Raw genomic sequence first — 70715 nt, forward strand, 5'->3', positions numbered from 1 at the left:
GTCCAAACTTCAGTATGACATGGTCCGGGTTCTTTGGCACTTGAAACGAAGCCTTGAAGCCATCCTTCTTCGGGTCCTCCGCGGATGTAGTACGCATTTGATGACGAGCATCGCCAATGGCGTCGCTCCTCTTCGCCTCTTCCTCGAGTGGGCCATGTACGCCTTCTGTCACAACATCGCTCGAATCCTCCTCACCTAGCTTTTTCACCTCCAGAAATACTTGTTCAACAAGATGTTCCCTTGCAAGATGGCCGAATTTATCTCCCGGCAGGTTTGTTGCCCTTACGTCATTTTCAATCCCAGTGATATCTGCCAGCTCTTTTAGCTCCCTCTTCACCATATCCGTGCTCGCCTCGCGTTGTCGTTCCTCGCTAAAAAATTTCTCCACTTCAAAAATATTCTTTCCTTCCTTATCCCGGTACCGGTCGGGCTCCAACTCTCTGCATTCACGAATACTTAGTCTGTAAAACACCGGAATCAGTGTTGGTGGCTGCCTCCCACTCCTTATTGCTTCTTCCCTTCTACGTAGGAAGCAACGCAGTTCCCTCATCGTCCATTTTCGAGCTGCAAACTCGGGAGAAAGAATGAAAACGCCGACCATAGCAGACTTCATAGCCTTCTTCATTGCATCCGGTCCGTGGCCCCCGGTCTTTAGCGAGATTTTGTCGAGGAAGCAATTAAAACCCTGATCTTCCAATTTCTGGGAAAGAAGACGTGCGATGTGTAGCTTGTCCGGGCCAGCATGGCTTATGAACACATCGGGAGACCGTATCTTTCGCCGTTTCCTGCTTGGTCCCGTCTCTTGCCGGAAGCTTTCCTGCATTCTTCCTAAACAGCCAGACTCCGAGGACAGAACAGAAAGAAAGAGAAGTTGGTGAGGTGCCGAGTGTGTTTTGCGTGAGAACAGCACCAGCTGTTAGAAAAACAGGGATGCGAAGGTTGAAGCCTTCGGCGCGTGGCACTTTTGTCGTTGTCACACAACGCGAAGGTTGAGGCCTTCGGCGCGTGGCACTCTTGTCGTTGTCACACAAAGCCAAGGTTGAGGCCTTCGGCGGGTAGCACTCTTGTCGTTGTCAACGAAAGCAGAATCAGTGGCGACGGTCGTGTGGATCAGTAGGATAAGATGATGTGCTTTCGCTTGTTCTTTCGTGAATGATGAATGTTGGCGTGACTTCTTCGCGGAAAGACGCACTCAGGGTGTAAATGACACCAGCAACAAACCACCTGATAAATTACACCGTGTAAGATATCAGTTTGATTGTTGCTCCCCCTTCATGATGGCAGAAGTTGAGGCAGGTCCAGCCACTGTAAGCAGTATGCATGCAAACGGCTGTTCTACAGTACCGTTCTCACTGGTCTAATTCTGGAAAAGGGTCAATTCTGGACAATATATTTTTGAGTACCCCGCCTTCGAACCTCTTTATCTCTCTCACACACACCCCCCCCCCCCATCCTTCTATGCCTATCGCCGCTCTCCCAACTCCCTCATGCTTCCGTAGACAGTGCTCCTGATCGGTGGTGCGAACATGCCGAGCTCCATGCGCGCTCAAACTATCGCACATAACAAAGGGATTGCTAAAAGAAAAGATGAGCGTATCAGACGGGAAAAAGCATTACAGCTCCTGCAGCGCGGCATCTCTCCAAGGGAAGTGTCCACTCGAAGTGGTGTCACTCGCACGACAGTGTATAATATTCGAAAGGCTATCATAGATGGGGACACGCAACAGCTCGCAAAACTGCTCGATCCGGAAAAACACTTCGCAGGCCGTCGCACAGTTCTCACGAGTGCTGAGCAGAGTCTTGTCGTTCACAAGACTCTCGAAGCAGCTGAGAAAGTTTTTGCCGTTGACTGTTCTCTAATGAAGAGCATTCAGGGCAAGATAGCGGCAGGAAGAGAAAATGCATTCTCCAACTGCGTCCCATCCACCGACGCCATACGCTCATTCAGAGCACGACATAGAGCATTGGCCTATAGGGCATCCCAGAACGTTTCCATGGCAAGGCTAGCGGCAGAGAATCCAACACATATGGGCAGTCTAAAGGAAGTTATTTTGAAACTTCAGAAAGAGTTCCCAGAGGTCCTCAGAGACCCTCACAAAATATGGAACTGGGATGAAACCGCTGTATGCGGTGAGTACGGTCGTAAAGTCAAGTGCTTCACCTCGTCCAGCAGCATGCAAGGCGGTGCTCGCTTGGGCATTAGGGATCCCGGTAAGCACTTGACAGCAGGACTTGCTGTTGCAGCATGTGGCAACATAGCGCCCCTTTTTTGATAGCCTCTGGTAAGAAAGTCATGAAATCATGGCGTAAGCCTCTCGATAGGGAGGACGTCACTAATACGAATAGTGTAGTACACTGGTTGTGCAACGAAAAATGGTTTCCTCATGACGCAGAGCTTGTTGTTACACCACACGGCCCAATCGACAAAGCCGTAATTGTCAAAGTTGTAGTGCACTGTACTCGGTACCGGGACAGCTGTCCTGATCGGCCAAAAATCACGCTCGCCGCCACCACGTGTACCTCGGGTACACGTGGACTCCCCTGCCGCTCTACCGGATCTCCCCGTGGACACGTGTAATCCCTCCGCGACCCATAGGGCCTATGAGGGCTGTACTTGGTCCCCTCGGGGCTACACCCGTCATTTCCTAGTTATTCTAATTTACAGTATAATTTAGCTTCGCCATTACGGCGACGGGAGACTACATAGTCAACCCGATTGTCAAAGTAAAGAGGCACGAAGCCTCGGGTCTTTTACCTTGGTTTCTGGATTCCAGGTTGTAGCCTCGACTCGGTACTGGCTCGCCCATACCGACCGAGCCATCTACACCCCTGGAATCCCAACTGCCTTCCCCGCGCGCGTCGATCACCCCGCGCGAGACCTATGCCAACTACTGTGCTCTCCGTCCTGCTAGCTCTGTTTTCTCTTAATTCCTCCCCCTTTTATTGCTGACTACCTTGCTACTTCTCTACCGCGCAAGCCGCGCCCGGATCCCGGTTCCGGTCATCCACCGGCCGGTGGACCACCCGGGTGGTCTCCCGAATTTCCTTACGCGTCCGAACGCGCGTCGCTCTGCCTACAGCCGCCACACGTGGCTGTAGTGCACGACAAAAGTTATTCATCATATCAATCGACATGCGCGAAAAACAGTACCACCCCATGAGCAAATCCTTCTCCTATTAGACGGACACAGTTCTAGACAGGGCGATGTATGGCTCGAAGAATGCGAGAAGCTTCGAATTTTGGTGGTCAAGTTGCCTGCTAATACAACCCATCTGTTGCAGCCGTGCGACCAGCCTGTGAATAGAATTTTTCAAAAAACGGTTCGGTCTACACGGGATGAGCTCTTGATGATCAGCCACATGACGTGGGCAAACTCTGCTTTTAAGATAAAGCTCGCTGTGGCGGGTTATCGCACGTTGACTCCAGAGATTGCCAGGAAGGCATTTTATGAGTCTGGATTATGGCCAATGGATTTTAGGTTTCTTGACCGAATTGCGACCTAGTCAGGCCAGTGATAACCTCAAAGGACCTTTGTGCAGTAGTGTGAACACACGAAGTAGTCGGGCAGTTCGTGATTCTCATTTGGGAGAAGTTAGAAATGAATCGCGCGCCTTGCTAGACAGAATTCGACAATTATCAAACGGCCCTGGTTCGGCCAGTAATACACTAGCAGAGATACAGGTACTGTTGAACGATGAGTTCAATGTCAAAAGTTTACTTGATACGCAGGTCTCTCCACCCAAGCTTGCAAAGACTTCACAACGTGGTCGCAAAGTCAATGCACCCATGGCCGGAGCACAGCGTCTTCAAGCAAGGTCAAAAAAAGGGACCCCAAAGCGAAGACTTGAGAGTGTCTTCAATTCTGAAAACGCCATTGAACAGAGCACTCCGATACCTATCACAGGGACCACATTTGAAGGGAACAAAGAAACCCATTGTCCAGGTGAGGACGGTGTTTTCGCGCAAAGGCTGATTGACTTAAAGGGAGACGTTCTGGATGATATTCCAATTGCGTCATGGCGCTAAGTCCGAAGAAGTGCCAATATCGGCGGGCAAGGGTGTGTTGAAGACGAGAGAACGGAAGTGGCAGCATCAGGGCTCGTCGGTTTGTCTCACTATCGATAAGAGTGCTCAGCTCCCTGTCCAGAATTGACCCCTTTTCCCATTTTCCGTCTGTTGACGAGCTCAGGAATGGCAAAAAACCTTGGTCTGATTGGTAAAAACGTTGATTTTTGCATTTCTGGAAAGTGTCCAGAATTAAACCAGTGAAAACGGTACTGTAGTGTTGCGGCTAGCCCAAGCCACATACCTCACCGACCGAGAGCGCAAAAGACCCGCGTGATAACCTCTAGTTTACCTTTGCGTTTCCACTTGCTCCCTCGATACCTACATTTCTTACCAGCGATCTCTATCTCATAGTCTTGGTGAGTGCCGAGCGGGTCTCGGATCGCATGCTGTCGGCAGTGTCGGCATGGAATCGATCCCGTTGGCCCGTTGCCGACGACTTCGAAGCCGCCACTCAGGGCCTACCGTTCGCGCTCCACCTGTCGTCCTCCCGATTCCCTCCTGCGTCCTGCCTCTCCGTTCGCGTACCTGGCTTTCCTCTCGCGCGTGCAGTGCTCCTCACTCCTGCGTCCGACCGCACCCGCGTGTTCCGAACGTTCTCATGCAGCCTGCGACCACAGCGCCCATGCGCGCGGCGCTCCTACCTCCAGCCGTCTCTCCCCGCCGCTTCGCTCTCTCCAACGGTCCCGGTCTCGCCTACAACCGCGGGACGGCTTTTCCGCCCGCCACTGTCGTCAGCGGCGGGCAGCCAAACTGTGCGCGCACAGTTTGGGTGATTCGATCCTGGGATCTAGGCGCATGTCCACGCAGCTGCCACGTGTGGCGTAGAAACCTGATATCCGACGCGCAACATCCGTCCCTTTTCCTATGTCTCTGTCGGTTCGTTGAGGTTTGGGTGGATGAGGTGAGGGGGCTTGATTCAGAAGTGTTCTTGCTCAACGGAGTGAGTCATTGCCTGCAGAGCTTCAGGTGTGCCGTTGGCGTTCTCTGGCGTCTTGAGATCCAAGCTGCCTTTTCGTGCGTCGTAGAGGCTTATAATTGCTTCAGGCAATGCTTTTTCAGGCGTCCACCTCGGCGAAGCACGACCACGAAGCTGGATCTTGAACCAACGTTCCAAGATTCCCGTCCTGGGGCATGGCCTCTCCCTAGTGGCGGTGACCTTCTGCAGTAGCCTAAGCCCATCCGTAAAGACCGCTTCCTTCGGATCTTTTGTTTGGACGGCATCCTTCGAGATACGCCTGATGCGGTTGGCGTGCACGCGGGCGTGGATATCTCCCACTTCTGACCGAAGTCTGTAGCTCACGCTCGACAACTCCCGCTCCACAGTATATGGTCCTAGCCAAGATGGAACCAACTTGTTTCCCTCCTTGCTAACGAGGTCAGGAGCCCACACCATGACGCAATCTCCAGGTAGCAGGCCCAAGGCGCCTACCCTGCGATCGTACCGGGTCGCCGCTTTCCGGCGTGCCTCCATGCCGTGATTCAACAGTCTTGAGTGAAGCTTCTTGAGATGTTTAGAGGTGCTGTAGGGCTCTCCCATCACTTGGTCCGCCTCGACCTCTCCCCACCCCACAGAAGCCTCGATCCCAAACATCGCCTTAAGCGGCGACAACTTGGTCGCCTCATGCACTCCCGTGTTGTATCGTAGGCAAGCGAGAGATACATGGAGGTCCCAGTCGTCTTGCCCAGTGCACACAAAGCAGGCCAAATCTTGGGCGAGCGTCCTATTCCACCGCTCTACGCCGCCATTTGCTTGTGGGTGGAACGCAGAGGTCGTGACCCGTTTCGTGCCTAGCTGGTCGGCCATGCTTGACACCACCCTTCCGATAAAATTGGGACCCCTGTCAGAGAGGAGCGTTTCCATTGCTCCGAATATCGCGACCCACTCGTCAAGGATCTTCTTTGCCACCGTTTCTGCCTTTTCGTCCGGGATGGGCACTGCACGAGCAAACCGGGTAAACGTGTCAATCATGACTAGGATCTTGACGTTCCCAGCTCGTGTCCGTGGGTGTGGTATATCGCCAAGTGTCCACTATTGTACATACTGTACTCGAACACCCGATGGTGTATGACAAGGACCGCATTGGTTAATTCCCAATTCGAAAGGTAATTACCTTATCGCCCGGTAAGTTGGGCAGCGCAATTTGCGTCCGTGTACGTACTGTACTCGAATCATACCGTCTAATGTATGATACCGGCGTACCTCGCTGGCGCCCAAGTGCAGGACCGTTACTGCCCGACGTGTAGTCGTACCGTTACAGTCTGGCACTGTAAGAACGGGGACTACTGTAGTAGATATAATAAAGTAGGGAAGGGGAAGGACTCCAGTGGATGATCGATCAACGCAGTGGCATCATCTCGAGGTCCGACCCCTTTGTCCCTTGGTTTTGTGCCTAAGTCTTTCGCTTGACTACGTTTTCGTCTTCCCTTTTTGTACATCAAGTACACCGAAAAGTACTCCACCGCAGGGGTAACGCACGACGAGCGCTCCGCATAGCGCCCGGATTCGTCCTCCGTGACGGCGTCGCCTCCGCACGGCGTCGAGTTACCACGTCGAGGACGTCGATCTGCCTTTCGTGGCATCGTTGTGTCGAACCCACACCGTTCTACCAAAACCTCTACTAACCAGCTACCGAACTCCCTTCTGTCTTGTTTGTGGTTCTTACTACACGTGTGCACGGCACTCGTCGCGTCTCGCACGCCTCGAACTACAGTACGACGTGTCGCAGCTCCCGCCACCCGAAGCCGGTCGAGCGCGGCACGTTCTACTACACTGGTCTCCCGACCTAGAAGTGTGAGCGCACGCTACGTTTGCTGCGCAATGCAATATCGTTGGCAACCGTCGCCTCGTCGATATGAGTTCGCCTCATCGTTCCCTTGCTGGTTCCGAAGCCGCGGAACCATCCGCTCCGATCCCACCGCCGGTTGAACCGAGCGGAGTCGTTGAACATGCTTCCGACTTTCGCCCAACTCAAGGTCCTCCCGACATGGATTCGTACGAGAGGATGCTTCGAAACCTCGAGGATATACGTGAAGCGCTCCGTAGCAACGTCTATGATGATGTCTACGAGCATTGCCGAGACAATCTCCGTGACCTAATGTTGGGTCGATACCAATCTTTCACGCAAGGACTTGAGAGCCTCCGAGCTCGCGTCGATACGATCGAATCTCGACTCGTCCTTTGCGAGAGCCTTATCCCCGATAGGTCAACTGACCTGACCGCCGAGCAGATGGGCGCGTTCTCGCGCCTAGCTGCTCAAGTGAATCAGCAACGAAGCCGCGCGAATCGGCTGCGAGAGAGAGGATCGGATATATCCTCAACGTCTGCGAACGCTCGCGACGTGTCTCGACCGAGTCCTGTTTTGTTGCGCCCTTTTGACCCTCTTCCTACAGGTTCCGATCGTCTGGAACCGAATGGGCTTCGTCGTGAAGCTCACGCTCGTGAAGCACGGGCCACAGGCCCTCCGTTTGTGTCCCACAAGATTCCATACCGACCGGAAACGCCTTCACCGCTACTCGCTGAGACGCCCTTCGGTCATTTAGGACCTCTTGAGCCTGGGATCGAGCCCACGAAGACCTTACTTCAAGAGTTCAGCCACGTTGTCGACTATCGACTCTATCGTCTCGACGATACTTCTATTCTCGTCTCGGAGAACGATGCCCGACGAATTGGTAAATACGTGAAGCGCTGCCAAGGCATACGGCCTACGATGAAGACCTTCGATGGCTCCTCCCCGATAACGCTGCTGTCTTTTCTCAAGGACATCAGCATCACCTTTAACGCACAGCGCCTCAACGAGGGCGTAGCTGTACGAGTCATCGCTCATTTCTTGGAACGTGACGTGGAACGCCTGTACACTTCTTACACGATGACGGCGTTACAATCCGGTTCGCTACGGAGCCCTGGGTCAATTTCGTGGCCCGGGTTGGTGAACCTGCTGATCCGCCGTTATCTTACGGACGACGTTCTCAACGATGCCTACGAAAAGGTCGCTACGATTCGTCAACTTCCGCATGAAAACGAAAACGTGTACGCAGGTCGACTCGAAGATCTCGCGTACTCTTGTACCGCCGTGTTCTCCGAAGCCGCGCTGGTGAACTACTTCATCCGCGGATTGGCTGTCGAAACGAGGGATGTAGTAACCGAGACCGTTTATCGCCTTCCGATTGTCGAACGAAACGACCTTGCCGCTGTTCGCCGCATCGCGCTCGCGGAGGGTAATACCTACCGAGCCCGTTCGGGAAAAGCTTTACCCGACATCGGAGCGAACGCGCAACGGACGCCTCGAGTACGCCCACCGAGGGCGCCTTCATCTTCTGGCTCGACGTTGTATCTCACAGGACACGAAGCCCCAAGCAATCTCGTGGCTGGCAATGCTGGCTTACTCTATGCGCCACCGGGCGCACAGTTTGATCCCGTATTAATCCTGGCCGGACGAGCTGTCTCCAAATCGACAAGTTCCGATACGTTAAACACCGCCAGGTCGGCGGAAGATCCGACAAGCACAACGGAAGTGGATATCACGAAGCGCATCGAGCGTTTTATTCCTTCTCACGTTCCCGCTCTGGCGGAGGAGCAGGTGAGGCTGGCACAATCGATCGTGCCGCCCAATTCCTCGTACCATCGTTGCTGGCTCTGCCGCATCGTGGGGCACACCCTCTACACGTGCCCCTTTCTGACGAAAGAGCAGCAACTCTACTCCGCATACCGTAACTACGAGTATCAGCTGGAGACGAGGCCTCATATGCGGAACCTGCTCAGGCAGCTCCCAGACGACCGCTTCCGTCAAGGGGGTAACAGAGGCCGCCAGCGACAAGTTGGTTTCCGTGAACCAAGCAAAACAGTCCTCCGAAGACCCGATCAAGGCTATCGTTCGTCCGATACGAATTAACCCGTCGTGGTGGGCAAACAAATCGTGAAGTGCGTCGTCCTACGCAGAACGACGTGCAAGGAGCAATGATGTACCTGCGCGATCTCGTCACCTCTGACTTCGTGACACGCGCGAATGAAGAACCGGTAATGCTCGTGCCAGCCGACGTGGCGCGTTTGGACGGAGAGCGGCTCGACACCGCACGAGCGGAACAAGAGAATCCCCCGAATAGGAATACCTCAAGTCGCCCAGATACCTCCGATGAGAGTAGTTCTTCGGGAAAAGAGGAAAGGTGGTCTCGTTTGCAACGTTGCAAGATTCACCTGTTTCCATATCTCCAAACGTGCACCAAGACGACGGGCAGCGCGAAAAGCCCGACGAGCAGGGAGGCAAAACCGTTCACAGTTCCCGCGATATCAACCCTGATAACTCTGCGCCGCTAGCCGCCGTGCAACCCGACGAGGGGTACCTCGTGACCAATGGAACTCTACGACCTGGCGAACCAGGTCCTTTCAAAGATTGCGCCGGGGCGCAAACGGATTCTGTCATGGACAAACAATCTCGACCGAGATCGAGACCGGCAAGGCCCCGAGAGAAAAGAAAAACGAGACGAAAACGGCCTCTTCCAGGTGATTACCTCGCGAAGGGGGATCCCCGAGTCGTAGACGGGGTGGTGTGCTTGCTTTCCTCGAAGCTGTATACCGTCTACGGTTCGATTGGTACCGCCAACAACGCCTTAAAGCCGTATCGAATTGCGATTGATACCTGTTCAGGATACAATCTCGTGCGTAGGGACTGTCTCCCTCCGAACCGGCGAACGTATCAAATACCGAACGCCTCGTTGCCAAGATTGGCAGTAGCAGATTCAAGCCCGCTGAAGCTTACCGCAGTCATCCGTCTCGCTGTACGACTCGGTAACGTCACGTATCGACTACCCTTCGTGGTAGCCGATTCTCTCGCTGTAGAAGTCCTCCTAGAAATGTCTTTCATTGACGCGCACGTCAAACCAAATCACATCGACAAGCAATGCCTTGAATTACTTCGTGGACGAGGCGTCCCATTATAGACGCAAAAGGCGTCGCTTCTACTCACGGCGACACGACTACCAAGCCATCGCGACGTACACGGAACGACAACGGTCGTGAAACTGACGCCCAACCCATCCGTCTGGCCAAATGGATTTCGATCCCGGCTATGTCACAACTCGGAGTGAGGGTCACTACGAAGGGTTTAAGACTTGTATTTCTTGACCGTAAGCCTTCCTTGCAACACCGTCATGGTGTACGACTAACGAACGGGGTGGCGGATGTACTTCCCAACCGTCCGTTTGAAGTCATCGTTGCGAACTTCTCCCGAAAGCCACGGAGGCTTCCTAAGAATACCATCATTGGGTATGCGAAGCGCAACCCAGTCGCTATACTTACGCCAGAGCGACCAGTCGCTGAGTAAATGGGCCGAGTTCTCAATATCTCGGCAATCCCAGAGACAACCTCAACCAATGAGGGGTCGACCTACGAAAGGGTATCGGACCCTGCGGCAGAACATAGATGTTCTACGAAGGAGAAGGTTACAGAAGACTGGGAATCTCACGTTAGTCTCAGCCACATTACGGACGAACCCTTACGAGCCGAAATTATGGCTGTGCTACGGAAGCACTCGTCGATGTGGGATGGCAGTCTTGGTACCATCTCAGCGACAGAACATCGCATTGAGCTCGAGAAGGATACGAAACCCCTACGTTCAATGCCGTATCGCCAAGGACCTGCGATGCGTACGAAGGTCGCAGAAGAAATTGAGAAGATGCTCAATGCTGGGGTTATCGAACCCGCAACCTCTGAGTAGGCTTCTCCATAGTGCTCGTCCCAAAGAAGGACGGGTCAATTCGTTTCTGCGTCGACTACAGACGCCTGAACACGAAAACTTTAGGGGACGCTTATCCCCTACCGCGCATGGACGATTGTATCGATTCCCTTGGAGACGCTAAGATCTTTTCCACATTGAACTGCAACTCGGGATATTGGCAAATCCCGGTTGCTCCAGAAGATCGTGACAAGAATACGTTTACGAGCTATCTCGGTACGTTCCGATATTTACGGATGCCTTTCGGCCTACGGAACGCCCCGGCGACGTTTCAGAGAGCGCTAGACATCATACTGTCTGGCGTACGTTAGCTAATTTGCCTCGTTTACCTTGACGATGTAATCGTGTTCTCTCGTACCATGGAACAGCATGTACAGCACCTCGATACCGTCCTTTCGCTGCTACGATCAGCGGGAATCTCGCTGAAGCTAAAGAAGTGTGCCTTCTTCCAACGTAAGAAACGATAACTTGGGCACGTTATAACTCCTGGTAAGCTACAAGTCGCCGAGGATGCGGCGTCTGCATTCGCGTCTGCCGAGTTCCCTCGAACCCTCACTCAGGTCTGTTCCTTCTTGGGAGCCTGCAACGTGTATCGACGTTTCGTTCAGGGATTTTCGAAAGTTGCAAAACCTTTGACGGAAATGACGCGTAAGAACGCAGACGTGGATTGGGATAGCCCAACAGATGCCCAAGTGAAGGCATTCGAAGAGCTGAAAAATAGAATGGTCTCGCCCCCCGTGATGGGCTTTGCCACGGTTGGGTAAGCCATACGTCATCGATACTGATGCCTCCGCTTACCAGCTCGGCTGTACGCTTCTACAACAACAGGAAGATCCTGGTAGTTGGCATCCAGTCGGCTACTGGTCTTATGCCCTTAACGAAAGCGAACGAAACTATTCCGTTACCGAGCGCAAATGTTACGCTGTTGTGTGGGCAATCACATCGTTGCGGCCGTATATCGAACGTACGCACTTTACGGTTCGAACCGATCATGACGCCCTACGATGGCTCATGAAGTTAACGGAGTCCTCTGGGAGACTAACAAGATGGAGACTTCGCCTAGCTGAATTCGACATCACGATCTAATATCGCCCGGGACGAGTGCACCAAGTTCCGGACGCGCTCTCGCGATTGGTTGCCCCAAATAGGGGAAACCAACCCGAGATTGACGACGAGGTGCCGACCTTCGACAGTGACGTCTCCCTTTTGACGACGGTTCAGGATGTTTCGAATGAATTAACGGAGCATCGATGCACTCCGAAGTGTGATCACGAAACGGAAACAGTTTTCGTTACGACGCGCACTGGAGCACTCTCTACGAACGGAGCTCCCCGTGACGCTACGGAACCAGTCGTTTGGCCGCACGAGGACGACGAGTCCGACGAGATGGACGACGTAGAACTCGATGACTTCGGCCTTCCTGACGACCAGGAGGCGCTGTACAACAACCGCCCAAACGATGCACTGCCCGCTCCTCTCTCCTTCGACGAGCTGGCTGAAGAACAACAAGCTGATAAATTTTGTCAGACGGTTCTGTCTCGACAGGACAGAAAACGCAACTCGCACTTTTTAGAGGATACGGACGGGCTGCTCAAGCGCAAGCACTCGTACGAACGTGATATCGTGCAAATCGTTGTACCTAAAACGTTAAGAGCTCGGATCTTATCGCTAACGCACGACCCCGTTGTCGCAGGACATCCAGGACAGAACAGGATGTACTACATCCTAAGACGAACGTACTACTGGCCACACATGGCTGTAGACGTCGCGGCGACAGTACGGAACTGTCGACATTGCGCGAAGAACCGCGTTCGGCTACGTAAGAGGCTCAACCGCCTCAAGCTGTTTCCGGCAACGGCACCGCTACAGTCCATTGGTATTGATATACTTGGACCTCTACCGAAATCCAAGAAGGGACGCAAATACCTTCTTGTGATTACGGATCTTTTCACGAAACTTACGCAGGTCGTTCCGTTACGGAGCGTCACCGCCTATGTCGTGGCCGTTGCCTTTGTCGAGGCCTGGGTATTCAAATACGGAGTGCCAAAAACACTACTGTCGGACAACGGTCCGCAATTCTCTGCCGGATTCTTCCGGTCCGTTTGTGAAGTTCTTGGGGTAACAAACCTCTTTACCTCAGCTTACCATCCACAAACGAACGGACAGACCGAGCGGTACAACCGTACTATCGTGGCTATGCTACGAAATTACGTAAACGAGCACGAGAACGACTGGGATGTTTACGTCGGAGCGTTAACGTACGCTTACAAATGTCACCTGGACAGATCTACAAGGACAACCCCTTTCGATTTAGTGTTAACGCGACCTCCGCCAGAGTTCTCTTTGGATCACTCTGTGTGACGACGTTCTACGCCGGACGCGACCGCTCGCGACGATTTCAGAAAACGTTTGGACGTGTCTATCCAAAAGGCATACAAAAGCCTGCAACGAACGCAAGCGCGTTATAAACGAGACTTTGACAAGCGAGTACGCCGCGTCAAGTCAAGGATAAGAGCTGGAGATTTTATCTTCCTAGACTCTACGGACGGGGCGACAAAACCCGGCAGCTGCAATCCCCTGCCAAAGGGCCGTACAAGGTCCTGCGACAGGACAAACGGACTCTGACAGTCGATCGTGTAGTGCAATAATGGGCCCTACACGGGGGGTGAAAAGAAAGGAAAATATTTGGATTTGGATATGAAAAGTAGTCCGGGTTGGGGGGACACACGTGTGAATAATTGCACAGTTTTAATTTTTAATTATTTTATTTAGTTAATTAGTTGGCATTAATTTTGCTGACACTAGATTAGATCTAGGATCTAGCGCCGCGAGCTACTTTACTGGCTCCGGCGGGGCGATATATACCTTAGACCTCTGACCACCAAGTCAGTAAAGGTAACCCGAGTTGCCGGAGTTGAATGTCGCCTTGGTCGAAGTCCGTCTCTACCAAGACGCTCCCTTTTACCTAAGCCTACGGCATCCTCTATTGCTCGGGGGTTCCCTTTTTTCTTTTCTTTACTTCCCTATCCCTTTCTATCTCTAATTCTACCTATTTTTCCCTTATCTTGTGTTGGTGCCATCGGCCTCGGTTGCGACCGAACCGGTGTAGGTGTTTCGAGCCATCGGGCGACACAGTTGACGTAGCGCTGCTACTGTGACCCATTTCCCGACGGAGACTGTTGCAACGACGTCTCCCTCGAAGGGCTTTGTCGTGTTACGAGCCAGTGTTGGTACCATCGGTGTCGGTTGCGACCGAACCGGTGTAGGTGTTTCGAGCCATCGGGCGGCACGGTTGACGTAGCGCTGCTACTTTCATTTCATCCCGTCGGGCTGCGTTGCGACGCCCCCGTCGAAGGCCTTGTCGCGTCACAAGGTGTTGAAGAAGCTCAACGAGCATTGGCCTTACAACCCAGTGGAACCGGGGTACCTACGTACGCGCCCCACCCCACACTCGTCGAGCAGATCTCTTCGCAAGTCTCTACCACACCGATCCCGGGCCGGGCTATTTCTCTGTGCCCCCCCTCTAGCAGGGATCTGAGCTACTACGAGTCGCAAGCTCGTTTAAACGGAGAAGGGAGAGTCGGACACTTCGTAGCGCTGTGCCATCGGCAGTTCTTCTTTTTGCTGCTGTTGTTGTTTTTGCTGGACCATCGGACCGCGGTCTCTGCCCGACAGGCGCATTGCATTACAGATCGGAACGGTGTAACTGAACGTGTATCCGCGGAGAGATGCGTCTTTTCGCCGCCCCCGATAAGCACTCGTACAAACGCTGCCGAATCAGCGACAGAGCCTACGGCGGAAAATTCGAATGCGGAGGCACATCCTCCAGGATCAAACGAAGTGCTTCACGCATCTGCCACCGACTTTGCCCAGAAGGTTCACGAAGGACCTACGTATACGGTGGATCGCCTCCTGGACCACCGTACTCGAGACGGAAATGTGGAATTTCTCGTCAAATGGAATGGATACGCAGAACCCACATGGACTAAACGTACCCATGTCCCCGAAGAACTCGTCAGTGGTTATCGACAACGCCTCCATCGCAATACGCGAACCCCTTCAAGCCAAAAGACACGGTCACGAATGGCGTGACTGGGAACTCACGCTTGAGGAGGGGGCCCAGAACTGCACGCTGCAGTAGCAACGTTCGAGAGTTTCAAGCTCTTCGAGGTGGCACGGTCCACGCGCGATGAACAATTAATTCAGGGTTGGTCGAAGAACAACACGATGTCGAAAGGACAATTTGTTTTATTGTAAGACTAACCAGAATGGTGTTAGTTAAGCCAACACGCGCTTTAGCAATGCATCATATTCTGCGACACGAGACCCGAAGGGCCATGCACGAGTGCCGCCGGGCACAATGAAACAAGTTCCAACGACGAATTAACGACGGGCATAGTGACCTGCAGTTCGGTCTCGGCAATACGCATCCTCGTCTCCCGATGAAACAGGAGGGGGACTGCCCTCAATATCTCGCGTCGGTGCGCGATACGCCGTCTCGTATCCATCACGCGGAGCCGAAGAATAAGGATCCGGAATACTCGGAACGGGCGCGCGCGCATTCGTGGCGCTCGAACCAACTAACGAGTAATGTCCATGACGAGCATTTCCATACCCTTGGGAGCGCCAGAGGGTGTCATGTGACTAACGATAGCGATCGCGCTCTGCGCGAACTTTGCGAAGAGAAGTACGCAAGTCTTCTACTGTACTCGCAGCTCGATCTGCACGCTCCGTAGCCACCTTGGCCTCGGAAAGGGCACCACGAAGGTCCCACTTCATTTCACGAAGCTCTGCTGTACGAACGAGGTACCAGCGAGCTAATGTCTCGATCATCGAGCCGACATTCCCAGACTCGTAGGCCCTTTGGCCTAACGCTTCGACCGCTTTCGGCAAACGAACCAGGTCGTCCCTGGTAATATCAGACTCGACCATGGCCCTTGCGTCAACGAATGGAGGATCCAGAGATGCCCCAGACGGTGCTGGGAGAGAAGCAACTTCTCCGGCAACGTGACTGTAGTCCCTCTTGTGACCCAGTCCCAAACGCCCTCGACGTCCTGAGCTTGGGTTGTTTCTGTACTCTCGACGGAAGGAGTCCGACGCAGCGTGATAGTACACGTACGACGATTCGACACCGGTCGAAAAATCCTCCCATACGACGAAAAGTGCTTTTGGTGCACTACGGACGCGTTCCATAAGTCCCAGGGCTTCTGAGAACGACCACATTCGTGGAGTGCCACGACCAACGAGCGGGGCTGCCAGACGAGGCGCGCCCGCCACGACCGAACGGAGTGCATTAAGTACGCCGTCTGAGACGAGAAAGGCTCGACGCTCACCGAGAGCTTACTGCATGATCGCACATGCAACGTTAACGGACCACTCGAAGGTCACGACTCGCTCGAGGCGAGAAAGATACGAGTGCTGGCGGTCGTTCGCCGCATAGCCGAAGTACCTTAAATCGACGGGACAGAGTACGGGCACCCCTGCCGGTGGCATAGACTGCCAAACGACAGGAGGGAGCTCCGCGAAATCTATCTTGGTCAGACCAATCGCCAACTCCGACGACGGAGTCACTCGAGACTCATGCGATCTGCTCCAGCGATGAACGAGCCAGTCGGATGGCCACAACACGCGGCCAGTGAGGCGCATTAAGCCCGCGCTGGCTTTCGTTACCACTGGACGAAGACCTTCTGAGCCCGGAACTGGGTACGTATACAGAGGCTTGACCAAAGGAAGCGGCATCTCTGTATCCGACGGGTCGACAGTCCCGAAAAGGAACCGAGCGGCTCGGTCAACGTACTCCACTTCGGAGTAAGAAAATACAAACGCGCGGTCACACGTAATTTCCAAAGGCACCTGAAACGCGGGTCCCTGCCGAAAATATTCTTCTCAGGCCGTAACGATGGACGACGATGTCCCACCTCCCGCCATTTTCTGGAACCGACGGAGGTCAGGACGGGGACTGTCCACGGAAAGGACATCTTCGAGTGTCACGTCTACACGAGGGAACTCCTCCCATTCGTACGTCAATCCTGCTGTCGGTAGCGATTGAGCGGAAGTATCGGCACGGCCGAGCAGCGACGTTGCGGAACCGATCCGCAAGACGCCCTCGCTCGGGGGGGATCCTGTGTACGGATATCCCGGGACGCGACAGCTTTCGAATGCTGAATAACTTGGCGTGGCACAGTACCACTCGTAACGGCGCAACGTCATGAGGCCACCGGGCTTAGTGACGTTCACGTTTCCAGACTCCTCCAGAGCAGACCGGCGCGTCGGCTTCAGGCTCGCAGCGCCGAACGGCACGTTCGATGCGCGATCACAGACCCCCGATGCGCCTGACGCTGATGAAAAGCCCACGGCGGGAGGACCTTGCTTGTCCACGATGTTCCCCGACGAACAAACGACAGGGTCGCCTCCTGAAAAATCTTGGGACATACAAACAGGCCCTGATGGCACTGTAACGACCGGGAGTCCCGACGAGACGGAAGGAACCTCGGTAGTGACGACGGCAAGCGGTCCTACCGACGCGAGCCCAAGCGTAGGCGGGGCACTGGAAACAGGAACAGACGGCCTGTCTGCGAGCGATGGCGCAAGCTTTTGCACAACGTTGTCGTTCGGAGATATCGCAAGCGAGGCGGATTCTCGCGGGATACATCTGCGTCACAAAAAGGACGCCGAAAAACACGATCTGTTAAGTCAGAACGACTGCGCGGAGCAACCCGTGCCGCCTGCGGTACGGTAAACGAAAGGAAGCTCGCACGGCTTACCTTATGCAGAAGAACAACGGAGTGTGATCGAATCGCACTGAGAAATGGAGAACGAGTCGTGGGACGACAAACTGAAACGAGACGGACCGATCGTCTACCCCTTCGCTGCGCGCTGTCGCACCAGATGCTGCGCTGTCAACATATTCGAACTCCGACGGCGAGAAGCACGCTTGGCAAAATACGTGGAAGAACGAGGACACACGTGTCCGCAGCTGATTTGTCCTGCTCAATTTTTGCGCAAATTTTGAAGTGGGACACATGAGTCCTTCGCGCACGCGCCGTGCGTAATTTTTCGGAAAATATTTTTTGCAAAATTTGAGCGGGACGCTCAAGGCGAGGAGGGGGCCATGTGGTATATCGCCAAGTGTCCACTAGTGTATATACTGTACTCGAACACCCGATGGTGTATGACAAGGACCGCATTGGTTAATTCCCAATTCGAAAGGTAATTACCTTATCGCCCGGTAAGTTGGGCAGCGCAATTTGCGTCCGTGTACGTACTGTACTCGAATCATACCGTCTAATGTATGATACCGGCGTACCTCGCTGGCGCCCAAGTGCAGGACCGTTACTGCCCGACGTGTAGTCGTACCGTTACAGTCTGGCACTGTAAGAACGGGGACTACTGTAGTAGATATAATAAAGTAGGGAAGGGGAAGGACTTGAGTGGATGATCGATCAACGCAGTGGCATCATCTCGAGGGCCGACCCCTTTGTCCCTTGGTTTTGTGCCTAAGTCTTTCGCTTGACTACGTTTTCGTCTTCCCTTTTTGTACATCGAGTACACCGAAAAGTACTCCACCGCAGGGGTAACGCACGACGAGCGCTCCGCATAGCGCCCGGATTCGTCCTCCGTAACGGCGTCGCCTCCGCACGGCGTCGAGTTACCACGTCGAGGACGCCCACTCTGCACTAGTTTCTCTCCATCTGCTCTGCCACTTTTACCCCTCTTGCCCCACCCCCGCTTCCTCCGCAGCGTGCCCCTCTCGCCTGCCATTTCCTATCATTATCGCACAGTGCACTATGGCCTGCTTCTCATCTCACGATGCAGCACAAGCCCTGCAACTCTTCGCCAATGCGTCAATTGATCGCCGTAATGAGCTCGAGGCGTTAGAGGACGAGCGCCCAGAGGACAGTGGTGAGGATAATGGGACTGATGCGCCAATATTTGACGGTTTCTACGATGAGGGGGGTGCGAAGGCCATTGTGGAGATGACCAACTTCAACCCGCCCCATTCATCGGCATTTGGGCTGGGTTTGAGGCGTTGGTCCTTGTAAACTACAACGTCGGTCGTGGGCGCAAATGCGCGCAGAAGCCTAAAGACGTGCTATTCATGGTATTGGCGGTTCTTAAGTACGGGGGTACGTGGGATTTTTTGGCGAGGATGTTTGGGCAGAAAACGTTCGCGTTTGAGCGAATGGTGCTTCGGTTTATACAGCTCTTATCCGAACCTTTATATGAGCACTACGTCTCAAACCAGACGAAGAAATGGACCATGAAGGAACTGCAGACAAATGGGCATGTGTTTAAAAAATATCCCATGGCAAGGTACGCCATGGATGTGACGTTCCAGCCTGCCTTCAGGCCGTCGGGCAGTGTCGAGGAGGGAAAGCGGTATTACAGTGGTAAACACAAGTTGTATGGATACAAGGTTGAAGTCTCAGTTACCCCAAATGGTTTCGCTGTCGGTGCGAGCATGCACGAGCCTGGGTCCGTTTCTGATCTCGTCATTTTCCAGGAAATTCAATGGTTTCACCGCGGCACCCAGCGCAAAAGGAGTGATGAAATGGACATTGCGGACAACGGCCCGCTTGCAGAGAGGTACCTGAAGCAGTTGGCAGTGCTAGCTGATAAAGGCTATCAAGGCGCTGGGGAGTTTTGTAGAATTATTCATCCCAAGCGCAAACCACAAGGCTTGTGTTTGTCTCCCGCGGATGTTTTGACAAACAAGTTTATATCTAGTGACCGCATTTTGGTAGAGAACTATTTCGGACGTTTATGCGGGCTTTGGAATGTGTTAGGATCGAAATGGAACTGGTCCGAGATTAATTATGACCCCATATTTCGTCTATGTCTAGGGCTGACGAACTTCCACATACGCTGGAAGCCGCTGCGGGATGACGACGTGCAGTTATACCATCAGCTTACAAGCAGGTGGTATCACATTGGGAATTCTCAACTCGAACGACGCCGAAGGATACAGATGCGCTATCGTCAGAGACGAGCGGACTTCGTGCAACGCCAATTTCGTGCAGAGGGGGTGAGGGAGCTGTTTGGGAGACAGCCAAGCGAAAGTATGTAGGGACAGCAGAAAGATACTGTACTATCGTAAAAGTATCATTTTTGCTCTCGATTTTTATGCATTGCTGTAGAGGGCGTTGAGTCGGCTGTTGGAGTCCACTACAGCATATTTTAGCTCACCTTCAAAAGGACCGAGTCGTCCTGCAATTGTCACTGTTCTGCGCAAACCCCCTTCATTTGCGTTGGGAGACCTAATGACTCTCTGAACGGCCCGGACAGTCATTCCTCCCTCATGTCGTTGGTCAGCGGCACGTCCCCTTTTGCTCAGTGGTTATCACAATCATACCGTACATTGGCGACATCTTCTTGCGCCTTTCGTGCGCGGTCGTGCGTCTCCGTCCTCCGCATCTCCCGCTATACCCTGCACCTTTATACGACATGCCCCAACCTTCCGACATCCGCGCCCAGCCTCAATCCTCCGCTCCCCATCATCCGTCGCCACTGCGTCGATGACGTTTGACCGCCTGCCGCAGGCCGTGGCCTTTCTGCAGCAGCTCGTCGACAGCCACCCGGACACCGTGTATGGGTATTGCGCAATGGACCGCACCGAGGCCACGTGGCCCGACGCACCCGCTAAGAGCCTCTACTCGGCAAACATCTTCAGCCCCGCCCTGCGGAGCGAGCCCAACTCCACGTCCACGAGCTCCGGCGATGAGAAGGGCCTCTCCGCCGCAGAGCGGCAGCAAGCGGTTGCTGATATTGGGCACCACACAGTGACCAACTACTACCGGTGCACGTTTGACGGGGCGGAGATTGAACTTGACAACTTTCGCGGGTGCTCCATGCAGCCGGAGCAGGTGGTCTTATTTGTGACGGATGACGAGTTTTTCAAAAGGGCGTCGCTCGTCGCGGAAGACCCCCTCAACCAGGTAAGGGTGGAGCTTCTCGCGCCGCGGCCTTCGACGTCGTCATCATCATCATCCTCGTCACTGATGCTGGACGAGCGCAAGACAGGCGTCACGGCCGACTTATCGCTGAAGAACATCTCCGTCGTGGGCGGGTGCGCCGTGGTACAGGCGGTGGTAACGGCGGTGAGCCTAGGCGAGGCGGAATTCGTGCAGGCGATTTACCGAGACACGTACCTTGCCAAGCGCGCGGTGGCACTCGACGTACCGCGCTCCAAGCTGCCGTTCTACCCACTGGACAAGCAAACCAAAACGTTGCTGCGGCAGATGCCGTCGGCGATGTGGGTGGTGTCAACCAGCGCGGCCCACGGGGAGGATCTGGCGATGACGGCGACGTCCGTCACGGTGCCTGCGGCGGCGCGCGGGATGATGTGCTTCAATGTGGGGCACTCGAGCGCGTTCTACGCGGGGCTCGGCGGGGTCGGGGCGGGCGTGAGGCTGTTCGCGCTTTCGACAAGGCAGAAGGACATTGTCGAGCGGTACGTGACGAGGGCTGCGTTGGGGAAGGAGGATAGGACACGGGTGGAGGAAGAGTGCATGGTGGCGGCAAGTTGCACGATTGAGCATACCGAGGATGTGCAGGACCATCACATTGTTTTGACGAAGATTGACGGCGTCAAGGTGCCGGAGAAGGACGAGGAGGGGTTGATGCCTTTGGTTTGGCAACACGGAAAGTTGATCACGGAAAGTCGATCACGTAGCGGTAGGCGCCGGGTGCTGAGAGTCGGCCCTTGTGCGCTACAGTATTAAATTATATAAACGCTTTTTTAATTGAAACAAGGTCTTGAGCAAAGAAAAATGCAGCAACTCACAACTCAGAAATGGCCATTAGACTCGCCCCTCCCGGTGCACCGCCGTTCCCATCGCCGCCCTCTCGTTTCCCCCCCTTTCTATCCCGATCGCCTCCGCCGACGACACCCTCATCCTCACTGAAGGGAACGTCATCCAAGCCCTCGACGGTGAACAAAACACACACTCGTTCTCTCGTTCTCCCGCCATTTTTTGTACACGTACAAGTATGTGAAATGTATTGCAGAAGGGACTTCTATGGTTGCGGGTGGTGGCAGCTCGTAGTATCCGCGCGTCGCGCAGCGGTAGGGCGAACGAGGGGGGGAACGATAGTCGCGAGAGAGGGATGTGGCGCGGCGAAGAAGGAAGGGCACAATGTCCCCCGGGGTCGTAGCCTTGTCTGCCCCCCCCCGGTGCGCCGACCAATTCTGGTCGGCGCTATTTCAATAAAATTGTAGACCTAAATTATCCGTCGGCAGCGCCGGTCGCCGCCGGCGCTTTAGCCCGCACACGTGGCCTATTACCACGTGGCCCAACTACACACCCCCCGTTGGCATACTTCGGCGCCGTCGACGGCGGGGGGGCGTGCAACTAGGTCTCTCCCGACGCTGCTCCCGTGATCCGCACCGACGTATTCCAACACAAACCCTTATCAATCCCCATCTCCCTTTTCCGCATCGGGTGCACGAACGCCGAGTTATACCGCGTCCCATTTCCTGCCCAGCCGCAACTCCTTGAATCCCTTCCGCAATTACCCCTCCAAATCTTCCTCGTGCGCTTTCCCGTCTTGGCGTATTGCAATGCCTCGTGGTGTCTCGTCACGCAGCGCGCCCGTGCAGCAACACCCATCCGGAAGGCAGCTGAATATGAGCCCGAGGGCCACGGTACCGACCGGGAGGGTAGCGACGGGTGCTCAGGGGCAGCGAGGCATCACCACTGTAACATGCAGAGGGAGGAAAGTCTCCTTCGCGAGCTTCACCACCGGACGGTTGGCGTCTACCGTGGACCTTTTCGAGAAGGACACAAGGACTACTGTGGGAGCGCGCGCGTTCTTCGAAGCGCTCCCCATCCCCAGCGACAACGTCGCGGCCCTGTCTGCTTGGGTCGCGGCGAGGCCTACAGCGCGCTTCGGATTGATGCAGCTCCGTCGACTTGGCTTCACCGACGACCTCCGTGCCGCAGACAAGTATTGGAAATCGAGATCGAAGAAGGTGATGGAAACTCATGAAGGCGGTGGCAGGGTAAGGAAATGTGGGGATGTCGGTAAGGAAGGGAAGGCGTATGAGATTCGCCGCGTCGCGTTCAGCTCAGGCCGGGACTCTCGATTCGTTGGAAGAGCGGGCCCCGGGTACTTCGCCTCCGACCTTCTTCGAGGGGGACCGTGTACGTTCTGGCCCATTGCGTTTCACACAATTGAAACGCATCGTCTAGGAGGGGATTCCACCCTGGACGCTGAGCTGGGCAGTGGGATTGAGTCGGACTTGGAAATATTTCCTGGACGGATTGGGCGGCAGGGGTGCTCGGTGGAACTTGTTTACAATCCGGGCCGGCAGGCAGCGTTTCTCGACGCACTCGACGATTGGTGCACGGAGCACCCTGACAGATTTTACACTCTGAGCTGTCCCGGTGATCGTGGTCCGTCAAGGCATGCCGCCTCTCTGCATTCAAGCTTGCCGGTATTCGCAAGGTCCTGTCACGGCCAATGCTTGCGAGCAGCCTTGGCGAACGGCATCCATGCCCTGCAGGGACCCGAAATCGCCCTCAGCATGCTTCAGCGGGGCGTAATGGCTTGTCGGAGCCTGGCAGACGCATCTGCCTGGGTGCAGAACAACATCAAGGTTCTGGGGCTCCGACAAATTAAAGTGGACCGGGGCATGACCGAGGAGGAGTGGTTGCGTTATCAACGGACCGGCATCTACCTCGTCCGGCTTTCTGGAATGAACCGCGATGATGAGGAGGTTGACCACGTTGTTGCATACGACGCAGGCCGTCAGGTTGTCTTCGATTGCGTTGAGCGCTTTGCTCTTCGTGTCAGTTCCCAGATTTTTGACGTGTGCGTCGGGGACGACTCGCAATTCATGGGCATCTCCGAGATGAGGCTCCTCTACGCTCAAGAGGTAGGCAAGAGAGTGGCTTCTGGTAAGAAGAAGAAGCCGAATAAGCGCATCTCTTATAGCGTCAAGCGGGAGCGCAGGAGTGAGAAGAAGGGGAATGAAGCCAAGTTTACCCACAAGAAATCGAAAACGAAAAGCGTCATTATTGATGATGAGGAGTGATCAATAAACTTGGGAGACCCTTTGTGATGACTTGAATGTCTCTGCGTCCAAGAATCCACTCCTCATCACGTCGTTTAGTTTCTTGAACATGTCCAAATTTCTCTTCGTGAGGGCGTCTGCGAAGTTCCGTTTTCCGGCTATCCATTGCATGACGCTGATCTCCCCGGTCTCATATGAGTCCCTCATCCTTGCCACAGTGGGACGAAGACGATAGTCACTACCCTCGTGTAAGGTTGTCACCGTTGAGAACAGGCCATGAGAGTCGACCGTTAGCACAAACGGGAGAGGATGCTCTGCAGAAAACACCACTTTCAGTCTTTCCGCTATCATTGATCCCCGGTCAGCAGACGTGGCTGCAGCGAGTATCTCGGCGCCGATTGAGGAAAAGGCTACGCGAGTTTGCTTGCAGCTCAACCAGTCTATGACGTGATACAACCCCACACCCCCCGCTGGCAGGTATATACCCGAAATATAACCTGTCTGTCCATAAGAGGTCGACCCGTGACTCGCGTCCGAGAAGGCGAGGTACGAGGGTGTAACGTCGAGATTATTTGGAGAACGGAATGTGATGTCTGCTTCGAGTTTGTTGATTTCCACCAGTAACTTGTTTGCCGTAATTAGGTTTGAGACCTTGAGGCGTCCTACAGCTTGCTGCAGGAAACTGGCTGCGAAAGAAGCTTGAGGTAAAATACCGTGCCCCAGGAAGTTGAGCGATCCTGCGAGGCCTTGGTAGGCTGTGAGCTCTGTCGCCGTACATGGTGAATCGAACTGTTTGCGTCGCTCCCGAGTGACGGCAAGAGGCTTTATCGTTCCCAGGTATTCCTTCATGCTGATGTGAACTGTTCGATCGTCATTTTGATGTATGTGCAACCTATTGAATATCAGGTCCCGACCAGTGACAAAACGACCAATCTCAAATCGTTTCAGCATGCTTTCATGGAATTCGTCAATGTCCTTCTGGGATCCAGCCATGAGAAAGTCGTCGACAACTTTGCAAATGGCGAGGAGGATTCCTCCGTCTAGTCGGCGCTTGATGAACAGTTGAGGGAGTCCGGGCACTTCTATAATCCCTTGCCCAGACATCCACCGTTCGACTGCTAGCTGCCAAATTCGACCGGACTCTACGATGCCGTAGGCTGGCTTCAGCAGCTTCCAAATCCCTTTGTGCATGGATGTCCAGCCCTTTGGTGGCCTCACGTATATACTGCGAGTTAGCCAACCTCCCTGCATGTACGCACTTTTGACATCGATGGAGCCCAGGGCCATTCCGAGAATCGCCGCAATTGACAACACGATGCGGATAATCGGAAATTGCGCTGTTGCGGAGTCCTTGCGGACTTTTTCCTTATCCCGGTCACGATTGCCATGAGGGACGAGCCTACACTTCAACTTTAACTTGTCCGTCTCACCTTCGTGTTTCAACTGAAAGAAGTGATGAGACGAAATCAAGTTTGCATTCGGAGGAAGCCGGCTGATGTGGAGTTCTTCGTAAGCGCCATCGTAATTCTCCTTCTCCTTCGCAATGGACTTATCGATCACCCACTGAGGGACGAATTGGAGTTGATGTTCTGACAGAGGTTTGTCCCCGAGGACTTCTCTTGCTCTTTGTAGGATCTCTTGTTCTGAAGTCTTGAGGGAGCAAGGAAAGTCTGGGGGCGACATAATCGGTACATTTCCGACATCCTTCGAGGGTTGCGGAGGTTTGTACTCTTTGGTAATGTCGTTCTGGTGTGAAGTTCCTCTTTCCTTTCTCCTTCCAAAGAGAGAGTGTGAGAACAACAGGGAAGAGTTTCCAACATCAACAGCAGGCTGCTCGAAACTGGAGCGCCGTGGCCGTGAGGGATTTCCGGCAAATAGAGTTAGGGAATTTGGATGTTTAGCCCACAGAGCGTGCTCCTTTTCAAAGAAATCTAAGGCCTCCACAGTGTCCGAAATTCCTCTGTCCTCCAGTTCTGTTGTATCCAAGTCAGGTACGGCTGGCTGGATGGCTTCCTCAGTCTCGTATTCCGGTGTGAATTTGATTCTTGCCCTCGGTTCGTCGGCTTCAGCATTCCACGGGAACATCGCCGGCAATGGAGAGTCTTCTCCGAGAATATCGCTTGGGACTTCAGGCGGTGCAGCCGGGTCTACTCCTGTGAACTCGTCTTCTTCCACTATAGAGGACGAGCGAGGAAAGACATAGTTCATTTTGTCAAGTTCTTGCAGGAGAGAAGACCTCGGCGCGACTCGCACATCCTCGAAGGCTGCCCGGATTGGCAGACCGTTGTGGCTAGGTTTGCTCGAGATTGAAACTGAATGTGGGTCTAGTTCTCGAACATATCCTTTCTCCCATTTCCCGAACTTCAGGCCTTTCTTGAAGTAATATACTGGAGTGTTTCTCTGAAGCAGGCATGGATCAATGGTGCGAGGATTCCTCGTCGTCTCTAGGAGCTGAAGCGCACGACGGGCCACTTGCTCTTCGTGTGCAGCTATCAGCTCCTGTCTCACTCGAGACTGCGGAAGACCCCCCAGCGAAGGAGTGTAGCCCCTGGATAGCTCGAAGCTGCTCAGCTTCTTGTTGCCGTATAGAATGTTGCTTATGAACGTCGCTCGCGACACAACATCATGCCGTCCTGTAGCAGCTCCTCGTTCTTGGGCGAAGTACTCGGCGTCTCTGATGAAACGTTCTGCGATTAGACGAATCACTGCGTTTTTTCTTTCGACAATCCCGAGCTTATTATGGCGACGAGCCGGACGAGCTTCGAATCTGGCGCCAATGTAAGCGATGAACTCTTTGAACCTCCGGTTGTTGAACTCTTGGTCTGCTGATACAAGTTCAGGGGCTCCATGGACGTTGCACCATTGTGCCTCGAACTCCTTTGTGGCGAGGTCCATCTCCCTGGAGTCCAGGAGGGCGGTCACCGAGAATCCGGTGTGCACGTCGACCAGATGGAGTATCGGCTTCTTGCAGAGCTCGACAATGTACATGAAGTCAATCTGGACGTGGCTGTTGAAGGAGGCAAGGATCTTGCTAAAAGAGACCTTGCGAGAGATCAGTGGTCTCCCCGTAGATTTGCAAGAAGTGCACTTGCTTACGACGGTGCTCAGGGCTTGCCGCAGAATTGGAGTAAGAACTCCGCCTCTCTTGCAAAGCGTCAACATGTCCTGCAAAGGTAGATGGCTGAACCCATGAAGCCGGACGGCAAATTGTTTGGAAACCCTGCCATCCGAGAACCTCTCCCTCTTCAACGCTGATCGATCACCCTTTTTCACAAAAAGGGTCCGATACGTGGCAAAGTACGCCTTAAACGTTGACGTCTTGGATGGGACAATGAAGAGGTATGTTCTCTTGGCGTCCTTGTCTTCCAATGAGACGGGTTCGCTGTACGTCTGCAGCGTTAGCTGCTTTCTTGAAATGCCGCGAACCCCTGCGGGAATTACGAGAAGGTTCTCCGGACCCAGCAAACGAGATTGGTGAAGGATCTCGTTGCCGAGTAACAGGAAGCCGTTACCGGGTGTCAAATAGAACGGAATCTTGGCTTCCTGTCCGAAGACATCCTTGACCGGCATATCCCATATGGCGATGGTAAGTTCCGCTTCGCTGCAGTGCATGCCATACCCGTGGAAGAAAGGGTCGCAGTCCAAAAGTCGCAGCTCGAAGGAGATACCGAGAGCAAGGCACAACGCCGCCGCAGCTTCGATCCCTCCGACGCTGCGTGGACATCCGACGTCCAGAATCGGGTTAACGTCTTCGAGACCCGTTCTGACGTCTGACACGGCTCCACGATCCGACATAAGGCTTAGATGTTTCCTTGTCCGGAGCTGGAGCCTGGGCGAAAAAAATTCTTTTGCTGCCTTTGTCCCTGGGAAGAAGTCATTTGGGTCGGATTGGGACGCCGCTTCGTCATGGTGTATTTGCTGGGAAATTTGCAACGCATATCTCCAGCATAGTGGTCTTCATCGCCGCAGTCAAAGCAGACTTGCCTCCGAAGGTTGGGGGGAGGAAGCGACTTCTCACTTGGTCCACCTTCCCCTCGACCTCTCTTTCCACGACGGGTCTTGTTGTTGATGTCATCCTTTGCATGCCTGATTTCACCTCGAGCACCCACTTTACGATCGGACCTGTATCCAACTGAAAATAGGGCTTGCTGCACGTTGCGTTGGACCAGAGATTCTACTTCTCTCATGCTCATCGACGAAGAAGGGCTGAACGCCGTGAGAGTGAGGTTTCCAAGAACGGAAACGGCGTCATCAAGATTGAGTCGACAGGCTTGCTTTTTCGAAAGGATCCTTGACTCGACTGAGGCGTCAGAGGAGTTGGTTGCCGTCGGGATAACAATGCGTTCCAAGCATTCGGCGAACTTGTTAGACTCTGAAATAGCTCCTCGGCGATACTTTTTCATGGCCCGCAACAACCCGTCCGCACCTTTAGACTGATTGTAGGAGAGCGGACCATGCAGATCCTCCAAAACTTGGTACTTCTGCTTCAAGTCTTCTACATCCTTCAAAAAGCTTCGGGGGACTTGCACGGTGTCTTGAGAGTCACTATTGTGACATTTTTCTCGATTTTCTGCAAGGGCAATTAGCTGAAGCTTTGCGTTGGTAAGCGTACCCTCCTCCAAGTTTGCATTATTGAGGAGAGTGATTGCCAACACCTCGGCGATTTGCGAGCCGCTAGTTACATTTGAATGCATGAGGTGTTCGGCTGCAAGACCACGGAATCTTGAAACAAATACGGAGAGATCTTCATTCTTCTTTCTGCGACACGTCGTGACCTTATTATAAGAGTTGATTAAACGGGTTACGACTGCAATGGGAGGATCGACGGCGATCAACTCCACAATGTCAGCCACAGCCGCAATCTGGTCCTCCTGCTTGTAGTCGATGATCTTCTTGGCCTGAGCTTCATCAACGATAGATTGTTGAGCGCTCGGAAGGCCGCGGTCGTACAAGACGCGCCCAAGTGTGGCAAAGATTGTCTTGTAGACCCGATCAGGGCCCGAAAGAGCGGAGTGCTTGATAAGATCCACCCAGCGGTAGACCTTCTTGCGCCAATCCTGAAGATCACCATTCGGGTAAAAGAATGGGGGATCTAAGCGCGAGCGCAGGTCTTTCTTTTCGTTCAACCCTGGGCCCATAACTATGGTTGCGGGTGGTGGCAGCTCGTAGTATCCGCGCGTCGCGCAGCGGTAGGGCGAACGAGGGGGGGAACGATAGTCGCGAGAGAGGGATGTGGCGCGGCGAAGAAGGAAGGGCACAATGTCCCCCGGGGTCGTAGCCTTGTCTGCCCCCCCCGGTGCGCCGACCAATTCTGGTCGGCGCTATTTCAATAAAATTGTAGACCTAAATTATCCGTCGGCAGCGCCGGTCGCCGCCGGCGCTTTAGCCCGCACACGTGGCCTATTACCACGTGGCCCAACTACAACTTCACTATACATGTATATATCACTTTTCAGGAAATTTTGTCATGGAGTCTCACTGGATTTCACTTGCTCTAAATGTTAAGACATGTAGGTGTCACTGAGTGTATTCATGTCGAGCACGATGAATCATGTGATTCACAACCATACTGTTGTGCCTAACCAAGTTGTTTATTGGTGTCCAGGGGCGATGCCGATAATCCTCCCGACGTCACTGGAATCCATTTGATTCCACTCTCCGCATGACGAGAGTCCACTCGACTCCTCAGGAATCCATCTGATGTCTCGTTCTCGTCTTCCTTCTCGCCCAGTTCCTTCCTTGATGTCATCTATCCTACTGGCCACAACTCTACGTTGTAATTGGTCTCGAACAGCATATTACTGCCTTGCCTACTACCGAATGCAAGCGGTACTGCCTCTACGGTGTCACTCAAAAATATATATTGTTTTGGTTTTGGCTGCGGTGTCACATGCAGAGCAGAAACGGCCCCTCTCACAGCCTGCTCCGCTGCGGCAGGCTGTGAGAGGGCAAGCTGTGAGAGGGCAGGCTGTGGGAGGGCAGGCCATGGGAGGGCAGGCTGTGGGAGGGCAAGCCGTGGGAGGGTAGGCTGTGAGAGAGGTGCGGTTTGTTTTGTTCTGCCGCCGTGGCGCAGCTCCGCTGCGGCAGAACGGAACCGCTGCGGCAGAACGGAACAAGCTGCCACGCATCCTACGCATGCCACGCATGCCACGGAGGCCACGGAGGCCACGCATGCCACGTTTGATCTAGACCCACCTCCCGCTCATCCAGATGCGATGCACGTCCTACAACCGCGGGATCAAGCCAAAGGTTGCAACGTGTTTCTGACTGTCGTACCTCCGATGAGTGAGGCCCTCCTTTAAGACAGCATGGACGGGCATGTTTGGACATGTATGGACGTCAGCGTGCACCTGATTGGTCCATTAAATACTTTTCTTAACAGTATGATGGCGCACACAAAGTTAAAATAATGGAATCTGTCACTACCAACGTGCCATACGAGAGCACACCATTGGCTGTCGCCTACCGCATAAGTGCGATTGAATTCAATCTTGATCCAATTTAGCATACATTAAAATTCAATTTAATCATTTTATTGACGTCTCTGAATGCCAGTACACGGGGATCGCGATATAGTGGCCTCCCTCTGTCAGTGGGCCGAAAACGGCACTATATCGAACCAGGCACTGTAAGATAATGAGATTTGCGGCTTTTTTGCAGCCACTTCCTTGCATCACTGCTCAGAAAGACCGTTCGCAAGACGCCATCACTCATACTTTGCATCTTCACTACAGACTCAAGTCTAATCAAGCATTTATGTCATTAGTAGCTTCCGAGCCGTCGCATTGACTTCCTCCATTTTTGCAGCAATAAATGCCAGCCTACACTTTTGCAGATGTCCAATTGCATCATCGACCCTGCCTTTTTCCGCCATAGTCTCTATTCTAGTAAGCAACTGCATAATATCTTTCCGCGGCGGCAGCGGCTCTCGAGCAGTACGTCCATCCAACTGCCTCTCTGGAGACCCTTAGTTTTTGGCTCAAAATTCGCGCCACCCGCAAAAGGGTATCGGAGCTGGCACTAACAAAGATGGCACTCTATCGCGACCCCCCTGTACACTTGAAAAAAGGCGGGAGGCTGGCAATCGAAGGAGATGCGATTCGTCTCCCGACAGAACCAAACCAAGACCCAAAAAGACATCCTTTCTACCCTCTTCCCTATCGATAGCCCGGTATGATGCACCCCTTGAGCCAATTTACGGATCACGGCGCGCTGACACAATACATTAAATTATTGGACATGTAATATTTTGAAAATCGCAAACATATACATCCAAACATGGCTGTCCATGCTGTCTTAAAGGAGGCCCTGAGAATGTCCGGCGAGCAAGAATGGCCGCGGCAGGAAACAATGTCGTCTCTGGCCATCCCACCGAGCACAAGGAAGGCACAAGGAAGAGTGCCTGGCCTCGGTCTACTTGACGGTTTACACCGTGTAACCACAAACAAGTGCTGATCGGATAGCCACGGCGGTATCCCGTACCCCTGTCTTCTTCCTCCCTGTTTCCAACCATCTCTTAAGAGATGGTTGGAACAGGGACACTCAACACACTTACACATTAATACACATTAATGTGTGAGTGTCCGTGCACGAGCAGTTGCCCGTGTCCAAACAAGGCAAAACCTCCATTTCACACAACCTCTTCATGCTCCATCATGCTCCCCCCACCACTACCAACAAGCCACAGCCTCCCGACCACCGCCCGTCTTCGACGCTACACATGCCGTCGACCTCAACGCTAACACCGTCGTCAAGGTTTCTAATACCTGACAAAGCGAAAACCACCGCAAATCCGCCGTGCATATCTTGAACTTCCTACTACAACGACTGATATCGCATGTGCCTGTTCTGCCTTCAGTTTTGTTTGCTGGTCTCGCTACGCGCAGTCTCTACGTTGGACGGCACTATTCCCCGCACAGTGACGCAACTGCGCGCGACACATAGAAAAGATGTACCGGCTACTTTTTTTGCGGAGAGGGGCATCGAGGCGTCGGGTAACTAGAAACAACTTCAAATACATACAAATTTCTCCTGGCACATCATCCCTTACTACATATACCGTGGGTACAACCCCTCCTGTCCTGGCCGGGACATCCCCTTTTGCCCAGTGGTTATTCACACACTCACAATCACACTACTGCACGAGCTCGTAAAAGTACAGTTTTGCTTCTACCTGGATCGCAATGTGCCGACCTGAAGTAGAACAGTACCAACGACAGGACCAACGATCTCCCGCAACGGTTGCTAGGCGGCTGTCTTGTAGAACACTCCATCTCCCTTTTGCCGAATCCTTAGTTTCCTCTCCAGTTTCCTCTCTAGATCCGCCGCCGTGAGTTTGCCCTCATTCGTATCGATGAACTGGCGCAGATCGCTCTCTTTGAGATACCCAACATCATCGTATTGCTTTTCGCAGACAGCGCTTTGACTCGTCACGGACAGGATTCGTAACGTTCCTCCACGTCTGTCCAACGTTCCTCCACCCAACGTCGCCATTCGCGACCCGTCCCGGAACCAAGCAATCTGCGCAATCTCCATTCGATATTCTTCACTGTTTGTGCACCTTAACATCACCCCTGTCTCAATATCCCATATCGCGAGCTCTTCTCCAATTCCAAGGGCTACGCGTCGTCCGTCGTCAGACCATTCCAGCGGATAGCGTGGTAAACCATACTTATAATATCTCTTGAGCTGGTACCGATATGTTACATCTGTCTCCCAATTCCAGATCATAACTCCGCCTCTGCTTGGTTTCCCATTTTCATCATTTTCAACCATATTATATCCAGTTGACGCGATCCATTTGTCATCTGGAGACCACTTCACCGCATGAGGGAACAGAGCCCGCCCAACAGAGAACGGAGCCCGCTCAACAGAGAACGAAGCCCGCACACCTTCTTCACCTTCTCTCCAGGGCCGCTTGACAAAGTTGAACCAATCTATGTGAACTTCGTCTGCAAATTCGTCTGAATACCACTCAAGCAGACCTTGGTCCGCAGCCCATTTCAGGCCGACCGAATCTGGGACACGTTCGGGGGCATCGCCCATCGTCTCTCCTGTCTTGGCGCCCCGCAGCACGACCCTGCCATCTGTATGCCCACATGCCACCCTGATCGCCTCTCCCGTTCTGGCGCTTAACAGCACGACCCTGCCCTCGTTACCCATACCGCCAAGCGCGATCTTCGTGTCGTTTCCAGCCCACGCCATGCACCCGATGTCCATGTAGGCGTCTGTGATTCTCTCCCATAACTTGTTCCCAGTCTTCCCGTCCCACAACCCCATCCCCCTTCCAAACGACACGAACACCCTCGTCCCATCATTGGACCAACATGCTTGTGCGTAACCACCCTTGGCCCAGTCTTCCCACAACTTGTCGCCCGTCTTGCTGTCCCACATCGCAAACGTTCCATCTTCTGCTGCCGTAAACACCCGCTTGCTATCTCTAGACATCTCCAGACAATACACATGGCTTACGTGTGTCTCAGCATCCCCCCACATCTTCTTCCCCGTCTTCACATCGTACATCACTACGTCTCCGTCTCCAACCACAGTAGCACATATGTCATCGCTTGACCACGCAACAGCCGTGAATTCTTGCCCTTCCTTGTTGACCTTGTCGACTTCCTCTTCCTCCTCCTGCACCCTCTCCAGATTATCCCACCTCCAAATGACAATATTGAAATTCTCATCCGCAGAAAACATCCGCTTTCCATCTTCTAGCCAGCCCAAGACCACAACATGCGACCCGTGTGTCGCCATGTGCCGCCGTACTTCTGCCCCGGTCTCTGTGTCCCTCACAGAAACCCCGTGGCTACTGGAAGCAGCCAACCATCTCCCATCCCCGGACAGAGATATTGCCGTTGCCAAAAAATCATCGAGAAGAGAAGATATTCTCTTCCCCGAGCGTCCGTCCCGTACCGACACCACACCCTGCTTGCCACCACCCTTCTTGCCACGGTGCTCGCCACAGTACAACAGCGTCCCGTCCTCCGACCATGAAAGACAGCGAACGTATTCCAAAGGCGCGCTTTCCGCGATACTCCTACCAGTCTCCCCGTCAAAGATCCACAATCTTGCTTCAGATAGTCCCATCTGGAACACGCACGCGACCCGCTTTCCATTGTTCGACCACGAAATCGACCCGTTGGTCCAATCGGCTAGTCGAATACTCGGCACGCCAATCACCCGAACCATCTCCCCTGTCTCTGCACACAGTATCAAAATTGACCCGTTTGAGCCGCATTTTCCTGTGCACGCCAACCGTTTCCCGCCCGGAGAAAGCGATACTTGCTGAACAACATGGCCCCCCATATTCGCTGCCTCCTTGATCTTCACACCTCTCTCAACATCCCACAACACAACCACACCATCTTCTCTCCCAAACGCTACTCGCTTTCCATCCCCCGTCAAGTCAAAAGGGCGACTGTAAAACCTCTCCAGGTGCCCTACATCCAGTTCCTGTCCGACTCGCTCTGCTGTAGCTCCTGTATGCATATCCCACACCTGCACGCTTGTTCTATCTGCCTGTACTACCGCTACGTACTTTCCGTTCTCCGACCAAAACCTTCTCACACCCCATGCCACTTCAAACAACACGTTTTCTTCCATTTCCCCGTCCCGGAATGTCCGACGAAACAGATGCTCCTTACCCCCCCAAGCGATCACTTCGTTCTTATCTGCAAACAGATGCTTCATCATTCCCCCCCAAGCGATCACTTCGTTCTTAGCTGCGCATCCCGACATTCCCACCACCCTCCCCTGGTCCGGAAATATGTGTTGCACCGCGCCTGATACGTTCAAGCCAGGTGTAAGCGACTTCAACCACGGCTTCTCCGCAACTTCCTCTATCCTGCGTAAGAACTCTCCAATTACTTCCGACTCGTTCCTGAATCTCAACAGACCATCGTACAGCTGAAACAATACCTCTCTCGAACTTCGACGAACAAAGGACGCACTCAGCCTCGCCTGTCTAGCAATCTTCTGCAACGACCACAGCCTGCCTCCCGCTTCGCACCGTTCTCCGTCTTCCCCGGCTACGTCCGTCAAAATCTTGAAATCCTCTTGAAGATTTAGCCCCTCTGCCCGAGTTAACTTCTCTGCCACCCACCTGGCATCACTCAAAACATCCCACAAATCCTCGCCCAGCTGCGCCCCCTTGAGATGGCGGCACAAATTGTGTCGGAAATACTCGTCCTCCACCATATCCTTCTTCCACCCTCTCCCGCAAACCCACGGCGGCGCTTCTTGCCTGTTCTCACTCTCGTTCCATTGCCATTCTTGCACAAGCTTTTCATGCCACCTCTTCTCTCCCCCATTCCCACATCTCTGTTGCACGTAATCGAGCTGCAAATCGTGCAACCTGACTCCGGCGATCTTGCGACCACTTGACACTCCATCCTTTCGTTCCACTAGACTGGCCTCCACGAATTCGTGCAGCACTTTCAATGCCTGAGCTTTTCCTTTCCGTCTCCATAACAAACAGAGCACACTCAACGGCAACCATCCCTGGCGCCGAATGACCACCAGCGACTCGTACATCTCGGCGTAGGACATCAACTGCCCATCTCCTCTGGTCTTCTTTCGATCCATCATGCACAGCGAAACTTCAAACGCCATTGACAGGTTCTCGTATAGGTACGTCCCATCCGCTCTTTCGTCCAATAATATTGACGATGTAGCTTCCAGACACTCCAAGTACTCATCAAGCACATTTTTCAGACAAAGTTCTTTCGCAATCTCACGATGTCTCGCAATCGCTCTGCCAACCACGGACAGCGCAAGCGGAAGCCCACCGCAAAATCTCAGTATCCTATCCGTTTGATCCCCCAGGCCCTCAACCTCTTCACGTTGTATGTCAGCAGACTTCAGCAAGATTTCCAGAGAAGAAGCATCTTCTTTTGTCGAAAATTGGATTTCTTCGCTTCCCTCCACCACGCCCCACTCTCGCGCTGTGAACGCTGTACGGCTGCTGTTCTCCACATCCGCAATTTCTCTCAGCCTTGACATGACTTTACTCCCGGCTATGCCTTCTCTCCCGACCATGCCTTCTCTCCAGACATCGTCGATAAGTAACAAAATCGTCTTCCCTTTGAACCACTCTGTGACCCTCGAAACCGCAGATTCTAGCACGCTTTCTTCACGCACCTCCTTCGCTTGCGTTTCCCCTCCGCTTTCTCTCGTGATGCGGGCCAGCTGTTCCATTACTCCTCGTTCTGTCGCGTCTTGACCGAGCACCAGCCAGTATATACCGTCGCAAAACCGGCTGCGAACCTCTTCATCCGAGGCCAGACCGCGTAGGGCGCAAGACTTTCCGATGCCTCCCATCCCCTTCGTCCCCACAACCCCTCCACGGCGCGCTCCAACAGCACCAACATTTTGACGGTCTCCCGGACGCAAAACACTCCGCCTCAATCGTTCTTCCGGAGCCGTCATACGTTCCGTACTGTTGCCAGCATCTTCACTGCGTCCAAACTTCAGTATGACATGGTCCGGGTTCTTTGGCACTTGAAACGAAGCCTTGAAGCCATCCACCTTCGGGTCCTCCGCGGATGTAGTACGCATTTGATGACGAGCATCGCCAATGGCGTCGCTCCTCTTCGCCTCTTCCTCGAATGGGCCATGAACGCCTTCTGTCACTACATCGCTCGAGTGCTCCTCACATTTCTTTTTCACAGCCAGAAATACTCGCTCCACAAGTTGTTTTCTTGCAAGATGGCTGAATTCGTCTTCCAACCGGTTCGTTGCCTTTTCGTCATTTTCTATCCCGGTGATATCTGCCAGCTCTTGTAGCTCCCTCTTCACCATTTCCGTGCTCGCCTCGCACTGTCGTTCCTCGCTAAAAAACTTCTCAACTTCAAAAATATTGTTTCCTTCATTATCCTGATGCTCACTGGGCTCCAACTTTCTACATTCCCGAATACTTAGTCTGTAAAACACCGGAATCAGTGTTGGTGGCTGCCTCCCACTCCTTATTGCTTCTTCCCTTCTACCTAGGAAGCAACGCAGTTCCCTCATCGTCCATTTTCGAGCGGCAAACTCGGGAGAAAGAATGAAAACACCGACCTTCGCAGATTTCATGGCCTTCGTCATTTCGTCCGGTCCGCAGTCACCGGGCTGCATTGATTTCTTGTCGAGGAAGAACTTTTTACCATCAGCTTCCAATTTCTCGAAAAGAGGACGTGCGATGTTTAGCTTATCCGGGCCAGCATGGCTTATGAACACATCGATAGAGTCTTGCTGGTAGCTTTCCTGCATTTTTAAGTAAATAGCCAGACGCCTAGGACAAGACAGAAAGAAAAGAAAAGTTGATGAGGTGCGGAGTGTGTTTGCGTGAAAACGGCGCCGGTCGGTCGAAAAACAGGGATGCGAAGGTTGATGGCCACGTTCAGCGCGTGGCACTCTTGTCTTTGTCAACGGTCAACGTGTCTACGGCGTTGTCAACGAAAGCGGAATGAGTGGGGACGTTTGTGTGGATGAGTAGGATGAGACGAAGTACTTGCGCTTGCTGTTTCGTGAATGAACGCTCGTAGAACTCGAGCGTGGAAGGAAGCACCCAGGGTATATTACAGCCTCGTAAATGAACGCTCGTAGAACTCCAGAGTGGAAGGAAGCAACCAGGGTGTAAGTGTTGACCCGCACCTTACAGTGTGCGGGTAGTCGTGCACAAATCCTATTAGTGTAATGCTGTAAGTTTACATCTCAGCGCCGTCGCTGTTGCTCGCGCTCGTCGTTGGGAGACTACACCCAAACATCGCAATTAGTCTGGGCTAGACTATAAAAAGTCAAGGATATATTTTCACCCTCACACGTAATAATGCGGACTGCACTAATATGTGTACCCGCACTATATGCATCACAACCTAAGATAGAGTAGACCAGACTAATTTTCAATGAACATATTAGTGAAGACTGCACTATTTTGATAAACACGCTATTGTCCAATCATAACCAGTCCATGTTAGCATATCGACACATTTTACTCATCATCAACATCAACAACGAGAGCGCCATCGAAGTGATTTCTATACTTCTGCACTATCTCTTGCAATTTTGGAAACAGCTGGGACTCTTCCCATTGTCCGTTGATATTACAAGCAAGACCGGTGCGGATCATAGCCTTTCGGGCGTACCTCACTCCATCTGCATCCCGCATCGCATTTACGTCCCTCACAACGGCTGCGGCCAAAGTCAAATAGTAATGTTTTCCCGGGTTAGGAATTTTCCCAGAAGCCGCCGCGAACCCATTCCGCATAATTACGTCCATCTTATATCTATCCCATCGTCCAAGCCATGCGTCCTTTAATTTTTGGATGACAAAGGAATCCGCCGGCTGAATCAAATCTGTGGCGTTAGGCGGAAAAAAGCGTAGTTCCGTGTTACACGCTTGCAACGCCTGCTCCAAGTTCTCCGACATCCCATGCCCCCCACAATTGTCAACAAACAAATACGTTTCTGCCCATGCGGCAAACATTTGAAAACCTTGCTCTCTGAAAAACCGTCTTGTCCATCCACCCTTTCGGGCCTGAACGATACGATACCCCTTGCACATTGTCTGGGACCCCCTGTATCGGATAACTTCTATTGGTATTCTGAAAATCCATAAGTGGCGCTTCAATAACAGCATCCCTTCCACCAGAGATCCTAACCATCATCGTCATTTTCTCAGACCCCGAAACCACGTCCGAATACTTCACTTCAGCTTCGCCACATTTTCCCAATGTCCTGTGATTATCCAAATTAATCAGAAAGTGCGTTTCGTCCGCATTACACACGTCATTTTCGTCCATTGCTCCAGAATGAAATGCACGAGCAACCATCCCAAGGTGGTACGCCACCTCCCTCTCAATATGGGATTGTTTGGCCGGCGATACCATGAGCTTCCCAGTTTGGGCCCTACTGACGATTTGGAAACGGTTCATAAATGCCTGTATCCAGCGGGGCAATATTAATTCAATAATTAATTTGTTCGATTTTAAATCTTTCAGATTGGCATGATACACCGCATCACGAGATTCACGGACCAGGTAAATTGCCAAATGACGGAGAAGTTTTGCGTTGAACTTCAGGCCAGACTTCCTCAGACGCTCAAACTCCTCGACTAAGTCTGCATGCATTCCAATTACCCAACCCGCCCGTTTCCTTCCTCGACCGGCACAGGCCTTGATGTAGACACGTTTCATGCCAGCGCGCGTGACGCGCGTAATCGAAAAGGGTATTCCGCGGGTGTTTGTCCCTCTTTGGTACTTCATCAGGGCTTCCCGGGTTTTCCACAGCCTACTCGCTTTTCCATTGTTCGCTTTCTCTGATCCCCGAAAAAGTGCTGGGAAATTGCGAACAGCTCGGGATGCCATGTGTTTGTCACCGTCTGTACGAGACGCTTCCACCATCCACGTGACGATCTTGACACGCTGTGCATGAGTAAGCACATTCTGAAGTGCCCGCTTCCGCGGTTTTTTGAGCTGAGGGGGTAGGGAAAGTGAATCTGATGGAGTGTCCAAGGGAGGTGTGGGGGAAGGATGCACTGTTGTACTGCTGTGGTGCGGTTCTGTCGGGGAGGGGGGCAGATGGGAGGTGTTCGATGAGGCAGTTGCCACTGCTCGCTGCAGGGAGCGCACGATGGGGGAGGGCGAATACATTTCGGTGCGCCTCACTGAGAGATTTGGTGAATGCATGGGGAGGAATTCCATATCTTGGTGTTAAAGCTCCTTTTATAGAGGTTTCTGGCAGCCGAACTGGACGGGAAACACGTACTAGGTGGCTTTAGAGGCGGGTTGATGGTGTTACAATTTCCCGCGCATTGCGCTTCCCGCCTAATAATTGCAGTAGTTACCGTCGGGCGCGCATTCCGGTGCGCGAGAGTCTGTTTGCTCTATGCCTTTTCTGTCTTTTTGGCGCATCCAGACTAATATGTGTGTAATATCAAATAGTATAGTCTACAGTAATTTTGTTTACGAGCAAGGAGAGCTCGCAGAAGTTAGTATGGTCTACGCTAATATGTGTATCCACACTAATTTTCCACCCAGACTAATTGCGATGTTTGGTGTACTTATCCGTCCTGCCCCGAAGCTAGACGGGTGAGGACGGAGGTAGAGGGAACAATTGAATAAACGTGCGTTTTTGCTACGGTTGTTTCGTTGCCTCGCCCCGCTTCTACCACCTATCTTTACCCTTCCGTCGCCCCTCCCGCGAGTTCGATCTTGCAGAGACGCCAAGGACGCCACTCTTCACGCCCTAAAGCGACAATCCGGATTTGCTCTCCGTGAAAGTGGCTCGACAGCATGGCCTCATCAACTCGCACCCAGATCGAGGCTCGTAAGGCTCTGCACGAACGCCTTCTCAAGCAGGCCGAGTTGTACAAGCCGACTTCGAAGTTGGCTGAAATGCTCATCGACATTGCGGTACTCACTCTCAACCTCAATGATATTGAGAAGGACATACCGAAAGATGAGATTGCCGCAAACGTGGTATCCGCTCTTCCGTCGCCGTCTTTGATCTTCACCCCTGATTATTTTCAGCAACCGCCATTCGCCGTTAAGCTACTCAAGGATGTGACTAGTCTTTACGACATACTACCACTATCTGGAGAGATCGTTTCAGCTTTGGATGTTCCTTCTCAAATGGACAGCGTCGCCTTATGTCACGTTTGGCTCCTTTCCATCATGGTGCCGAACGACAAAGAGAAGGCTAAGGCTATCGCGAAGGCGTATTGTAGTATAACGACGGACGCGCGCGCGGGGAGATTATTATCCGTGCCGCAGGGCACGGTGTACACGTGGGCGGGTGTGCCCACGTGTAGGGAGCGCGCTCATGCCGAGTGGTCGTAATCTGGCGTACGTGTACAGTAGTGCACGTGTCGGCCAAGCGATAGTTTGCTAGTATTACGCGTGTACGCTAGCACACGTGGCATCCGTGCGATAGTCTGTAAGCAGCGCGTGTGTACAGTAGTACACACGTGTACCTGCAGCGTCTGCGCGGTAATTAGGAATTGAGGCGCTAGTTTTTTAATTGCGTACAGTACCTGGTACGCACTGGGCGGCAGGTACTGTACACTGGGACAGGTGTCCGAGGCGTCCCTCTGAGGGGTTAAGACCTGACACCCGTCCCCACCAGTAAACGGGGGCAAGCTCGCCCCCGTCCCTTTCGCGCCTACGTACGTCCGTTTTCGGTTGTCTGTCGCGCGCGCTGGCTTCTAACCCGTTACCGGTCGCTCCCGTTCACGCACCACGGGGCGACTGCGCGTAACCGGCCAGTGAGCCACTCCCTTTTCGCGAGCTCGTCCGATCGGTTCAATTAGCGCGTCGCGTCCGCGCCGCGTGCTCCCTCCCCAAAGCCTCCGCCTCTCACCCAACCCAGGGCGGAGAGGAGTTATCCCACATTTGTTACTCTTGTGGAGGGGGAAACTCTCGAGGTTGAGCCGCACGCGTGGTCGCTCGATCACGCGCAGAACGGTACGGACGGAAAAGGTTGAGAAATCACGGCGTCGATCGCGAAGCGTATTCGACGATGAACCGACCGGATCCAGGGGGAGACTCCGCCTCCGGGCGTCTGAGCACCCGCAGTGGCAGTGGCACACCGCGCCCCCGGGTGGAGAACCCGGAAGCCCTGCTGCGACCGCCACCGCGACCGGGCCGCACGCGAGCGTCTGCATCGGATGTTACGCCGGCCGTGTCGGCAGGCACTGAGAATCGCGTCCAATGGATGGTCGACACGATTCAGCCGCGCATCTAGGCCTGGGTCGAGGAGTTCCTCGCTACGGAACTCCCCCAGGTAGCGCGCGTATGCCTTGACCGAACGGTGCTCGCGCTCGTGGACGCGCACGTAGGCAGCGCGATACCACCGCGTTTGGACGAACTTCTACCCGCTCAAGTCCAATGCGAGGTGGTGACCGCGCTCACCACTGTGGATGAAGAATCCCCGTCCGGTACGGCTCTAAAGGGAGCGATCAGCTCCGCCGTGGCCAATCGTCTGGCCACAACCTTCGCCGGAGCAGGAGTCGACGCACGCGAGCAGCGCGACTCAACCGCTCCGGATTCTACGCTAACGGACGCCGAACCGATCGGCGCCGCACCCGGGATTGGTACAATGGCCCCTCACCCGGAGGGTAAGACCATTTACCTCCCACCAATTTATGGTGCTACAGGAGGGCCCACAGAAAATGGCCCTCCCCTATTCGCCGATACGGCTGGCCCCCGCGGGACAGAAAACCGCCTGGGGCGCTTCGCGACAGAAAAGCGACAGCCGTATCGGTCGAGCAGAAGAAGCGCACCCGGCGCTGAAGGCTACACCTCGGAGGGTACAGAAAACCCCTCCGAGGAAGAAGACACAAGACGTCGCCACAGGGCGACGCGCAAGATCCGCGACGGACGCTACGCGCGATACCGCGATGCCGGAGGGGTCGGTTACCCCTCCGATGATAACCGCGAAGGACGCTATACGCGATATCGCGATGCCGGAGGAGGTGGATACCCCTCCGATGACGAGGACACCGAGTCGGACGGATCGCGCAGAAGCGCCCGCAGAGGCCGCAATGCGCGCAACCGACGTCGGTTCCGGCGAGAAGACTCCGATCCGGAGGGCTACAGTAGCCCCGGCGGAGAAGAAGACCGCCATCACAGGGGCAGAGACCGCCGGTCTGCCCCAAGGCGGGATCCGAAACGGTTGCCGGTGATCAGACCGCTGAACGACCTGTTCACCAAGGCCGTCGACTACCGCACGTATAGGCTGGAAAATCGCAGCGCGCGCTACGACGCGAGTACCGCGCGGCGAGTTAACCGATATTGGAAGAAGTTGGACGTCCAGCTGAAAACCCACACATTCGGTGGTCAAGATCCAATCGCGGTGCTAGGGTTTCTCGCGCGCTTCAAGATGGCCTGCGACCACAATGGGGTCAGCGAAGGCGCGGCCGTATGGTGTTTCCAGTTCTATTTGACTGGGCAGGCTCACGCCTTGCTCCAGTCCAGGCTACACGGGAACACCATGGCGGTCGATGCGGAGCAGCGCGATATGCTCGAAACCTACGCGGAAGTAGTTAACTTTTTATTGCCCACGTACGCGACTAACGAAGTTATTTCCGAAGCGGTCGGTGATGTCACCTCCTTCCGCCAGAGCTCTAATACGACGGAAGAGGAGTACAGTAACCAGTTGTGGGACAAGGCGTTGCGCTGCGGAACCGTATTTTCGGACAGGCGCTTGAAGTCCCTTTTCGTTGAGGGACTTCTGCCAGCGACGTGCGCGCAGGTGCGGAATTATCTCGCGACGCGTCCGGGCGTGGACTACAAAGCGGTGGCACGCTACGCGCAAGCGATAGGCGAGACGCACCGCTCGGCTCGAAGACAGGCGACCTCGCTCGCGTCGCCTCAAGCACCGTCCGATTCGCTGAGAAGGTTCACGCTCAACGCGCGGACAAGGCCCGCGCTGTCGGTCGAGTCCCAGTCTGAACTCCCGACAGCGCGCGGAACCGAAACGGAGGAGATACTGGCGGTGACGGACCAGTCGGCGACGCCGAGCTCGCTTAGCTCGCCGCCGACTAGCTACCATCCGTCACCTGCCTCGTCCCCGGCGGGCGCACCGATGGCGCCCGCCCAACGTGGTGAGGCGCGCGCATATCCGTACGGAAGGCCAGTACAGAACCAGCGGGTCCGGTTCTTCAACCAAGGATTACCTGGACCGCCGCCGTGTCGGTTCTGTCTGGACCTGACCCACCGACAGGAGCAATGTCCTGTGGTGGCGGATAGCGCGCTGCGTTCGAAGGTTTTGCAGGCCCGCGAGGCCAATTATCAAAAGCTTCGGATCCGTCAAGGTCTCCGCCCGGGTTCGCCGTTCGAGCGCCAACCGCCGACCGCGTGGCGAAATTCGCGTGCGCAGGCTCCCACGGGCATCAACGTGGTCGAGCCGCGCGAGGCCGTCCAATCGGAAGAACCCGCGCTACCGCTGACGGACGAGGGGCCCGAGGACCTTGGGTTGACGGGGGAAGCCGGGGAGGACGCGTAGAGGCGTCGACGATCCTCCCCGTGCCAAGCCTCAATAAACAAGGCACCCCGTCGACCGCTTCGGTACGCGCGCCATCGCAGAGCCGAACGGACGAAGCGGAAATTTGCTTCTTCAAGAAGCAAAATTATACGGTCACCGCAACGGTCGGACAACGACGCGCGATGATGCGCGCCATCACGCCGGTTCTAGATTGGGGCGCCGGCCCGAATCTAATCCACCTACGCTGTGTGGCAGAACCGTTGCGCGCTGCCATCCAGTCCGCACGGAGCCCGCCGCTCATCGACGCTTCGAATAGGTCGATGAAGGCCCTCGGCGAGCTCAAGCTGTACGTCCGGATTGGTGAGTTCGTCGCGCCCGTACCGTTCTTGGTTGTCACCAACCTCGCGGTGGACTGTATCCTCGGAACCACGTTCCTGGATCGCCACGTGAAGGCGACCCTGCCACCGCAGAGGAAGGTGCTGTTCCATCATGCGCCGTCCGTAGCGCTGACGGGAGTCACACCCTCGAGGCACGACCGCAAGATGGCCTCGAGGGGACCGTCGCAGCAGCTCCCGCAGGAGGAACATTCGGCCGACCGGAAGCGCGCGCAGTTCCCGACGAACGTACCGTCACAGAAAATTCGCGTGGTCAAGGGGGTAACGATACCCCCGATGACCCAAGCGATGGTACGCGTCGCAACACCGGTTGGGGGGCTTTGCTTCCTGCAAAACCACCCCAAAACAGCGCATAAGAATTTATGCCTGATGGCCCAGGGGGTCATGGACCTCTTCCCGGGCGAGCCGTTTACGGTGCTTGTTAGCAACTTCGGAAACCGCACGGCCCACGTCCCCAAGCATACCGTTGTTGGTCTCGCGTTGCCATCCCCCACACACATCCTGACACTTGGCGTGCCGGTCCCCGGAGAGGCCGACGCTAAGGAAGGGGGAGGGAACAAAAATAATTCCTCGACCGCTACGGAGGAACAGGCGCGACGCGAACAACCAGTTACGGACGACAGCAGAAGACAATCCTCCACCGCTACGGAAGGATACGCGGGTCGCAAAAAACCCGCTACGGACGAAGGCAGGATTAATTCCCCACCCGCGGGGGAATGTGCGCGACGAGAAGGACCCGTTACGGACGATGGCAGAATTAAATCCACCACCGCTACGGGAGGAGGCGCGCGACGCGAAGAACCGAAAACGGACGACGCCCACAGTGGCAATCCCGCTAACGCGGATGAGCGGACCGATACGGACGCGGAGAAGACCCGCTCGTGGGAAGAAGACGTCCATATTGGTGCAGAAGACAGTACCGTCCGGTCGGAAATTATCGACATGCTGTCCGAGTTCAAGGACATGTGGTCCGGCCACTTGGGTAAGATCGATGCTACGAAGCATCGCATCGAGCTGAAGCCCGGTGCGAAGCCGATCTACCAAGCACCCTACCGAGCCGGACCCATCGCGCCCCAGAAGGAGAAGAAGGAAATCGACCGCATGCTGCGCGCGGGAGTCATCGAACCGACATCGGCCGAGTGGACGAGCCCCGTGGTCTTCGTCCCTAAAAAGGACGGGACCATGCGGTTCTGCGTGGACTATCGCAAGCTAAACGCCGTTACGGTTCGCGACTCCTACCCACTACCGCGCATGGACAAATGTATCGACTCGCTCGGCGATGCCACTGTCTTTACCACGCTAGACTGTAATAGCGGGTATTGGCAGGTGGAGATCGCCGAGGAGGACCGCGATAAAACAACGTTCGCGTCGCATTCGGGCCTCTACCGCTTTCTACGCATGCCGTTCGGTCTCAAAAACGCGCCCGCGACATTTCAACGAGCGGTCGACATCATCCTGTCCCGCGTGAAATGGGAGACCGCGTTGGTCTACCTCGATGACGCCATTGTCTACTCGCGAACCGTTACGGAACATATGGCACACGTGCTCGAGGTACTACGGCTTCTACATACCGCGGGCGTGTCGCTAAAATTGGCGAAGTGCGCGTTTTTCGACACCTCCGTAACCTATGTCGGGCACGTCATTCGTCCGGGACGGTTGGAGGTGGAGCGAGGCAACGTCATCGCGATCGAGCTCGCGCGCGCGCCTACGAACCAAACGGAACTGCGATCCTTTCTCGGGATGTGCAACGTGTACCGACGGTTTGTGCAAGGATTCGCGAAGATCGCCGCGCCGCTGAATAAGAAGACCGGCAAGAATCAGCCCTACGAGTTCGAGATCTTAACCGATGCGGAATACACGGCGTTTGAGGAATTGAAGCGGCGCCTCGTGTCGCCGCCAATCCTCGCGCTGCCCCGCTACGGACGGAAATATACGCTGGACACCGACGCGTGCGGACACCAAGTGGGTTGCGCCCTTCTACAGGAGCAACCCGATGGAGGTACTCGACCGATCGGATATTGGAGCCGTGCGTTGACCGACGCGGAGCGCAATTATACGACTACCGAAAAGGAATGCTTGGCCGTAGTGTGGAGCATCCTCACCCTACGGCCGTACCTATACGGAAGCGCGTTCAACCTCCGCACGGATCACGAGGCCCTACGCTGGGTCCTCAATTTTGCGGACAGTTCCGGTCGGCTCGCTCGCTGGCGCCTGCGCTTGGCGGAGTACGACTACGAGGTACAGTACCGCCCAGGCGTCAAGCACCAACTCGCGGACGGTGTATTGCGCTTACGTACCGATGGAGGAGACACCGAACCGGTCGATGATGAGGTCCCGTGCTTCGCGGTCCAGTACGATGAGGGCAGCGAGGCCCTCCTGGACAATGTGCACTGCGACCCGCCACAAGACCGTCCGGACGGTTGTCACGCGCTCGCGATAACTCCCGAGGAACGCGACGCTGCGTCCATCTCGGTTGAGGAATTTTTACGCGAACAAGCTGAGGACGCCTTCTGTCGCTTCGCCGCGGAGACCGTCGGGACGCCGAAGTCAAAGTTCGACATCGACCGTTACGGATTTCTCGTGAGGACATCGCCGCTGGACGGGACCCTGCAGCGCGTGGTACCGACTCGGTTGCGCCCCCGGGTACTGTACCTGGCACACCATCCGAGGTTGGCAGGTCACCCGGGAGCGACGCGTATGTACTACACCCTTCGCAGGGAGTACTACTGGCCACACATGGCCAGCGACGCGTTTTCAACCGTACGGAATTGCACCTGGTGTGCTGCGACCAGCGGGACGCTTGTCAAGAACCAAAAGGATCTCAAGCTATTCCCCGCGGCGGGCCCCTTGGAGTTTATCGCGATGGACCTCCTGGGGCCCCTGCCCAAGACCGCGCACGGAAACCAACACGTGTTGGTAATTACCGACCGGTTCTCTAAGCTAACGCGCAGTATCCCGCTCCGGACCACAACCGCTTCGGTCGTCGCAAACGCGTTTTTAGACAACTGGGTCTACGTTTACGGAGCGCCGCGCTACGTGCTAACCGACAATGGCCCCCAGTTTGCTGCGAAGTTCTTCGACGCGGTATGCGCCCTCCTGAGGGTGCGGCATTATCTCACGACAGCCTACCACCCCCAGTCGAATGGGCAGACCGAACGGTTCAATCGCACGCTGGTGCAACGCCTCCGGCACTACGTGGAGGAGCACCAGCGCGATTGGGACGACTACGTGTAGCCGCTGACCTTCGCGTACAATACGCAGGTCCACCGGTCGACGGAGACGACTCCGTTCGATCTGGTGATAACGAGGCCACCGTTCGGTTTAATCCTCCCCGGTACTGTGCCGCAGGACGCGTGGACCCATCGAGAGGACCCGCGGACCCCGGTGCAGTACAAGTGCGCCACGCTGCGCAAGCTTCGCGACGCTCTCGACCGCGCTCGGACGAAATTATCCGCATCGCAAAAGCGGTACAAAGACGATTTTGACAAGAAGGTCCGCTTCCGTCCGGTCGTTGTGGCGGGCGATTTTGTTTACGTCGATCGCCCGCCCCGCCCGTTGACAAGCGTCGAGCACCGCATGCGTGCGCAAGGTACGGCCGGAACGGACGAGCTCTCTGTCAAACTACTACCGAAGACAGAGGGTCCGTATCGCGTGCGCTCCGCTACGGACACCACGGTCCTCATCGAGCAGGACGGCGTGGAAAATCGCGTGAGCATCGACCGCGTTACGAAGATGCCGCGCGGGCCGGGGGATACCGTCACCCCGGCCACATCGACCGAATCGGACGCACAAGCCGCAACGCCAAGAGCGGAATACGTCGTTGACCGCATTGTCGGACACCGTACTACGCGCGGCGGGATCGACTACAACGTCCGGTGGTATGGATATACCGCTTCGGACGACACCTACGAGCCCGCCGACGGGCTACCGCAGCCGTTTATCGACCGGTATTGGCGCTCGCGCCCACAAGGATCAAGCGTGCATGCGTAGCGCAAGTTTCGGCCGCCCTCGGTCCCACCGCTCGGACGCTCGCTCGCGCGAAAGCCTCTGGGGAAAATAAGCCGCGCACGTGCTATGCAGCCACAGCAGCCAGCTGCGTGTGACTGCGCACCACGAGGCAGCTCGTACCGGATGGATCCCGCGCAAATGGACGCAGATCCTTTCAAAATTGGCCAACCCTCCGAGAGGGTAGTCCACAATCGGAATTTCTCCCAAGCGTCCACGCGGATAGCTATCAGCCACGCCTGGCCGCACCGTTCGGATGATCGTGCTCGCACGCGCCTATGGAAATGAAGAACTGTACCGGGAACCGGTACTATGTGTTGAGATGTATCGCGTTCGCCGGCTTTTTAATTTAGTCGCGATTTGGGATACGATTTTCCCTCCCACACTGCGGGAAAAAATCGTAGCCCGTTTCTGACAACGGCATCGTACTCCTGGGAGCATTCCGCGTCCGGTAGTGTCGCCTCGGGAAAACCGCATTCGGACATATTTGGAAACCAAATCGGTTTCTTCCAGTTTCTTACTGTTTTCCATCGTTTCTTTCAGTTTCTAATTCGGGCTGATGGAAAGAGGGCGCTCCGTACGGTTTTTGGATAGGTGTTGGCGCAATCGAGGCCGCTACCGCAAGGGAGACGCGTGAAACTACCGTGTGGTGCCGTACTACGGCGGGCGCGCCGCTCGCGCCGCTCTTGGGATGGCAAATGAACGCAGATTCTTTACAAATTGGCCAGCCCTCCGGGAGGGTGGTTGACAAAGGGAAATTACCCCGACCGTCCACACGGAGCTCGTGTCTCGCCCGTGTGCGGGGGGCAGGGCACAGCCGTCCTTCGATCCTCGCCCGGCCCTCCAGAGGGCCGCGGCGAGCGCGGCGTTGCGTGCGCGCCATGGGGCCGTCGCTCGACCGAATCGGACGAATCGACCGACGCAAGCGCGGGCCCGGCCAACTCGGGGGCCGATCGCGGCTCCGCGCAGAGGCGACGTCATAGTTGGGACGCGGGAGGCGCTTGCGCCGACGCTGGGGCCCCCGCAGGGCTCGACGGCGCACTGTACGAAGGCGCTGCAGCAGGACTCTCGCGGTCGACCGTTCTCGGATGCGGCAGGAGCTACTGTAGGGGGATGCCGTCGCGGGAGGAGGAGGCAGCGCGCGCAGGAGAGTGAGGAGAGTGAGGAGAGTGAGTTGAGGGTTCGGCGGGCTTCGCGGGAAGGGAAGTGAAGGACACGCTTACCGAATTGGACGAGACAATGGGCATACAGAGCGCCCGCTTAAAGAAGAGCTAGGAGGCATGGTCGTTCGCGCGCGCAGGGGAGAAGACAAACCGGAACGGAACTCCGTGGTCGGATGGATGGTCGCTACGAGGACGTAGCAAAAGCTAAGGAAGGGGGTCTGCAGTATAACGACGGACGCGCGCGCGGGGAGATTATTATCCGTGCGGCAGGGCACGGTGTACACGTGGGCGGGTGTGCCCACGTGTAGGGAGCGCGCTCATGCCGAGTGGTCGTAATCTGGCGTACGTGTACAGTAGTGCACGTGTCGGCCAAGCGGTAGTTTGCTAGTATTACGCGTGTACGCTAGCACACGTGGCATCCGTGCCGTAGTCTGTAAGCAGCGCGTGTGTACAGTAGTACACACGTGTACCTGCAGCGTCTGCGCGGTAATTAGGAATTGAGGCGCTAGTTTTTTAATTGCGTACAGTACCTGGTACGCACTAGGCGGCAGGTACTGTACACTGGGACAGGTGTCCGAGGCGTCCCTCTGAGGGGTTGAGACCTGACACCCGTCCCCACCAGTAAACGGGGGCAAGCTCGCCCCCGTCCCTTTCGCGCCTACGTACGTCCGTTTTCGGTTGTCTGTCGCGCGCGCTGGCTTCTAACCGGTTACCGGTCGCTCCCGTTCACGCACCACGGTGCGACTGCGCGTAACCGGCCAGTGAGCCACTCCCTTTTCGCGAGCTCGTCCGATCGGTTTAATTAGCGCGTCGCGTCCGCGCCGCGTGCTCCCTCCCCAAAGCCTCCGCCTCTCACCCAACCCAGGGCGGAGAGGAGTTATCCCACACGTATCATGATTCCAAGAATCTTATGACGTTGACCCATCCCATCCAAGCAGTAGATCACCCCACTCTTTTGGCACCCATCACTCCGTCACATGCTGCCCCAGCAGATGGTTACCGTCCCGGAAGTGAGCGTGACCAAGTTGGTCTTTCGCCCACACCAGCAGCTCCTAACCTTGGAGTAGGTCTGCGACCAAGCACTCCGACTGTTGATCAACAGCTCGAGCGACCATCATCTCATGACACCCCGCGACGCCGCGCTGACGTAACGCCGGTCGCACCGGTTGATCACCTTCGACCAGGCGGCTCTACCGATCACGTATCAGAGGAGAAGGCCTACAAGCCGGACGCTTCGAAGAGGGCTTCTGCTGTACATGTCTTCTTCAGAGACAGCAAATTCACGGGTGACCGCTCATCGACACATGACTTGCAGTCAATTCATCATACCATCCGTGACTACGACGTCTGTGCAAACCAGTTAGTCTTGACTCAAAAGCAGAACGCTGATTACTTCATCAATGCTTTTAGTGGTTCTGCGCGTGACTACTTCTTTGAAAACTGCACTACTGACATGACGTTTCAGCAGTTATTTCGAGTAATGTTGAACGAGTATGACTCCGACGCAAGGCAGCTAGAAGCGCAGGCAGAAGTAGAGTAGCTCAAGTTCGAGAAGGCTATGGAAGAAGAAGAATTATCAAGTGGCACCCTAGTTCTGGACAAACTGATCGCAAAGATCAACAGCCTTACTCGGCAATGGCCTCGTGAGTTCCGCACCAACAAGAACAAGGTTCGTTACTCACGATCTGCCGTTATCAAATAGAAATGGGCAGAGCAAGCTGTTGGTCACATCACGATGCAGAAGTTCAACTTTAACCAGTTTGTGACAGCCCTCAGGGAGCAACTTCAACTATATGAGGAGCGCACTGGGGAGGCAGTTGAATCTACTGTGCCTACTTTATACCAACACTATGGACGTAGACCGCCACCGAAGTACAAAAGGAACGATTATTCCAGCCGCTCGTCACGCAAGAACCCATTCGACAAGACTGGCAAACGCATGCTTTGTCACACGTGTGGTTCTGATGAACACTTCGAGCAGTTCCACAAGCTGCATAACGTTCGTCGGTCAGTGCGTGACAAACTGGGAAAGGGAGCTCCGACATTGAACATCGTGCATGAACTTGTGGACGCCATCGAGGGTCTAGCCCCCGGTGAGCCGTCACATGTACAAGATGGACCGACGGACACCAATCACCTTTGGGAAGACCCGAACGCAATAGTTGCCCAGTTCGATGCTTTGGATTCTGGTGATACCGAAAAAGACAAAGAAGAGATCGAGGTTGCTTTCCTCGAAGAGTTGGACCAGACGGTTGCCGTTAACCATCTTTCCAGCTCGCTGTCCGTTTCAGAAGGCGCGCAGGAGCGCATTACACGCCTGAAGGCGGATTTTTAGAAGGGCGCCGCAACCTGACGTCTAGTTGCAGGCGCCTTGCAAGTTGGGAAAGACCCCACCGTACTACTATCCCCAGACGCCGCAGCGTCACGCGTGACAGAGAACCTATAGATGTCGCCATGGCTGACGTAAGCTTCAGGAACTTACGTTACAACGGTACCCGACCAGGTTTCTGCATCGACACCGGTGCACCAACTTCTGTCATCGGATCAAAGAGCTTCGGCGTATCTATGCAAAACTCGGAAGACGCCTTGGTCGTTTGCGACGCAGCGAACGACGGTTCCGATTTGCAGATGCGGTATTTGACTCCATGGGCCGTATTGACCTTCCTCTCGCCACTCCACCGGGTATTCCTACTCTCTACGTTACGCTTGATGTGGTAAGCGCTGACGTGCCTGCCTTACTTGGCCTTGATGTCTTTGATCGGCACAAGATCACTCCAGACGTCGTTGCTAATCGCCTTGTCAAGCGCAGTATCGGAAAGTATGAATAGGGAATGGAATGCTTTATCGACGACTGGGCAGTCCCCTTGACGCGAATAGATGGTCATATCTATGCTTCCATGAGCTTTCCGATGTTGACATTCTTCTCCAACGTACAGCTGCAAAAGCTTCACCGCAATTTTTGCCATCCTTCTGCAGATAAGCTTTGGCAGCTCTTAAGGAAAGCTCGACCAAAGGATGTAACGCCCGAAACACTTCAGACGCTTCAAGACATTGTGAAGTGTTGTGACCCTTGTCAACGCATTCAAGATGGTCCAGCACGTTTTCGTGTTTCTTTCGGCGGTCGTGGCTCAAAGTTTAACGAGATTATTCTTCTGGACATTATGTTTCTCGATGGGAAGCCTGTATTGCACATTGTGGATGATGCAACCCGTTTCAGTGCTGCACGCTTCTTGCCGAACGTCTCTACGAAGACAGTGTGGGCTATGATTGTCGAATGTTGGGCGACTATCTACACGGGACTGCCGCATTCCATCCGAATAGACCAAGGTTCGCAGTTCCAAGATACCTTCATTTCAATCGGTAAGGCTTCTGGGATCGACATAAATCAGTCAGGAGTTGAAGCGCACAATGCTCTGGGTGTTGGTGAGCGTTACCATCACCCACTGCGCATGACTTTCCGTAAGCTGAAGCTTACTTACCCCAACGTCTCTGATTCAACTCTGTTGGCTTTGTCAGTGAAAGCTATGAATGATACACTTGGACCAGAAGGACTGGTCCCCTCCACACTCGTCTTTGGAGAATATCCTTCGCTCGGAGTCTTCGGCGAGACCCCACAGCCAAAGGCAACGCTTGCCGCCAGAGCTATTCTCGCCAAGGAAGCACGACAAGAGATGGAGAAGCACATGGCTAATCTCCGTATCAAGCGTGCACTGAGACACAAGGTCCCCTCAGCTGCTGACCGTGTGTTCGAGGTGGGCCAGAAGGTATTAATATGGAGAGAAAAGGTCGTTGCGAATCGAATTGGAGAATGGAAGGAACCCTATGTTGTTGCGGGAATTGATCGTGACAAAAAGCTTGTATTCGCCAGGGATGAGGCGGGCTCTGAAGCAAAACCCTTCGGGTTTGCACAGGTGAAGAGATACTTGATGACTGACGATTGTGCCAAGACCCTCTTCACTGACATCCTCCATTCCTTTAGACGATATACGTCTGAAGATGATATTCCGAGTTTGCACCTAACAGAAGTTATCAAACCGAATGATCCCCGTGCTACGTCGACTAAAATGACTACCGCAAAGAAACAAGAGGTACGAAATCTCTTGGAGCGCCGTACGTTTAAAGTCATTCCGAATGAAGACGTTCCGTACAATGGAAATGTTTTGCCGGGCCGCTTTGTCCTCGCTATCAAGTCCACACAGGATGGTTGCGTAAAGTTCAACGCGAGATACGTAATCGGTGGTCACCGGGACAAGTACAAGTTAATGATGGTACACTCAACGCAGACACTGCAACCAGCTTGTATCCGGTTGTTACTCGCATTAGCATCGCTGCACGGCTTCGATATATGGACATGAGATGTTCGCCAAGCCTATTTGCAGTTCGCTGAACCGCTAATGCTACATGTTTAAATTCGTGACCCGGTACCCGAGTTCGAACTTGACCCGCAACAGTGCCTCAAGCTGCTCAAGCCGCTGTATGGGTTGTGTGAGTCTGGTGACTTGTGGCACAAGACACTGGATGAGCTCCACTGCAAGGACCTTGGAATGCTACCAATGCCATCGGATCCTGCCCTTTACGCTATGATGGAAAAAGGTCGACTCAAAGGCTTGTCAGGCACTTACGTGGATGACATGGTGCGATGTGGTGACGCTGGATTCCGAAAGATTTCCCATCGCACGTTCGAGCGTTTCGAGATGGACGAAGACACAGAACCGCCTTGCACCTTCACCGGTTTTCGTCTGAGCCGTGACAATGACGGTTTGCTCTCCTTGGACCAAGCGACATATGTGCGGCAGAAGATGTCCGATCTTTCTGCTGATGCTACATTCTCTGACTTCGCGTCAATCCGGATGAAACTTGCATGGCTTTCGCATAGCCGCCCGGATGTGATGTTCGAAGTGTCACAGCTGACACAAGTAACGGCTGACATGTTCAAGGAGAAGCGTCAGGACTTGATAAAGCGAGCGAACAAAACAGTCACATACGTGAGGGAGAATGAAGTAAGCATCAAGTTTCCCCAACTGGACATGAATAGCTTACATGTCGTTGGTTACTCTGATGCTTCGTTTTCCATGAACGCTGACTTATCGTCACAGCTCGGCTACATTGTATTCATCGGCGATAAGTCCGGAAAGGTTATCCCTGTTGGCTTCAAGTCGTACAAGGCACATCGTGTAGTCCGCTCTTGCATGGCTGCAGATCTCATCGCCTTTGCAGATATGTTTGACTACGCCCATACCATCGCCGAGGAACTTCGCTCAATGCATACACACAGCTCTGTTCCCGTGAAACTATACACGGACAGTAAGTCTTTATTCGACGTTATTTCGCGGGGCAGTCGTACAGCCGAGAAGAGATTGATGCTTGATGTCGCTTGTGCGAGAGAAGGATTTATTCGACATGAGATTTCGGATATTGGTTTCGTCCGTACCGCACACAATCTCGCGGATGGTTTGACAAAATCAATGCGCCAAGCATTTCTGCGAGATGTACTGGACACTTGCCGTCTGCAACCAAAGGTAGAACAGTGGATCGTCCGCCCTGTTCCTGCTGGGAACTAATAAGACGGTAAGGATTGTCACGCTTGTCACCTGGAGCGTCAAAAGAAGCAAAACCACGCCAGCTCGTGTCAGCCTGCAATCTAGTCCGAAGACGTTGCGACGCACCCGCTCGCCCCAACTCTTGCACCTCGCGCGTCACACCTACATACGGAGGATTACACCGTATTGGAGACGGATGGACACCCCTGCTCCCCCCATTGCTGGGGGCCCTCAATTCCACACCTGGCATTGTTTTACAGCAACACCTGACATGGGTCAGCATGCTAGGGTGTGACGCGCGATCCTGTGCTGGGCCATTTAGGAACAAGCCCGGCCCGAGCTGGAGTCCGCTTAACGGACACATTTCACCTGTGGTACCGATATTTCTATCGGCAACTACGAAGAGGCTCTGGGACTATTTATACCAGACAGTTTGTAGGGAGGGCGTGTTTTGGTTAATTTTTCAATTTCGTGGTTCCACGTGTGCATTGCTGGATGGACTTGGCCGGCCCCTCAATTTCAGTTTCCGCCTTTGACCGAACTTTTCAAGGTCGTGAGTTCGAACCCCGACAGGGGTTACCCGCGCCTTTTTCTTTGCTTGATGTCTACAAATTTCTCTGATTTTGCACGACCGGGGGGAGTGTTGACCCGCACCTTACAGTGTGCGGGTAGTCGGGCACAAATCCTATTAGTGTAATGCTGTAAGTTTACATCTCAGCGCCGTCGCTGTTGCTCGCGCTCGTCGTTGGGAGACTACTTATCCGTCCCGCCCCGAAGCTAGACAGGTGAGGACGGAGGTAGAGGGAACAATTGAATAAACGTGCGTTTTTGCTACGGTTGTTTCGTTGCCTCGCCCCGCTTCTACCACCTATCTTTACCCTCCCGTCGCCCCTCCCGCGAGTTCGATCTTGCGGAGACGCCAAGGACGCCACTCTTCACGCCCTAGAGCGACAGTAAGGGCTGTTTGTTGCTCGCCTCTTGATGGTGGCGGATTTTTCAGAACGCAGGGGGTACTCTGTGCTGTAACAGCTGCCTTCATGGCCACCAATATAAAAATAAATGGCTTAATGCTGCAATCAGTAGGCAACAATACAGTACAACAATAAAAAATGGCTTGCGTTGTACCCTTCTCATTGGCGTAGTGTGTGACACGGCTCAAATTGGGACACCAAAATTATAATGCCGCGCCGCATAGTTTCGCCATATGATTTTGCTAAGTTATTTGGCAACGAATTAAATCTATTCGTTTGATGAAAAATAGTCATGCTCTGACAAACGGTCAGTTTTCTGCTCCTCATGCTTTAGCAGAGGTTTCCGTCGCTCTCAATAATGATTATGTGTTGCGAAACATTCTAAGAAAAGATGTATGCCTGTCAAAGAACCCCACACCTAAGAAATCTAATAGAAAATTCCTCGCAACAAGAAACGCAGCGACGGTTGGCAATTTGCAGTCCACTCGTGCTCGTTTGGAGAGGCCGAATCCTCCAAAGGCGCCCGTACCCGACGTTTATCACATTCAGGAGTATAATGTAGAGAATGATACTGCAAACAAAGAGAATAGTGACTCTCAAAAACGTCTGAAAGCGCAGTCTGCGGTGTCGCCTCTCGAAGACATAGTTGGCGACGACTTGCCAATCTCGCAATGGCCAAGAGCCCGAAAACAGCGGATGCAGGTTGAGGAAGGCGAGTTGTTAAGGACCGGCAAGCACACGGCAGCGTCGGCTTCGTTGGGTGTCTCCCATTACAGATGAAGCGTGAAAGACATGAGATTTCTCGTCGTCCCACTTTGACCCAGGCATAGTTTGTGTCATGCAGGGAATGATAACCACTGAGCAAAAGGGGAGGTGCCGTTGGCCAACGACATGAGAGAGGAATGACTGGGAGTCATATGAAAGAATTACCACAGTTTGGAGACCAATTCTCCGGTCCAAATTAAAGCGACCTGAACGCATACACAACTTTTTATTTCAGGCGCAACAAAGTGCAGCAGCCCGCACATACTTGATGTTAAAATCGAGGTCTGAAAAAATTGCCGCAAAAATTCGTTAACCACTAAGCCACAGGCGCTGGCTTCTTGGTGTCCCCTTGGGCGCGCTTACTATTTCAACACTCCCCCTCGACCAAGGGACGCCAAACACACGGCGCGGGTCACTGCACAACACACAGGCAGGTACGTTCCCAAGTGTGACACAAACAAACAAACATTGCGCCGCCCAAGTGCACCCGATGAGAATCGAACTCACGAATGGTAGCGTAAATCTGGGCCCATAACCTAATGGTAGGTTCGGAGGGGCAAGGGAAAGAAGGAGGGCAGGTTGATGTGTGTGAGTGAAGGAGTTGGTGCCGAGGTTTACTTGGAGCCGTCTTTCAGCGATACTTATACACTTTGAGTGTTACACTATCCCATTACTTTGGCACCTGGTAAACCGTACTCACCATATGCGCGACCAAGCGCAGTCCTCTTCTGGCCCGTCCACACTGTTCTATTTCCACCTTACGAATTGACTATTGACTATCAATGCACAGCAGTTTCTACACATTTCCAGTGACTTTAGTGCAAAGCTGCCCAAAGCATGTGATCGAGGGGAGGTATTGAAAATGTGCGACCACATGCTGTTATCTGGAAAGTGCAAAATCGAGCGACACGTGTACATGACTCGACGGTCCGGACCCTCACCCCATATCACCACATGACACGTGTAAATTCTCGGATTTTGGGGTTCTGGGGACGAAAGTGGACTTTTGGAGCGTCATGCAAATTTGCATAAATGCCGAAATTTTGCATTTGGCCCGAACCGTTATAGGGCTACAGAGGCAATACTGCAAATCTATTGGGTGTCGGTTCGAATGCTGCAATTCTATTGGTCGGTTATTGTCCACTTATATGCAGTCATGCTGGTGATATATCTTGATTGATCCGTATACGTTTTAATTACATCATTTCGGGGGTTTCAAGTTGTTCACCATGGTTGTAATGGGTAATTACGTGTGGCCTTGGCGCTGGACACTTGTGTGTGGTGTACACATGTACACATCGCCAGGTTGCTGCGTGTACGTACACTTGTACACGTCGCCTACATACGGTCCGGCGCGTGTCCGAGCACAGTACATGTGAATTAAAAGTACAACAAGTATTTCTCGCAAGAGACATGTACTTACGTGAGTATTCAGTGTACGCGTCACGCTGTATGCGACCCTTGCATCAGCATGCGCCGTTGTACTACACTCTCGTCAGCATGCGACGTTGTACTGTGCTCTCGTTATGGTGCGCCGTTGGATGCAAGTTGATGACAGTACTCGTGTGATTCACATCGGATATCACGTGAGATGTGTAGAAAGTCTGGATGCACATTGTTGCTATCCGTGATAGTTGTCTGGCAGTTTGTACCGAAATTAGTAAGGTACGAAACAAGGGCATGTATGGGGACTGAGGTATGACAGGACTTTGCGTTGTTGGAAATAGAGAGATACCAAGTTGTTCATTGTGCAAGAATATATTCTGTCATGTCTGGATGCAGATTAGTAAGGTGTGAAACGATTGCATGCATAGGGCCATGGTTTACAGTCACTGGAAATGTGTAGAAACTGCTGTGCACTGATAGTCAATAGTCAATTCGTAAGGTGGAAATAGAACAGTGTGGACGGGCCAGAAGAGGACTGCGCTTGGTCGCGCATATGGTGAGTACGGTTTACCAGGTGCCAAAGTAATGGGATAGTGTAACACTCAAAGTGTATAAGTATCGCTGAAAGACGGCTCCAAGTAAACCTCGGCACCAACTCCTTCACTCACACACATCAACCTGCCCTCCTTCTTTCCCTTGCCCCTCCGAACCTACCATTAATACTGGCAAAAGAACCTTTGGGAGTCGTTTCCTGATCCAGCTGACCACAGCACCGCAAGCATACGCAGACGAGTCAGGTATATTTCCTTACTTTCCCCGGGTGCTGCATTCTTCCTCACTGCCCACCCAGCTGCTACGTCTCGCGTTCACAATGCCACGTGGGCCACGATGCTCCGACGCCACCTAGATGCTCACGTCACACAAGATTCCGTCTCTCCGCTGCGTTGCTCCCATTGCTCTAAACTGATGGACACCAGAGGCGACCATGCTACTATATGTCGCCACGGTTTCGGCACGGTACACCGACATAACACCTTCCGGAATGTCTTTGCCCGACAAGTCTTCCGTCCAGCTGGTCCGGCCTACTCCCTCGAGGTCCCGTTTCTCATACCCAATACTGCTGCACGCCCTGCCGACATACTCGTACAGCCCTCTCCGCCTCCTCCCGGTCTGCTTCCAGACAAGCCAACAGCTTATGATATCACTATTGGCAGCCCGTTTCGTAAAGGCGTGTTATACCAAGCCGCGCGCCACAGTGCTGGAGCCGCCGAAGCAGGCGCGTATCGCAAGCGCAAGGCCCTCGACCGCACCATCCGCAACGCTCTGCTTATCGAGGACCACGGTCCTGCCCCGTCCCTGGACTGGCACTTTCAACCACTGTCGTTCGACACTCTGGGTGCGCCCTCACAATCCACGCTTCAAGTCATAGACGCTCATGCAAAACTGATCGCTCTCCGCAGCTCCTGCACGATAGCAACTGCAAAGTCACGCATTCACCAACGCCTGAGCTTTGCCATATGGTCCAGTGTCGCTGCAGCTATCCTTTCTCGCCTACCGACACACGTTGCGGACATCACGTACCCGATAGAAGTATAATTCACCTTCATATCTGGTAGTGTATCTGTAAGCGCTCCCTTTCTGCATTGATAAATTTACCCCTCCAAATTAAAGATGTTTTTCCTCAAATACGCACTGCATTCACATATTTTATCATAACTTCTTATGTGTTCCACATCAAGCCAATGAGAAGGGTACTGTAGTTCACTGCCGACAAATCAACCAATTTACAGTACTTTGGGTCTGGATTAAGGTAAAAATAAACTCCAATCTCATCATCGCTTTCGGCCATCACCAATCACATCGACAACTGCCCTTTGACGCAAGTCGCCAACAATAGAGACTTTACTGTCCTTGTGTTGCCACTTCGTGAGGCCGTTTGTCAACGGAGGACCGAGCCTGCGCGATGGAGGACACACGGGTGACAATTAGTCACAGAGACAAGTGGGCTCCGTGCGCGCTTCGCGCGACGAGCCAAGTCCGCTTCGAGGAACAATACACACCGCGATCCGCATGACGGCCTCCAGCAGTTTCTCGGCGCCCTCGACCCCGTCCTCGTACGCCACGTGCTCTTCCACGTGATGGCCCACGCCGCTCTTAGATCTAACGAACACCATGCTCACCTCCCTCACTTGCGCCATCACCTGCGCGTCATGCCCCGCCCCGCTCGTCACCGCCTCGCGGCCGACTGCTACGCGCACGGCCTGCCAAACCCACCCGTCCATGCGCACGGCGTTGACCTCGTGCATCGTCTCCCACTACACGCTCATGTGGGCCCACCCGGTGATCAAGTTGTCGCTCCCGCCCGCGCCCTCCACCCGGCCGACCGTCGCCAACACACCGCCGCCTCCACCACCACCACCATCGCAGCCGTCGCCAGCGCGTCGCGCCGCGCGCCCGTCAGCACCGTTCCCGCGTAACCCTGCCGCCCGAGCAGCATCACCCACGCCGGCGTCTGCCTCGAGATGGCTTCCAGGGCCCGGGCACCCCGCCGGCGCCCCCCCAGCACCGGCCCCTGCTCAAAGTGCACCTCGAAAACCCCCACCAGTTCCCCTTCCAGCGCGCCCCGCACGCGCCCCGCCACCTCCCCCCGCCACCCCGAACACCGCCGCGTGCCGCGCCACCACCGCTGCGATCTCACTGTCCGTCAGCACTCGTCCGCAATCACCCCCGCTGCCACTTGTTCGAGAAGTTCGTCGTGCCGAACGCGATGTTGCCCCCCTCATCGTCAAACGCGAACACCGCCACGTCGAACGGCAGCGCGCACACCCCGCCACGCTGCTGCGCGAGCATCTCCGCCACGCCGATCACCGCGAGCGAGCCGTACGTGTTACGATTCTACGCTTCCTTCAAGTCTTTGTAGGTACTGTAGGCAACCTCAACCCAGACAGTACAGTATCGTTAGCATAGAATGTGGTACTACCGAATGGAGGTACTACCGAATGGAGGTACTACAGAATAGAGGTACTACCGAATAGAGGTACTACAGGGTCACAGTCCGCTGTCTGGTTGCATGGCAAGCAGACAGTGGACCACCTATCTGGCTGGAATACTTAGTGTACTCTTCGCTGTTTTTGTCATCACTGCCAGTAGCATTTAAGCTCCAGCAGCACGGCCGCACTTGGTAGAAGTCGGTAAGTGCTCTGGTGAAACTACGAGAAAACGTCAACAAAAGGTGAAGATATACTGGGTGATCTCCAAGAGGTTATGGGCCCTGTTGTCACCCCGGAGAAGCAGACTAGAGCACTGTTGTCAGCAGCTAGCCGCAAACAGTTATGGCACGAACGCTTGGGGCACGTTAGTGACTCTGTCATAACCAAGACGTCTCCTCTTGTCATCGGAATGGATCTCAAGAAAAATTCAAAGCTGCAATTCTGCGATTCATGTGCAAAAGGAGAATCCAAACGTAGTCCACGCACTGCAACATCAAAAGAGGCTTCCATGTCTACAAAACCGCTCGACTTGGTTCACAGTGACATAGTCAGACCACTACAGCAACCATCTCTGGGAAACGGACGTCATTTTATTCCACTATATGACGATGCAAGTGGTCTCTCTCTCGTAAGATTTCTGAGGAAGAATAGTGAAGCTGGAGCGGCACTGAAGGAAATGATCGTGGAGCTCGAGACGGCATTTGGCGGCAAGGTCAAACGACTTTGCACGGACAACGGCAAAGAGTTCCTATCCAAGAACATGGAAAGGTGGCTAAAGCAAAAGGGAATTGCACAAGAGCCGACACCGGTGTACTCACCCGAGTCTAATGGAAAAGCGGAGCGTCTGAACCGCACATTGATGGACATGGCACGCACCATGCTAATGAATATTACTCACCTCAAGGGATAAAAAAGGCTCTGGGCTGAAGCCGTCAACATGTTCAACTTTCTCCGCAATAGGATGTACACAACAGCTTGCAATGAACGTAACAAAACACCGTACGAGTGCATTATGAATCGGATGCCTGATCTAAGTCCCGTGCGCAAGTTCGGAAGCAAGGCGTTTGCGCATATTCCGAAACAAAAAAGAAAGGGAAAGTTTGAAGGCAGGGCACACGTTGGATACTGCATAGGATTGGAAAAAGGTAACAGCTACAAGGTTTACATCCCGTAGAGGCGCCAGATTATTGTTTTAAAGGACGTATCATTCGATGAGAATGTAGAAAGCAACAAGACATCCACGGGGGACGCAGAAGCTAACACTGATGCCGCAATGGAACTTGTTCTTGAAAACATAGACATCGAAGAGGGTTCAGGAAAGACCAATGAAGGATCACATGGGGGTTTGAATGGAGAGACGGCTGCGGTTGACAATGGCACTCCTGTGGACAGTAGCGTCGACCTAGATGCTATCACACACTACCCTGGCGTAAGGCGCTCCGCAAGGAGATCTGTACCTCCGCAGCGGTACGCAGCCCTGCTAACACTACAGGCACATATCGGAAATACGGAAGCTGCAACACCCCTCACTTATGCAGATGCTGTTCAAAGTTCGGACCAAGAAAGATGGAACGACGCTTTGGCAGAAGAGATTCAAGAAATCGAGAAGAAAAATACATGGAAACTCGTGGAACTGCCGCCTGGACGAAAAGCAGTCAAGAACAAGTGGGTCTATGCCAAGAAAACGGACGCGGATCAGAACATTACAAGGTACCGTGCAAGGCTGGTTGCCAAAGGATTCACACAGCGAGATGGCATAGATTATGATGAGGTTTTTGCTCCTGTAGCCAGGTACTCTACAGTACGATTTATCATGGCGATGGCTATGCAACAAAATCTCGATCTTGTCCAACTAGACGTCAAAGCAGCATTTCTAAACGGCAAGCTGGAGAAGAGATATACATGGAGCAACCTCAAGGCTTTGAAATCCCTAGAAAACAGCACCTTGTGTATCGACTATACAAAGCACTCTACGGGTTGAAGAAAGCATCTCGAGCTTCGCACTTGACTATTGACAGCTGTCTAAAATCTATCGGATGTAAGCGCTCAAACAGCGATGCAAGTCTTTACATCCTTTCTCTGGACTCTAAGAAAGTTTTCATCATAATCTATGTTGATGACATTCTTTTGGCAGGCAGTGGGGTTGAGAACTTACAACGGGTTGCTACAATGATAGCCAAAGAGTTTGAGATCCGAGTCGACTTGCAAGTAACAAAGTTCCTTGGCATAATAATTCAACATGAAAAGGCCGCAGGACAAACGAGGCTGCACAGTGCACCTATGATTGCTCAGATTCTATCTACATTCTCCATGTTGGACTATCGCACTGCTTCAAATCCACTTCCACAACGCATTAACCTAAAGAACACTATAATACCAGAAGGTGATGGAAAAGCAACCATGGCGAAAGTACCTTACCGCCAGCTAGTCGGCTCGCTATTACATTTGGCAAATACGACAAGACCAGACATTGCATTTGCCGCTGGTCTTCTATCCAGGCGTTTGGAAAGTCCAGAGCTTTGTCATTGGAATGCTGCCAAACACGTCTTACGGTACCTGAAGGGTACTGCAACTCTAAGCATTCAGTACAACAGAGACACCAGCAGCTCAAATACTATTGAATTTCATGGTTTTTCGGACTCCGACTTTGCTGGAGATCAAAACACTCGTAAGTTCACAAGTGGTTTCGTGTTCATCTTGGCAGGGGGAGCCATCAGTTGGCGCAGCAAGAAACAGACAGTCACCGCACAGTCTACGGTGGAAGCAGAATACATCGCTTTCTCTTATGCCATTCGAGAGCTCCTTTGGTTTCGGAAAATGATAGAGGATGTTTATGGGAAACGTCTACAGAAGACCATTCTATACGGAGATAATCAAGGGGCTTTGAGTCTGGCAAGTAACGAAATGCAGAACGAGAAAACCAAGCACATCGATGTGAGGTACCATTTTATTAAGGACTACATCGCGGACCATACCGTCATACTACAATATGTTTCTACTGAAAAGATGACTGCCGACGTGATGACTAAGGCACTTGAATCGGTGAAACACCGTAGATGCGTGGTAGAATTGGGCATGAAGGCTGCCGAGGAAAGAGACTAGCGGAAGAAGGGGAGTGTTACGAGTCTACGCTTCCTTCAAGTCTTTGTAGGTACTGTAGGCAACCTCAACCCGGACAGTACAGTATCGTTAGCATAGAATGTGGTACTACCGAATGGAGGTACTACCGAATGGAGGTACTACAGAATAGAGGTACTACCGAATAGAGGTACTACAGGGTCACAGTCCGCTGTCTGGTTGCATGGCAAGCAGACAGTGGACCACCTCTCTGGCTGGAATACTTAGTGTACTCTCCGCTGTTTTTGTCATCACTGCCAGTAGCATTTAAGCTCCAGCAGCACGGCCGCACTTGGTAGAAGTCGGTAAGTGCTCTGGTGAAACTACGAGAAAACGTCAACAAAAGGTGAAGATATACTGAGTGACCTCCAAGAGTACGCCCCGTCCCACACGCCCGCGCCGCGCACCGTGTCAAAGTGCGATCCCAACTCTAGCGCTGCAGCGCTAGTGTTAGCGAGACCACGCATTGCAGACGCCCGACCACTTTTCCTGCCCCCTCGACGCGCGCGGCGAGCCCGGACGCCGGCATGTAAGATAAGTATTTGTCGCTCGCCAGCCCGTCGAACGCAGAAAAGAAGGGGCAGTTAACGCCCTGCGAGGCGGGAAAGTCCGCCTCCGAGACCGCTCCGAGCTCGAATTGCTAGCGCCCAACACTGCCATCCGGAGCAGTTTCTCGGCCCCTACCTGCCCGCGCGCTTTCTCCTGCGCCGCTGGCTGCGACACTTGCCCGCCTCACAGCGACCACTTTCGGCGCTTCTCACCCCTGCGCCAAGTGCCGCCGCTCGCCGCCACCCCTTTCCCCCGAGCGCGGTCCGGACCATGCGGCCGGCGCTCAGCTCCCACCTCCTGCGCCCCGTCCGCGGCCTTTGCCGTCCCCCAAAGTGCGCGCCGCTCTTCACGGCGCTGCGACGCGGGCCTCCTCGCCCCCCGCCAGTGACATACTCTTTCGACACCTGGCCCCCTCGCAGCGACCGCCTTCCCAATACCGAGTCGGTGTTTCTCGCCCCTGCCCCGCGCGCCGCCGCTCACCGTCACCCCGTTCCCGCCCGGGCGCGGCCCAGCCCCTGCCGCCCGCGCTCCGCCCCCAACTCCCGCGCCTCGCCAGCGGCCTCTGCCGTCACCCACCGTCCGCGACCCCCGTGGCAGCGTAGCCGCGCGTGGCCGCGCGGGCCCCCTCGTCCCCCGCCAGTGACATACCCTTTCCCCTCGCCGCTGCCGCCTCTGAGGTCATGCGGAATTTATAAATGACCCGCGTAATTTCTGCCCATCCCGTAGCCGCCAGGTGTCCCTGGTGGCGGCCTGCCCTGCGACCAGCCCGCCCCTGACGTGGCCGTCACGTGTACGCCGTGTCGCCCCTGTGCGCCCAAAATTTGTTTTCCCGCGAAACGACACATCGGAAATTTTATGCAAATATTAGGCACACCAATCAGAACGGCGGCTTCCACAGAGCGCACCAATGGCAACGCGGGAGCGCACAGACAGACACACAGACAGACAGACACGGAAATTAGTAGTTGCGGGGACAAGTGGGCTCCGTGCACGCTTCGCGCGCCGAGCCAAATCCCTTCTTTCTCCGCTCCTCGCCCCGCACCTACCGCTCCGCCGTCCCTTCGTCTCTGGTCCACCATCGTTGCCGGCGTTCCCCGCCCCTCTGCTCCCCCGTCCTCTTCGCTACTGCTCTCGTCCTCTCTCCGGTCTTCGTCGCCCCTTTCCCCCTCGTCCTGCCACGCCTACCGCCCCTCCGTGCTCACTCTGGCTGCAGGTCGCGCTGCTCTCGCCACACTCGCCTCAGTCCTGCTCCCCACCCTTGCCCAGGCCGTTACCCTGGTCGCTACGGTTGGCACTCCCGTCCGCCTCAACCTCCGTACCGGCGAACCCGTGGCCCCCCGCCCACACTGCCCCCTCCCTCTCCCCGCTTCTGCTCTCGACTGTTTCGCCGCCGCCCGCGTTGCCTGGCGCCTACGCCGCGAGGTGCTTCGCTTCCTCAACCCCCGCACTCCCACTTCCGTGCCCCTACCCTTTCGTTATTCTATGGCTCTCACGCTCTAGATACACGCCCGCGCAATCACACCTCACCCGCCGCCCCGTCCTACTCCACCTGGCCCCTCTACTCGTGCGGCTCGCCCCGCTCCCTCCCTCCCTGCCGCAGCCTTGCCCTCTCCGTCGCCGGCCTCCGCCCCTGCTGCTGCTCTTGCCGCCCCCAAGTATCCGTCGCCTGGCGTGCCCAGGCTTGCACCTCCACCTCGCCTTCCGCTCCACCCATTTCGCCGCCTGTGCACCTCCCGCTCGGCTTCCTGCTCCGACCTTTGCAGTTACTGCTCCCGACGTCCCCACTCTTGCTGCTGCTGCCGCTGCCCCTGCTTCGTCGCGTGCGCTCTCAGCGACTCTCCCGCCCTCCGTTCTCCTGGTTCCCCTCCCCTCCTGCCTCCTTTGACGGCCCTACGATCCCTCCTCCCCTTATGATGCGCTTCCCCCATCCCCCGCCTGCCCGCCTCTTTTTGATCAAGCCGATCACAGCCACCTTCCCCTCTGCACGCCGTTTCTGTAGGCCCTCCTTCTCGTCCGTCGCGGTGCCGCTCCCGCCCCCACAGTCATCGCAGTTAGTCAATCTTCCCTCTCGTACGCTGCGAACCCAGCGGAAGGAGCGCAGCGCGACCGCCTGGGCGTCAATTCCCGGCCCCGCCTCACCCGCGCGCGTCTTCTTGCGCTGCCGGCTGTGACACCTGCCCGCCTCGCAGCGACGGTCTTCGGCGTTCCTCGCCCCTGCCCCTCGCGCCGGCGCTCGCCGCCACCCCCTTCCCCCCCGGGCGCGGTCCGGCCCCTTCCGCCCGCGCTCCGCACCCACCTCTCGGGCCTCGTCAGCGGCCTCTGCCTTCACCTACCGTGCGCGACCCTCGCGACAGCGTGGCCATGCGGGCCCCCTCGCCCCCCGCCAGTGACACACCCTTTCCCCTCGCCGCTGCCGCCTCTGAGGTCATGCGGAATTTTTAAATGACCCACGTAATTTCTGCCCATCCCGTAGCCGCCACGTGTCCTTGGTGGCCGCTTGGCCAGCGGCCAGGCCGCCCCGCAGCCCCCCGCCACTTGCCACCGCCACGTGTCCCGGTGGCCGTGACGTGTACGCGTGTCGCCCCCGTGCGCCCAAAATTTGTTTACAGTACACTTGTCACTGTAGTAAAAAATGAAATTAAATCACGGCCCCGCCGCTTTCTACACGTGTCCTCGTGGCCGCCACTTGTTGCTGCAGCGCCCCCGTGCGCCAATGAGAACCCGTGCGGGAGCGCACGAACACACATACACAAACACACAGACAGACAGACACGGATTTTAGTATACGCGGGGACAAGTCGGCTCCGTGCCCGCTTCGCGCGCCGAGCCAAATCCCTTCTTTCTCTGCTCCTCGCCCCGCACCTCCCGCTCCGCCATCCCTTCGTCTCTGGTCCACTATCGTTGCCGGCGTTCCCCGCCCCGCTGCTCCCCCATCCTCTTCGCTACTGCTCTCGTCCTCTCTCCGGTCTTCGTCGCCCCTTTCCCTCTCGTCCTGCCACGCCTACCGCCCCTCCGTGCTCACTCTGGCTGCAGGTCGCGCTGCTCTCTCCACACTCGCTTCAGTCCTGCTCGCCACCCTTGCCCAGGCCGTTACCCTGGTCGCTACGGGTGGCACTCCCGTTCGCCTCAACCTCCGTACCGGCGAACCCGTGGCCCCCCGCCCACACTGCCCCCTCCCTCTCCCCGTTTCTGCTCTCGACTGTTTCGCCGCCGCCCGCATTGCTTGCCGCCTACGCCGCGAGGCGCTTCGCTTCCTCAATCCCCGCACTCCCATTTCCGTGCCCCTACCCTTTCGTTATTCTATGGCTCTCACGCTCTAGACACACACCCGCGCAATCACACTTCACCCGCCGCCCCGCCCTACTCCACCTGGCCCCTCTACTCGTGCGGCTCGCCCCGCTCCCTCCCGCCCTGCAGCGGCCTTGCCCTCTCCGTCGCCGGCCTCCGCCCCTGCTGCTGCTCTTGCCGCCCCCAAGTAACCGTCGCCTCGCCGCCTGTGCACCTCCCGCTCGGCTACCTGATCCGACCTTTGCAGTTACTGCTCCCGACGTCCCCACCCTTGCTGCTGCTGCCGCTGCCCCTGCTTCGTCGCGTGCGCTCTCAGCGACTCTCCCGCCCTCCGCTCTCCTGGTTCCCCTCCCCTCCTGCCTCCTTTGACCGCCCTACGATCCCTCCTCCCCTTATGATGCGCTTCCCCCATCCCCCGCCTGCCTGCCTCTTCTTGATCAAGCCGATCACAGCCACCTTCCCTTCTGCTCGTCGTTCCCGTAGGCCCTCCTTCTCGTCCGTCGCGGTGCCGCTCCCGCACCCAAAGTCATCGCAGTTAGTCAATCTTCCCTCTCGTACGCTGCGAACCCAGCGGAAGGAGCGCAGCGCGACCGCCTGGGCGTCAATTCCCGGCCCCCCCCACCCGCGCTCGTCTTCTTGCGCTGCCGGCTGTGACACCTGCCCGCCTCGCAGCGACGGTCTTCGGCGTTCCTCGCCCCTGCCCCTCGCGCCGGCGCTCGCCGCCACCCCCTTCCCCCCCGGGCGCGGTCCGGCCCCTTCCGCCCGCGCTCCGCACCCACCTCTCGGGCCTCGTCAGCGGCCTCTGCCTTCACCTACCGTGTGCGACCCTCGCGACAGCGTGGCCATGCGGGCCCCCTCGCCCCCCGCCAGTGACACACCCTTTCCCCTCGCCGCTGCCGCCTCTGAGGTCATGCGGAATTTTTAAATGACCCACGTAATTTCTGCTCATCCCGTAGCCGCCACGTGTCCTTGGTGGCTGCGTGGCCTGCGGCCAGGCCGCCCCGCAGCCCCCCGCCACTTGCCACTGCCACGTGTCCCCGTGGCAGCCTGGCCTGCATCCAGGCCGCCGCTCACGTGGCCGTGACGTGTACGCCGTGTCGCCCCCGTGCGCCCAAAATTTGTTTTCCCGCGAAAAGGCACATCGGAAAAATTGAAAATATTAGGCGCACCAATCAGCACAGTGGCTTCTACACAGCGCACCAATGGCAACGCGGGAACGCACAGACGCACAGACAGACACACTGTAGTGCCGCATTGGTGCCCGTGGTAGCCACTTGTCCCAGTGGCGGGCTGGCCTGCGGCCAGGCCGCCCCCAGTCCGCACAGTACACTTGTCACTGTAGTAAAAAATGAAATTAAATCACGGCCCCGCCGCTTTCTACACGTGTCCGCGTGGCCGCCACTTGTCGCCGCAGCGCCCCCGTGCGCCAATGAGAACCCGTGCGGGAGCGCACGAACACACATACACAAACACACAGACAGACAGACACGGATTTTAGTATACGCGGGGACAAGTGGGCTCCGTGCACGCTTCGCGCGCCGAGCCAAGGAAGCGTGGAGGAACACTATTTGGGAAGGGTGGCAATGAAAATATGTAAAGACAATGGCGTTTACTTTTTTTGGTAACTACTGAAGGACCTCGGGGTACACTACGTTTCGCGTGGTTTCATTGGACTCTCGAGTGAGGACAGTGACGTTGCCTTGGTGACTAGTCCTTGATAGTGCGACATAGAGTTGACCGTGCGAGAAGCAGTGATCTCGTAGGTCGAGACCAATGCGGCCACCGAAGGATTGGACTTGCGCTTTGTTCGTTGTAAGGGCGAAGCACGTGCGAATGGGAAACTGCGTTCGGGTGAAGCCAGGGATGGGAAAGTTGTCGTCTCCTGGTCTGCAGGGCATTCGAGGAAGACACAGTCTGTTGCCTTGGTGTGACCCGGTGGTAACGTGTAGAAAGAGAGGGTTGTTGGTCATGTTCTCGATGACATATCGCGCGCCGTTGACGTGACCGGTAGCGGGATCGAGATTGCGGAGAAGCATGACGATGAAGCCTTTCTTGAGCTTGAGCTTGTGGTCTGGTAGAGCAGACCCGGCCGTCAAGGTGTTCAGAATTTCTGTGGGATAGATCAGCGCGTTGGCGTCTTCGCTCTCCACCTTGTCTGCGCTTAAGTACGTTCGATACGGTCCCGAAATCATGTTGCGGATGACTTCGTTGACTTGTTCGAGCGGCGTGTTCTTTGTGGTGAGTATAACGCGCTTGGTGAGCCAGGCAGGGTCGGTATAGTTGTCTCGAATCCCTTGGAAGACCTTGAAGCATAAATTGCGGATGGTGTGCTCGAACGCGACGGACTGCAGTAGTGATATCCATTCCGGGCGCTCTTCGCCTTGAAGTCTGCCTTCCCCGACGCTGAGGAGGAACTCTGGAAAGTTGAGGGCCTCCACATCTGCTGCAGGGTCTGCTCGGAGAGCAGCAAGGCGCATGTTCTCGGTAAGGCCCAGGAATCGGCACTCTCGATACAACGGGGAAGCCTTGACGCACTCACTCACGATTTGACCTCTGGACCCGCCCGGAACGACGGGGAGGATTTGTCTAAAGTCTCCAGCGAGCACGAGGAACTTTCCTCCGAAGGGCCAGTCGGTTTGCATCAAGTCTCGAAGGGAGCGATTGACAGTCTCAATGCAATGTCGATGGCACATGACGATCTCGTCCCATATGATGAGATCGACTTGTTGCAGTGTACGGCCTGTGTCGGAGTTTGCGGAGAAGCTGCAC

At 54.8% G+C, this 70715-nt stretch overlaps 5 protein-coding genes; 2 read left to right on the forward strand and 3 right to left on the reverse strand.

Moving 5' to 3' along the window:
• Window positions 1–20312: 20312 nt before the first annotated feature.
• CHC_T00005786001 (hypothetical protein) lies at window positions 20313–21518 on the forward strand. The gene has a single exon (XM_005717316.1). The coding sequence runs from the start codon at window positions 20313–20315 to the stop codon at window positions 21516–21518; it is 1206 nt and encodes a 401-aa protein (XP_005717373.1).
• A 1-nt stretch (window position 21519) lies between these two features.
• CHC_T00005787001 (hypothetical protein) lies at window positions 21520–21767 on the reverse strand. XM_005717317.1 is given in 2 exon segments: window positions 21520–21596; window positions 21597–21767. 1 exon segment carries the CDS (start codon window positions 21765–21767, stop codon window positions 21597–21599), a length of 171 nt encoding a protein of 56 aa, XP_005717374.1. The 3' UTR covers window positions 21520–21596.
• Window positions 21768–30221: 8454 nt separating this feature from the next.
• On the forward strand, window positions 30222–30345 carry CHC_T00005788001 (hypothetical protein). XM_005717318.1 is given in 2 exon segments: window positions 30222–30317; window positions 30318–30345. 1 exon segment carries the CDS (start codon window positions 30222–30224, stop codon window positions 30315–30317), a length of 96 nt encoding a protein of 31 aa, XP_005717375.1. The 3' UTR covers window positions 30318–30345.
• A 1392-nt stretch (window positions 30346–31737) lies between these two features.
• On the reverse strand, window positions 31738–37063 carry CHC_T00009310001 (WD40-repeat containing protein). XM_005717319.1 is given in 2 exon segments: window positions 31738–32056; window positions 32057–37063. 1 exon segment carries the CDS (start codon window positions 37061–37063, stop codon window positions 32057–32059), a length of 5007 nt encoding a protein of 1668 aa, XP_005717376.1. The 3' UTR covers window positions 31738–32056.
• Window positions 37064–69571: 32508 nt separating this feature from the next.
• Window positions 69572–70715, reverse strand: part of CHC_T00008515001 (partial DNA helicase) — a 2157-nt gene continuing 1013 nt past the window's right edge. The window contains exons 4-5 of the mRNA XM_005717320.1: window positions 70498–70715; window positions 69572–70398 (exon numbers count right to left, since the gene is read on the reverse strand). The exon at window positions 70498–70715 is cut by the window's right edge and continues 268 nt beyond it. Coding sequence (XP_005717377.1) covers window positions 69572–70398; window positions 70498–70715 — 1045 coding nt within the window. The remainder of the gene's footprint in view (window positions 70399–70497) is intronic.

This window comes from Chondrus crispus, genomic scaffold, assembly GCF_000350225.1.
Source record: "Chondrus crispus Stackhouse genomic scaffold, scaffold_313, whole genome shotgun sequence".
NCBI lineage: Eukaryota > Rhodophyta > Florideophyceae > Gigartinales > Gigartinaceae > Chondrus > Chondrus crispus.

What these genes read in the sequence shown, in the direction of transcription:
- CHC_T00005786001 (XM_005717316.1), top strand. Translation starts at nt 20,313, where the DNA reads ATGACGTTTGACCGCCTGCCGCAGGCCGTGGCCTTTCTGCAGCAGCTC.
- CHC_T00005787001 (XM_005717317.1), bottom strand. Translation starts at nt 21,767, where the DNA reads ATGGCGGGAGAACGAGAGAACGAGTGTGTGTTTTGTTCACCGTCGAGG.
- CHC_T00005788001 (XM_005717318.1), top strand. Translation starts at nt 30,222, where the DNA reads ATGGAATCTGTCACTACCAACGTGCCATACGAGAGCACACCATTGGCT.
- CHC_T00009310001 (XM_005717319.1), bottom strand. Translation starts at nt 37,063, where the DNA reads ATGCAGGAAAGCTACCAGCAAGACTCTATCGATGTGTTCATAAGCCAT.